Genomic DNA, 70,742 nt, shown 5'->3' with positions numbered 1-70,742 from the left:
GCGTTAACACACCTTGTGTATACGTGCCCATAGAGTGGAAATTGTCAACCATCAGATTATCTGGTGTGCATCAATTAGATCCTATGTCAATGATAGTTGTGGTTTTAGTTTCCTTGATATTTACATGCATTTTCTAAACGAGGATTTTTCCGATTACATAATTGTGCCCTTTTCCATGTTTTAATCACATGCATTACTAGTACCCATTATTCCCATTTTCTAAGATTAATATTTTCACAAATCTGTAATTTTTTTCAGAATAGTTTTACCACAAGAAATTAATGCCACCACAAATATATGATTTTAAGAATAGTCAGTAGAAAGTGGAACTTTAAACTATTGAGACACTTCTGAATCATTGATCATATTTTAAGTCCTGAGCCATCAACAACAGTATTAAACGTCCTTAGCATGTTATATATGCCTTTTTAGCTGTGTAAGTGGCAAAGAGAAGGCATTCATATAGCATGTTCTTTGGAATAAATAGGAGGAAAAAAGAGCTATGTAGAAACTGCCATGTGGACATGACATGGGTAAGCTATTTGGACACAAAACACAATGCAGTAATAAAGAATTTATCAGTTGGAAACCCACATATAACTACTCAGATCTTAATGCTTTACCCCAAAATTTGAATTATTTTTGTAATGCAGGAAACACACAGAAAAGTTTGTAAGAAAACACGTGTCTTACGACCCTGAGTAAAGGCTATCAGTGATAGTTTTTGGGTAGGGTGCTAGCTGAAAAGAGGTTTAGAGGTGGAAGTGAAGAAATTGTCTCCTACTATGTTCAGGAGAAAAGGACTTTGTGTATGTTCTTTGTATATAAACGGTATTGAATCAAAGAAACTGGACCCGATGATCTTGCGAAGTCCCTTCTAGCCCCTTACAATCTATGCATCTGTGAAACTCTTGACTCTATTATCTGTTTCTCCTAATGGAAACAAAGTTAACTACTTTGAACAAAATGAGTAACAATACCATCTTCCCATTCATACTTAAGAAAAAGTGGCAATTGCCATGGATATCACACGCGTGCGTGCACGCGTGTGCGCACACACGCGCATGCACACAGACACACGCACTGCATCTAGCTGAAGAATGATAACTTTTTAGCTGTCATTTGCCATCTTAAAAGCTGCAACTTGCATGCATTCCCAGAATAGAAACAAGCTTTTTTTATTATCCAATTCATTTTTCTGGTACCTTGCATCTCTCAGATACCAATTTGCTGCTGAACTTTTTTAGTTTGCAGAGATAGACTCAGCAGTCTCAACAATGTTTTCATATGCCATGGATCCATGTCTGTTTCTATCTAAACTTCCTCCAGCAGCATAATCATTGCTATGATGAGATAATTAGAGCTCTCTGAAAAAAAGAAAGAATAATCTTGCTACCAGGCTAACAGGGCATATTCCTATCTGAATATAAATTTAATTTAAACATATTCTTAAGCCCAATAACTACATAGGATCTTAAGCAAGCTATTTTTTTTATTTTTTTTTTAAATCAGGGCCAGATTCTCAGCTACATTAGAAGTAAGCTTCCTTTCTCTAGTAGTCCTTTTGAGTATGGTTAATCTTATGCAACCAACAAGATTAGTCTTTGAATTTTTGTTTGTTTGAAGTTTGGGGTTTTTTGCGGGGGTATTACTTTTGGCTTGATTTTAGGAACTTGTTCAGGCATTTTTGAATGCATAAAGATACTGGCATTTTTGCTTTGCATTAGAAAGCCTAAATATATACATTGAAGTTTTGTTGTGTGATGGTGGGAGTGGAAAAGATAATAAGCATTCCAGAAAGAAAAGAAAGACAGACTATTTTGGATTCCATTAATATAAAGAAACATGTTTGCCCTGCTATCATGTTATCACTTTAAGAGGCAGGTACAGCAAAATTATTTTTTCTATCTGATTAATTCATTTTCCGACTTGATTCAGTCACAGTCAAATGCCTATACAAAATGGTCATTCTCAGGTGTTGTTTATCCTATAAGTCCAGGTATAAATAGAGTTGTGGCCTCTGAGTAGTATACATTTTGGACTATATAGGATTTTTCTATTTGCTCTATTCTTTACTCCTGACAGCCACCTGCCATCTTTTCATCTGACTTTAATCCAGTACCTTTCATAAACCCTAAACCCTCTGGCTGCTATGTCCCATTATAGGACATATAGGAGATGATAATTCTGGATGGCAGGGAAAGGAATAGAATGACACCCTAGTTCCCATCAACTTCAATATGAATTAGGAACCCAAATCCTTCATATGCATCTTATGCATTGAAAATAACTCCTGCATCTTTTTAACAAGGGGACATTGACCAGACTAACTATTCTAGAATAATTCTCCATGTGGCCACACTATTTCAAAATAAATGTTTTTTCCCCTCAGTATTTTTCTTACAAGGCAGTTAGCATGCAGAAAGAAATCATGTATTTCTGGACTAGAATAATCAGTTATTCTGGAATAACTAATTTGCACCAGGAAAAAAATGCCAGAATAGTGATGCCAGGCAGATTTCCCCTTGTGGGGTGTTGTCCCCACTTGGTCCTGCATGCTGGGATCAGGTGCCAGATCCAGCTCACAGGACCCAGGGCTCCCCATGGGTCCAGAGATTTGGCAGCAGAAGACAATGCCACCACCCTCCCACCAACAAATTTCTGGACCCATGGGGGCCCCACAGACCAGATGACATAGTGCTATGGGCAGAAAGTTGAGCATCGCTGCTTTAGACCATGTCCTATTCCCTAAGAATGTTAATGAAGACTATTGTATTAAAATCTCCTGGTCATTTTGAAACCTTGCCTACCTCCTAGTCTCTGAATCTATATCCTGACCCTGCCTGCTAAATATAGATATTTGTCTATATCAGTTATGTAGTTCAAGGGGTTATGTGACATCACTGGAGCAGATAGCTTCCTGAAGCTAGACTTCTGTGGTAGGGGCAATTCCCCAAGAGAAAACTTACCCCAAAGAGGAGAGCTCCTAAGCTGGTGGGATGCTGATGAGAACTGGAAGTCTGGTGGGAGCGAAACTGCGGCAGGGAAAAATGCCACAGCAATGAAAGGAAAAAAAAAAAAAAAAGAACGATGGGTCCAGGAAGATCTGGGATCAGCTCTAGCCCCAGCATGGATCTGCTTTATGGTGGCGTACTGGAGCTGATTCACCACCTGGTCCCTTAAGGAAGGGATAAAAGCTCCACCATAATCGGAGCAAGGGGAACTGGAAGTGAGGCTTCCAGTGGGACCAGAAGAGCCCCAAGGAAGAAAGAGCTCCAGAGAGGAGAAGTGGTGGCTGCCCCAGGAGGGGGCACCTGGAGATGAGACAAGCCCGCGAGGGCTAAGGTACTTATCCAAAGGCGAGTCATGGATCCCAGACATCTCCAGACCTGACTGAACTACCAGGGATCCTGAAAAGGGAAAAGAGAGCTGGGAGTCCAGACCATAGTAGAGACACAGACAGGAAAAATAGAGACGTACCCAGAAACAAGGTAACCTAGGGACAGCAAGGACCATAAGTCAATTTCAGTACAGCATGGAGCCTAGGCCAAGTAAGGTCCATGTCCTATTTATTCTAAAGTAAAAAGGCCAACACAAAAATTACCACCATGGCTTGCCCTAGCAGTGGTCAAAGATAACAGCTTAAGGTTGGCGTAAGGTGGGGTGTAGGGGCGGCAGAGCCCCAAATCAGGAAACTGGACAAGCAGAATTAAGGATGGTCCCAGGGAAGGTGAGACATAACATCTTACTCCTGGTAACAAACTTATTTTCCATCAAAGACATGGCAGGAGAGAACCCCTGAAGGCCTTCCAAGATTAATACTTCAGCATCAAGCTATCCAGTTCCCAAAGAGATGGCGAGACCTGAGAGATCCATAAGAGCCAGATGTACTAGCGAATGGCACGGGAAGTTACAACCTCCATGAGAGAGAAGACACAATCCACAAACATTGCTAATCCCTGACCCCACGGGGGCCCCGCAGACCAGATGACAGGGTGCTATGGACAGAAAGTTGAGCACCCCTGCTTTAAACCATGTCCTATTCCCTAAGAACGTTAGTAAAGACTAGTTTATTAAAATCTCCTGGTCATTTTGAAACCTTGCCTACCTCCTAATCTCTGAATCTATATCATGACCCTGCCCACTAAATATAGATATTTGTCTACATCAGTTATATAGTTCAAGGGGTTACATGACATCACTGGAGTAGATAGCTTCCTGAAGCTAGACCTTCATGACAGAGAAGACACAATCCACAAACATTGCTAATCCACGACCCCCATAACTCCCCAAAAGCATTCCCCCTGTTTGTAGAATGCATATTCCATGTAAGAAAGTGAAGCTACTTCGCTAGAAGAAACTCACTGGAAGTTACTTAGTTGGAACAGCTCACAGGGCCTGCAGAACCCAAGACAGCTGCTGAAGGTTGCAAAGAAAACAAGCAGAGCAGAGGAGAAAGACAGCCCCTTTGGCCAGAGAGAACTTTGGAGAGTTAATGTCAGAAAGTAAAGCTTTAAAATCTGCTATGAAAGCACAATTTGTTAAGATCAAAGCAGAGAGAAAAGAAATTGGGGGCAAGGTCACAGACCTGGATATAAAGTTGGAAGAAAACAAAGAAAGGAACTTGCTGAGAAAATTAAGATTATAGAAAATAATGAGAGAAGAGATAACGTAAGAATAAGAGGACTCTGAGAAGGTATGGAGAAGGGAGAGCATCCAGCAGGATATTTAAAGCAGTATCCCATTCCTTCCTTTAGGAAATAGAAGCAACAGTCTTTGTAGACAGAGCCCACAGAGCTCCCCAGTTCAAACAAACCAGATACTTGATACTACACTGGTTCTGTTTTGAACCAAAGTAGCAGATTCAGAAGAAGGTTAGACAGACTTTTGGTCCTACTTTGGGAGGATGCAACATACAACTGTTTAAGACTCATCACAGGCAATATTAAGGAGGAAGGAAGGAACTGAGTGGAATTAGAGCATCTCTCAGAGAAGCAAGGAAAAGATATAAATGGAGTTTTCCTTTAAAAATTAATCCTTATTCATCACTTGTAATAGTATATTGTAAGTAGGGATCTACCTAAATTGTGGTGAAACAAAGGGGTTTTTGCAGTCCGTTCACAGTGGCCAGAGCCAATTTCATGGGAATTTCATGGCACTGATTGGCAGAGAGGCCCCAGTGGGGGAAGGAGAGATGAGGGGGCAGCCACCATCTCGATTGCTAGCTGTCCTTCTTGCAGCCCCACCCCTTGGCACCGACTGGCAGAGAGGCCAGGGAAGGGAGGGACAAGGGGGTGGCTGCCATCTTGATTGCTGATTGCCCTTCATGCTGCCTTGAGAGGCCCTGGGGGGAGACAAGGAATGACAGGGAAGCCACGGTCTTGTCTGTTGCCCTTCATGTCACCCCACCAGCTGGTGCCTTCCCCTCCCCACAGCAAGGACCATTGGCTCCCCAGTGGGGAGCCAACATTTTATATTTATCAAGTTTTTTTAAACTGATTTCGCAGTTTCCACAAACTCCAACAAACTGTGAATTAAGTAGGTCCCTAATTATGAAAGAGAAAAGAGAAGGTCTTAAAATCCTTGAGAAACTAAATTTAATAGAAAGCATCCTGGAATCTTACCCTGAGACTGACAGACAATGAGATGCACCAAATCTCAAACTGTCAAGCCTAGAAAAGTGGTTTTGAACCTGTGGTCTGCAGACCCCTGGGGGGAGCCCAGACTATGTCAAAGTCCACAAAAGATGACTTTGATCAATCAAAAGTATGTGAATGCCCACACTTACAATTCAAAGGAGTACCCACCCCCATTCAAAAATTTTTTAGGGATCTACAAGTGAAAAAAAGGTTGAAAACCACTGGCCTAGGAGAAAGAAGATACCAAAGTACAAGGAGACTAGGAAAAGTCGCAAAACTGGGAGTATTCAAGAAATTTGAGTGGGACTGACTGATAGTATGCAGAAGAAAAAATAAAAAATGGAAAGGGGGATATTCACGGGGCAAAAAAGATAAAAGAACGGTGTTGGGAACTAAAATAATTACGAAGGTGGGGAAGTAATGACATATTCTAAAGCTAAAAGAAAAGAGTAAGGGACTGGGGAAGGAATAGGAATATACTGTAACATGGAAAGAGACTGGAGGAGGGAACCCTAAAATGTGGCCCTACACACCACCTCTCCAGAAAACATTATCTGACAAACTATAATATAGTGCCATGACTCCCCTAGGTTGAGAGTCAGAACCCTCCCAAAAGACAGTTCATTACTCAAGTGCGGAGGGATTCAATACTCCTTTCCATCTGTGGATTAGGGTGAAGCTTCACATTTCAGGAAGTGAGTAGAGTACAAAAATAAGAACAGTTTGGGGCTCTAAATAGGATGAAAATTGGACTGGGTAAATAATGGAGGGGGAGTGGGGGCTTTAGTAAATAAAGATAACTTTAGGGTGAGATTGTATAAAAGAATCCACAGAGAGCAAAACAATATTGCAGGCATATTAAGTAGCTCAAATATAACCTAGATAAGCTCTATTTCTTATTTTCTTATACAGAGGTGAAGGCAGTTTCAGCACATTCACCAGCTCGTAAGTGAACGTCTTCAACCAGATTGTTTGAATGTTAACATATATAAAGATACTGATAGTACAGATGATAATGTAAAATGATTCTTATAATTTATTTCCTTTGTAAATATGTAATAACTCCAACCTCATGCAGTTCCTATGTATTACTGCAGTGTTGTGATTTTTTTTTTTTTTTTATATCTGCCTGAACAAAAAAACCATTCTGAAACAATATGTAGCTTAGGTTATATTATAGAATGCATTACACAAACTAAGCAGAAATCAATTCAAGCAAAAATCTGGCCAAAAAGCTATAAAACAATTTATATTTCAGAAAACTTGCAGTGTTTCCATACTGGAGGATCTCGCTGTGGGGGCCAAGGGGGACTGAGGATCGGGAATCCTCGGGAACGCTAGCTGGGGTTGCGGCTGTGATCCCGTGACTGACAGATGGGTACTCTATCACTGGAGCGGGATTAAGCACAGACGGGACACGTATCAGTTGGAAAAACAGAGATGGTTTTACTTACACTGTAGAGTCGTATACAGCGCAGGCAAGAAGTGAATTCACATTTCAATCGTAGTTGCAACAATTCTAATCTCTAGTTGCTAATCGAGGAGCTCTTGTAGACCGGGTAGCTCAGGTCTAACTCGGGCATGCAACACGGAGGATACATCGTAAGGCTTCGACGACAGGGAGTCGTTGGCAGGTGATCAAACTGCCGGAGTTCCACTCCAGGGGGAATCGCGGAGTTCTCCAACTAGGGTGGAAACGCCCCTAACCTTTTATATGGCTAGCAAGCCAATTGCCAGCCGCCACGTGGGAATAATTTAGCATCGGCCAATCGTGTTATGCAAATCTGCATATCCTCGGCGGAAACTCTATCCTCAGCACAGTGAAGAGTTCCGGCGTGAATTCCCCTGTCTTACCGTGCCTTGTGCTGGAAAGTTCCACTGTGTCGAGGCACTGATCCAAATCAGCTCTGACACTCGCCACAAAGTATTTTTGCATATTGAAAGAAAATGAGAAGTATCCATCACAACACAAAATTGGAAGCAGTAGAGATGGCTTATGACAAACTCCTGATGCTACTGCTAAAATTACAGGTTGATGAAAACCTACAATGTACACTGGTTGGTTAAGAATACTCAGATCAAATGTAAAACAGATAGGAAATTCAGGTGACCTCTGCTCTGCAGTACTACAGTAAAAAAGGTTTGAATACTCCAGCAAGGTTTCCATATTCAAGTGATAAGTGAGTATATGATGTGCCAGTACAAACAATATCATTGCATACTAACTTTGGAAATTCAGTGTGGAAGACTGGTGTGCCAGGGTAGAAGGGAACCCATTAAAATAAACCTGACCATTCAAGGCCAAAAAAATCAAAAGGATTTAGTAGATTATTCAAGCCAAATCCTGGAAATGAAAAAATTAGAATGTTACACATTGAGCATGTACAGAAACAAAGCATAAACCTGTTCTCTTATGAATGGACACAAGTAAGGAGAGACTTTAAGAGAACTTCATGAACATCCCAGTTTTCTCTAACTACTGTTGGTACAGAACATATCTTAGCTTCCTATTAAATAGGTTCCTATTAAAGAAAGGCAAAAGAGGATGCTCAGGGTCTTGGCATGGTTCTGGGTTTTACAACTACAAGCAAATTAGAAATACATTATCGCTGAAGTGAAAGGCAGGGCACTACTACACTCCAGCTGTTTAGTGAGCTGGAATATCTCCATGCTATGTCCATCCAGTTAATTCCACTGAAGGACTGCTCAGGTCATAACCAAAAGCCCAAAGTACATTATTTTAGACTGCTGAAATATGTTACTATAATCAGAATATAATGGGGGTGGGGGGGAACCATATATACATCTCTGGTTGCATACACTGTTTTTGAAGACTTCAGGTGTTACAGACACATTCTGCCATGTACAATCACTGTTAACAGCTTTATTGACTACTAGGCATGCCATCTGTTGAAGTAGGCTGTCATCTATGAAAGCTTATGCCTCTGAATGAGTTAGCCTCTAAAATGACACCCTGCCCTCCTTTCTGCCTAACACCTTTATTGATAGTCACATCAAAGAAGCTGAAACCTGGTCCCTGATTTTCCCAGAACTAACATGTTATTTATAGATCTTCTCAGTTACACAGGGCTAGGAAAAAAAACAAAGCTACAATAACTATTTGCTCTTTGAATATAGGGAAGATTACATCTCCAATACACTTTTGCCATTTGATCTGTGGATGATAGCTTCAGGGCTAGGACAAATGCTCGGGCAAGCAGCCACATGTCTGTCCAAGCCCGGTGGCTCCACCTTGTACCAAAACTTCCAAAGTTGTATCCCTCAAATTAGGAGTATAATGCAAGTATAGTGAGAAGGGTGCCAGAAGTGGAACACAAGTTTATCCCTCTTCCATTCTGAAAGCAATTTCAGTGCAAGCCCAGAAGTGCCCAAAGCACTTTTGCTCAAGAAAGGTGTTGAGGTGTGATTTGTCCTCAAGATTAGCTGTGGTGTCCAAGGGACCCGGTATAGACATAGCTATACTGGTAAAACACTTTTGACACAGAAACTGGTTTTCCTCACAGGGACTTTTGCTGCTGTGGGCTACATCCACACCTGAAGCCATTTGCCAGTACAACATACCAATATAGTTAATTAGTTATGCCAGCACAGCCACTAAAATCTCTGCATATTTTGTGTCTGTTCATAAGAGACTAGGTTGTATTCTGCATGGGTTCAGCATGTAACATTGTAACTTTTCATTAGCATGTCTCATTTCAAGCATATAGATATATCTATATATAGATATAGATATATGAAGAGACCTACTAAATTATACATACACACGTGTGTGTGTGTGTACACACACACACACACACACACAATTTAGTAGGTCTTTTCTGATGTTTTAGCCCTTGGTCAGGCTTACTTTACTGGGGTCCTTACTATCCTGGTGTACTAGTCTTCCTCATGCTGTGTAAGCCTTCAGAAAGAAGCAGAAACAGGTCTATTTTGGGGGTTGCTGGTGGAGAAAAAGATTGTTTAAGAAATCCTTTAACAGTCAAGTCACTGTTGGAAAAGTAGTCTTTCCCTTCTGTTGTGTTTTATTAATTAATATTTTCCATGGCTTCACTAGCAGCTGTTCCTTGTCCTCAACACAAACTAACCACCTGGCTAGCTGATAGATTTTCTTCTATAGTAGCAGGAGAGTCAGGGTTAGAAAATCTTTTTTTAATGGAAATATTAAAACTAACACAGAGCATACTATTTCAAAGTAGTTTAGAATTAATGAACAGAAGTTTTAAAATATTTTCTTTTACCACTTTGGGTTTAGAAATAAAGGAGTAGGACATTGCTTGCTGCTAAGAGCTAAATGCAGTAGCAAACAAAAATTGATACTATAGTGTTGAGCAACAGTACAAAACAGAATAGAATGGAGAAGACAGAGGGAAGGGGGAAACCATGTATATATCTCTGGCTTTTGAAGACTTCAGGTGTTACAGACACATTCTGCCACATACTATCACTGTTAACAGCTTTCTTGACAGCTATGCATGCCGCGTTGAAGTAGGCTGTCACCTTTGAAAGCTAATGCCTCTCTGAATGAGTCCCTGACAAGGACTCCAGTGTCTTTGTGATGGCTTTTACATAGGGGTAAATATCGCTATTATAGAAATAAGATGTAAGAGGTTGATGGAAAAATAGGTGAAATCTGTAGAAAACAGCAGATATGTATTTAACTCCCTGCACCATATAGTGACAGGCATGCACATCCTTGCATAGTTACTAGTGATTTGGGAAACATTTGCTTCAAAAATGAAACAGTTAACATCTGAGCTGGCACTTCTTGTTCTCAGCATGAGCACTTAATCACTTTTGTAGGAATTAATTACCACATTACACATATTCTTGCTTAAGAAAAGCGACTCCTTTCCGGGGAATGGCAGCTTTTGAATTTGAATGTTGGTGCGTTCTTTACAAAATCAGATATTTAATTAAATATCCTGAGAAAGGCAAAGTGGAGAAGCACAGTAGCACCCAAAATTAAAGGGCCAAAAAATTTTTTTTTCAAAAGTTCCTTGATTAGTTTTATAAAGCTCTTTGACTCTTAGGCCCTGTTCCAAGAAAGCACTTAAGCAAGTGAGTAATTTTAAGCTGCACCATTGCTTGTCTGATCTGGAGCCTTACTGTCTTCTTTAAAATTATACAGCCACCCATTTTTTCCAAGGTAATCAGCTCAGACAGTCTCAAACTTAAAATTTGTCTTTTACAGGAGCTGTGAAAAATAGTCACACAAAAAAAAAAAAATCTCACAACCATGGAAATGAGCCCTGTTTTGGAATTTGTTACATATTCACACATATATGCCCGTCATAATTAGGATAAAAAGGTGTGTTCTTAGAATGCATTAGCTAGTGTATTCTAACTTCAGGCTTGTTTATAAATAGTTATTGTATTTCTTTAACTATATTGATTTGAAAGCAGTATAGTTAAAATGGCATAAACCACTAGCATGGATGCAGTAATATTGGTATGAAACCCTTGAGTCCCATGTTCCTGGCAGTGACAATTGCTACATTCCAATGGCTAGGGGTTCCCCTTTAAATTAGATCAAGCTAGTATCACCAGCTTGACCTACACCCAGAGGCCTGGATAGAAACAAATACCTTCCCTATGCAGCCCTAAAAGACAATATTTCTCCCTCCCCCCACCTTTCACAAGTATTGGATCTGTGAATAAAGCAGGGGGAAGGCACTACAAAGCATCCACTTTGAAGACACAGCTACAGTGAATGAACAATATATTTACAGGAATAACTGTCAGGAGTCAGGGCAGCAGGCAGGCTAATAATTAGTCCCCAGCGGGCCCTGGTTACCCAAGTGAGCCTGGCTGCCAGCCACCTAACTACTTCCAGCTGGCCCCACTTACCTGCTTATAAGCACTGAAAGCAAAATCTAGAAGGTTATTCAACAGAATAGATACTTCTCTGTCTAGTTCTAGGCTCCTACTCCCTAATTCAGTGACTCTCATCCAGGGTGTTGTAGCAATGTTAACACTGTTAAGTGCGCAAATATGATTCACAAGATAAACCCAGAGCTTTCCAATAGAAATTCCCTCTTGTCTTTCTGCAACAGAAGAGTTGCTTTATTATTTTTCTGTAGCCAAGAGTCAAAACATGAGTAAAAAGTAAGAGCTGGCATTTTCTCAAGGGTGCCCCAAGCCAAATGAGAGGTACCTCAGATCTAAAAGGGTTGGGACCCACTGTTTTTGTTCCTGCTTGCTAGTTCTCTAGTTCCTAGCCTCCTTATTCCTGCCTGCTGGTTCCTTGTCCCTGATTCCAGCCCAGATCCCTGCTTCCTGACTGCCAGCTCCTCTCACTAGTCTGGACCTCTGATTCTGTTCTGCTGGCTTCTGGATCCCTGTTTCTGGCTCCCAACTTGTCTGCTTCTCATCCCATGGCTTTTGAGCCTATGGGGTCAAGCCTCAACTACCCATGCCCTGGTTGTCTCCTGACACAGGCCTATCTTCAGCTTCTTTGGGAGCTCTACACAAGATGTGTCCTGTGCAGTTGACTAATTAACTGCACAGTAAATGTCTCAGCATCTACATGTGTGGCCCTATTAGGTACGTGAAACTAATTAACTCTGCAGCAGGGTAATCTTGTAGAATAAGTCCTACCCTGCTGTAGAGTTTTTTGTGCACAGCAGCACATGTGTAGATGATACCCCAGCTGACTGGGCACAGGGCACTTCAGCACAGGGCTAGCTGGTAGATGGTCCCCATGCTGAGCTTCACCCCAGCCAGCCACTCTGTACCATGTGGAGATGGGGGAGCAGCCAGCTAAACTAAGGTTGGAAACCCCTGAACTAAGATATACGTGCCATTCAGGACACATTACTAATCAATTAACTTGATGTGAAGTCTCTAATGACCAGCAAGCCAACAAAGGGGCTAACAGAGACCTGGTGGGGGCTAACAGAGACCTGGTGGGATTCATCCCATGACTGGGCGGTACATATTGAGGGCTATAGATTGTATAGAAAGGACAGGTCGGGGAAGAAAGGGGGGGGGTTGCACTTTATGTCAGTGAGCAATATACATCAACCCTCATCAAGACAGAATCCGAGGCTGAGGAAGTAGAAGGATTGTGGGTTAGGCTACATGGGGGGCAAGGAGAAAGGGATTTGGTGGTAGGGGTCTGTTACAGACCCCCACACCAAGGGGAAGAAATAGATGCGGGGCTCCTGAGGCAACTCTTGGAGACCATAAAAGCTAAAGAGGCGGTAGTCATGGGGGACCTAAACTACCCGGACATCTGCTGGGAGACGCAGACAGCAAGGTCCCATCGCTCACGCAGGTTTCTAACTTGTGTACAGGACCTCCACCTGACACAGGAGGTGCATGGTCCCACTAGGGGGAATGCCATACTGGATCTGGTATTGGCAACGGGAGATGACATGATAGGGGACCTCCAGATCGGTAGCTATCTGGGAGATAGTGATCACCTTATAATAGAATTCAACATAAGACGGCGAGTGGGTAAGGTAACTAGTAGGGTGAAAGTGCTAGACTTTAGGAAAGCTGATCTCATTGCACTCAGGCGATTAGTCAAGGAAGCACTGCAGAGTAGGAGTTTTGATGGGATGGGTGCCCAAGAAGGGTGGCTGTGCCTAAAGGAAACGATCCTTTGGGCACAAAGCAAGACGATCCCCGAGCGAGGCAAAAGAGGGAAAGGGGCCAGGAGGCTTCCATGGCTGACCAGAGAAATCCAGGGCAGCCTAAGGGCCAAAAGGGGAGCACATAAAAAGTGGAAACAGGGTGAGATCACTAAAGATGAATATACCTTCTCTGCTCGTGCTTGTAGGGAGGCAGTTAGGCGGGCCAAAGTTACCATGGAGCTGAGGATGGCAACCCAAGTAAAGGACAACAAGAAATTGTTTTTTAGATATATAGGGAGTAAAAGGAAGGCCCAGGGAGGAATAGGACCCCTGCTAAATGGGCAGAAGCAATTGGTGACAGATAGGGGGGACAAGGCTGAACTCCTCAATGAGTTCTTTGCCTCAGTGTTCCTAAGCGAAGGGCACGACAAGTCTCTCACTGGGGTTGTAGAGAGGCAGCAGCAAGGCGCCAGACTTCCATGCGTAGATCCTGAGGTGGTGCAGAGTCACTTGGAAGAACTGGATGCCTTTAAGTCGGCAGGCCCGGATGGGCTCCATCTGAGGGTGCTGAAGGCACTGGCCGACGTCATTGGCGGGAATATTCGAATGCTCGTGGCACACGGGCCAAGTCCCGGAGGACTGGAAAAGGGCTAACGTGGTCCCCATTTTCAAAAAGGGGAGGAAGGAGGACCCGGGCAACTATAGGCCGGTCAGTCTCACCTCCATCCTTGGTAAAGTATTTGAAAAAATTATCAAGGCTCACATTTGTGAGAGCCCGGCAGGACAAATTATGCTGAGGGGAAACCAGCATGGGTTTGTGGCGGGCAGATCGTGCCTGACCAACCTAGTCTCTTTCTATGACCAGGTTACGAAACGCCTGGACACAGGAGGAGGGGTGGATGTCGTATACTTGGACTTCAGGAAGGCCTTCGATACGGTATCCCACCCCATACTGGTGAACAAATTAAGAGGCTGTGATGTGGATGACTGCACAGTCCGGTGGGTGGCGAATTGGCTAGAGGGTCACACGCAAAGAGTTGTGGTAGATGGGTCGGTCTCGACCTGGAAGGGTGTGGGCAGTGGGGTCCCGCAGGGTTCGGTCCTTGGACCGATACTCTTTAATGTCTTCATCAGCGACTTGGACGTGGGAGTGAAATGTACTCTGTCCAAGTTTGCAGATGACACAAAGCTATGGGGAGAAGTGGACACGCCGGAGGGCAGGGAACAGCTGCAGGCAGACCTGGATAGGCTGGACAAGTGGGCAGAAAACAACAGGATGCAGTTCAACAAGGAGAAATACAAAGTGCTGCACCTAGGGAGGAAAAATGTCCAGCACACCTACAGCCTAGAGAATGACCTGCTGGGTGGCACAGAGGTGGAAAGGGATCTTGGAGTCCTAGTGGACTCCAAGTTGAACATGAGCCGGCAGTGTGACGAAGCCATCAGAAAAGCCAATGGCACTTTATCGTGCATCAGCAGATGCATGACAAATAGGTCCAGGGAGGTGATACTTCCCCTCTATAGGGCGTTGGTCAGACCGCAGTTGGAGTACTGCGTGCAATTCTGGGCGCCACACTTCAAGAAGGATGCGGATAACCTGGAGAGGGTACAGCGAAGGGCAACTCATATGGTCAAGGGCCTGCAGACCAAGCCCTACGAGGAGAGACTAGAGAAACTGGACCTTTTCAGCCTCCGCAAGAGAAGGTTGAGAGGCGACCTTGTGGCTGCCTATAAGTTCATCACGGGGGCACAGAAGGGAATTGGTGAGGATTTATTCACCAAGGCGCCCCCGGGGGTTACAAGAAACAATGGCCACAAGCTAGCAGAGAGCAGATTTAGACTGGACATTAGGAAGAACTTCTTCACAGTTCGAGTGGCCAAGGTCTGGAACGGGCTCCCAAGGGAGGTGGTGCTCTCCCCTACCCTGGGGGTCTTCAAGAGGAGGTTAGACGAGTATCTAGCTGGGGTCATCTAGACCCAGCACTCTTTCCTGCTTATGCAGGGGGTCGGACTTGATGATCTATTGAGGTCCCTTCCGACCCTAACATCTATGAATCTATGAAAGGCAGGAGTTGTTTCTGAAACCACGTGTTTCTTTGGTTTCAAACTCCTAAAAAAATTACCACATATTTAACTCTCCTATGAAATATGAACTTTTATTTCTACCCGGGAGAACTTTTATAATCTTTTCTCCCATGCCTGAAGAAGGGTGCTTGTGCCTCAAAGGCTTACAACTAAAAAATTTTTTTTTGCAAAAATCAAGTTGGTCTAATAAAAGATATCATCTCTGCCATGAGTTCTGAAAAAAAAAAAATTAATGCACTGAATTTCACAAATCTCCATTTTTCCCCCAAGAACTTCAACGTCCAAACTATGGTGGGTATATTATGTTAATAGGTAAGCTTCTTGTTGCAGAAATTAAAACGGGACTAAAAATGAGATACAGCCCCATCTTCTTTGATATTCATTGACCTGGAGGCTTCAACTCAACATCCATGCTATTTCAGTAAATAGCATGTTTACATAGTTAATAGTTTTACATGCAGTAAAACAGAGTTTTTTTTCTTTGAAGCCTGGATTCTCCTGTTTTTCACCTTATATAGTCATATAGTCTTTTACACTTGTGCAAAATGAATACTAAGATCCTATCCAATCAGGTAACATTTTTCCATTTGCTTTGCAGAGTTGTGAATAAATGCAAGGTGCAAAACAGGAGAATCTCACGTCCATTACCTGTGTAGCAGAATTCAGATGTTTTCTGCTAAATTAGATTATAAATGTGACCACTTAAGGGAGGCTGGCTAAAATACAGTAATGTTACAGCATGCTTAAAACAATATCATATCAGTCTTACAGTGTTGACAGGACTCTAATGTATTTTAGCTGTGTGTTCTTGCTTCATGCTAATAACTTTGAATGATTGTGACTGTCATGGCGGGGTCCTGTAGGAGGGCCGTGATCTCCTTAAGGCCCCCTCTCTGTGCCTAGCTGGCCCAAGGGCACCCTCCGTTTCTCACTTGCCACGTCTTTGATGGTTTAAATCGGTTGGGAGGCTGCCTTACGCCCTCTCGGACATGTCTCTGTTTATTCGGACTCCGTGGTTCCCCGGACTCCTCGTGGGTCTTGTCCTGCAAGTGGGTGCTTTGGGGCACCCTAGCCTTATGGGCTATGCGTGGCTCCAACCACCCCTTATACTACACCCCAAGCCTCGCAGTTGGAATGGACGTTGGTCTGTCTATCTGCACTCACCCCCATTTCTCGGGTCTCTTCTGTACTGCTGCCCTTTTCTCCGGCTGTCTCGATATCACCGGCCCCTCCTGGGGCTCTGTGCCCAGTCTGGGCCTTCTCTGCAGCACTGCCCCCTTCTCTGGGGCCTCCCACAGTGCTGCCCTCTCTCTGGGGCCTTCTCTGTATAACAGCCCCCTCTCGGGGCTCTCCGGTAAGCTGTCCCCTTCTCTGGGGCGCTATGTGCCTGTACTAGGGCTTCCCAATAGCGCCCCCTCTCTGGGACTTGCCATGCCCACACTGGGCTTCTCAATAAGGCGTTCCCCTCCCCGGGGGCTCACCGTGCCCAACTTGGGCTTTCCAATAATGTCACCCCCTTTCTGGGGCTCACCACTCCCGCACTGGGGAGTCTCAGTAGTGCCCCCCATTTTCTGGGACTTGCTACGCCTGCACTGGGGCTTCTAAAATGCCCCCTCTTTGGGGCTGGGGTCTAAGTACCCCATAAGCTGCACCTTGACTGGCACTGGGGTCTTCACACTCTGCGGTGAAGCCCCTTTGAGGATACTGCACCCTCACTGGCGCCAGGATCCCCATGCTGCTGTGGGTTCCCCCCGAGTATGCTGCACCCTCGCTAGCACTGGGGCCCCCACACCACCATGGGTCCCTATGAGGCCTCCTCCAACCCCTTATAGCCTCACCCAAACCACCGGTATAATAAATATCCACAAAACAAACACAAGCCTCTTGGCTACAACTTAACCTAAAGCCGCCTGGCTAAACCACGTTGCACAAACACCCTAGAGCTGCCATCCATAACTCTACTTAACCAGTATCTGCAGTCTTTGCTGCTTCTTGTATCATGGCTGAGGAAGCTCCTGCCTCTCTGGCTGCTGGCAGAGAACTGCCAGCCTGACCTCAGCCCTGGGCTTTATAAGGGCCAGGCCTTGCCCCTTACAGCCAGCTGACCGCTGTCAGGTGTGGGTCATTTGCTGCCTCCAGTTGCCCTGGCAACCCTCAGGTGGGCTCCTATTCCCTGCTAGGGCTCTTTTCCCCGGCAGTTTCCCCTCTCTAGGAGCAGGGCACTTCAGTGCTCTCTGACAGTGACCTTTAGCAAAGAAGACTACAGCAAGAGCAAATTACTTTAAATCTGATGGCACATTTTTGTGTTGTAATAATCCCCTTCATAACTGTAATTATTTGTAGTGTAAATGGAATTGTTAACTGATTCTAAGAAAGTTTTCATGGTTATTTAGAAAAGGCCAAACCATTTATAAACCAAGGTTAAAATCAGGATCTTGACTCTCTTGTCACATCATATAGGTTAGTGTTGTGGTTAGGCTTATGGTACCTTTGTCTGCGCTTGCTGCTGTTCTGTGAACCGTTGGTGTGCCCCAATTTTCTCCCCTGCCATGTCTTTGATGTTATTATTATTAATATTAATTTTAGATATTATTAGTCGGGAGGGTTATTCTCTGTTTGTTCATTCTTATTATACCATTTTAAAGTATAATTATAATGACTTTACCCTTTAACAGCTAACATGAATGAATTGAACTTAGTATTCATGAACTGACTCTCTTTTCGAATCTTGTTTCATTTCTTTTATTTCATTCAATTTCTTCCCATTTTAAGGGGGATTTTATATCTTCAGATCTCGCTACGCAAAATCCTTTTATCTTTATTAATACCGGAGTCCCCAGTCAGCCTTATCTTCAGTTTATAGTCTTGAATCCTCTTGGAGAATCAATCCAAACAGTTTCTAACATAGAAAGAGAGTTTTAGCACAAATCCCCTTTTTCTTTTCCTTACTATTACAGACGGATGTCTCGGATCCCTTGGAGTTGTTTTTTTTCGGGATCCGCCCCTCGCTTCGTTCCCTCCCGGCACAACTGGGAGCACAGTCAGCTTCTCTCCTCCTGGCACAACTGGGAGTACAATCAGTTTCTCTATAGTTTCCCTGAGGGATCTTCCTGTGTTCCCCCCTCTTCTCTTTCTGCTGCCTTCTCCGCTTTTGGACTTCACATCCCGCCACTCTGCTCCCCTCTCGGAGTTTCTATCCTAACAAGGTAATGGCTCCAGAAGTGGCACTCTCTGTTTTTTCCCATCGCATCCGTGCTCGCTCCTCCACAGTTAGAATGTGATTTTTTTATCCCTCCCACACCCCTTCCCATTTGGAATTCTTTCATTTTACTCTGCAAAGAAGAACTGAAATGGATTTGTCTTCTATGTTATTCTTTGTAGTTATTGATATTACTGTAGTGCCTAGGAACCCCAGATATGGGTGAGGGCCCTGTTTCACAAAGAGCTGCTCTAACAGAAAAATTTTTAAAAATGGTCCCACTCCAAGCATCTTACAATCTAACCATAAGGCAGCACACAACAAACAGACTGGGGATTGGAAAGTAACAAGATAGCAGTAGGTCATGTCTAAACTGGAGCTTTACTATACTCACCAGTGGTACCTTCCAACAAGTCATACTATTCCAGGCATGCTACCCCTAAACAGAAGGAGTATAGCTGCATTTGCAGGCACAAAATTGCCTAATTAGCTCTATCTTGTGTGCCAAGTGGACTGTGGGGAGAAGTGCATGTTGAGACATGAATATGTTTTGAGTGTATGGCTGACAGGCATGGTACATTTGTGGTCTTTGTAGACATGACTTCATAGACATGGCAAGGAGTGGTCTCAGTACATTAAGTGACTAACTCAGTGATTCTCTGCTCCAGCATAAGATTATTTGGGTTCCAGGAGGTATAAGCAGATACATTGGGTGTGAAGAGATTATCTGATAAATGCAAGCTCTTCCTTAGTCCCTGCCTGACCATTCTTCTTCTACACACACCCCACCCCCAACTGGCCTGTCTGCGAGGAGGTAAGCATTGTAATACATTAATTATTTTTTGAAATGGGGTATCACTCAATTCTCAAAACATTATGGAAGTGTGCCTAGAGGGGTTTCTTGAGCCTAAAAAGATTGAGAACCATTGGCTTAACTGTTGTCAACCTCTTGCATGTATCACAGTAAAAGAGAATTCAAAGAAGGATTTGAGGGACAATGCTTATCTCTGGTGATGTGGAAATACTTTCAAAATACTCTTTTAGACTGGACTCATATTTTGGAGCCATGTTTAAAGTCAGACAAGGTTCTTTGGGTAAATGTGATATCTTTTATTACACCAACTAAATTTAGTTGGTGTAATAAAAGATATCACAATTACCCAAAGAACCTTGTCTGCCTATGTCCTTAGACCAACACCCCTACAACCAACACCCCTGTTTAAAATCACATATCTAGAACAGCTGTCACACCCCATTGTACTGTAACCACTTTTTACCAGACAGATGCATGTCTCTCCCTGCTCTTCAGTTCCTGCCCTCCAGGCATGTCTCTCCTGTTAAATCCCTGTTGGCTGTCATGCCACTTCTCAGCTGGGCACAGCTATCAGCTGTAATTTCTCACCTAAAGTGGCACAAAAGCAGCTGCTAAATGGATACTGACTGTTTATTCAGCCCACAGGGTAGGTTGTACTAAACAGCATCATTTCGTTTTGACTTCCATTTTGCCATTTCGATGGAACAGTGTTTTGTTTCGAGTTTTGTTTTGTTTCATTTTGAAAGCACTGTTCCATTTCATTTTGTTGAAACTCTTTTGCTGTTTCAGTGCTGTTTCGATGTTTCGGCCATAGGCTCTAATGGGGAAGCACGAAACTGCTTATAACTGTCATTTCTTGCCTGATTCAGATGAAACTTGCAGGGATGGTAGCCCCTACTGAGGCCATGAAGCCTGCTAAGCTCAAGTAGATAGGTGCAGGGGTTTCTGGGAAAATGCACCTCAAGTTGCTGACAAGCAAAACTCATGTAACGTGTGTGTTAAGGCATAGCAGGGTGAAAACTGCAAGCATGGTAGCCCCTGATGAGGCCATGGAGTCTTCCAGCTTTCAAGTAGATAGGTGCAGGGGTTTCTGGGAAACTGCACCTCAGGCTAGTGACAAGCAAAACTTGTGACATGTATGACTGTGTGTGTGTTAAGGTGCGCCTTCACTGGTGCTGGGGCCTCTAAATGACACAGTAGTGTGCCCCAGTGAAGTCTCCTCCTCCCCTACAGTCTCAGTCCAGTCCACCGCTACACATGACAATAGGTAAAATAATAACTTAGTGAGCAGCATCTCAGGCAGCGAAACTGTGACAGAGCCTTTCTTTCTTCTCCTGCAGGAGCTTCTTCTCCAGCAGCTGCCAGAGAACTCTCCCTGCTAGCCCCAGTCCTGGGGCTTAGATGTGCCCACAGTCCTGTATCCTTCCAGTCAGGTGCTAGGGGTGTTGGTCTAAGGACATGGCACTGGCAGACAAGGTCCTTTGGGTCAATCTAATCTGATGTCTTTTAGCAGGCCAACTAAATAGTTACAGAAATATATCTTAGCAAGCTTTTGGGTTGAAAAGCCCTTCATCAGGCTGAGGAAGCACCTGCAGTTGGTGTGTGTGCTGTTCCTGGATGGAAGGAATAATAAAGAAGCCAGAGGCTGGCATGCAATGCAGGCAAGAAAGCCAGTCAGCGAAAATGGAAATGGAGGCATCAGGGGGTGAAGGACAGCCTGGGGTAGGTGGGGGGAGGGGGATGTAGCAACACAGGTAAAAGTGGAGAGGTGCGTGGGGAGTCAGATGTCTGGCGGGTTGTAGTGTGTCACAATTCCACTGTCTATGTTGACTCCATTAGTGTCTGTACCTAGGAGGTTGATGAAGAGCAGTTCATAGGCTCATGTGTGAAAAGTCTCTGCACATGTTCTGTTTGAGAGTCCAATATTGAAGCATTCTTCACTGCAGATTTCTATCCACGCTAGTGATACTGCTATTGCCTGGGATCTCTGGAGGGAAAGTCCATGTAAGAGCTGAGGATTATCATTTATGACGTCTGTCTACAGCAGTGGCAATACATAGGGGGTGCATGGGTGCACATGAACCCTCTGAGAGTGCTGGTGTGCCCTATGACAGGCAGTGCTCCCCGCTTAGGCGATGGGCGGTGGGGCAGGCAGGAGTGGCAGTGCCCCCCTGCAAGTGCTGGCCAGGGAGTGGGGGCACCAGGTGGAGCCACGCTGGCACTTCCAGGAGCGCCACTTCCTGGTCAGCGCAATAGGCTGCTGGGTGGCACATGCCTCTCCTGACTCAGGTGGCACCAGTTGCCTATGGTCTACAGTGACCAAACTGTTTTATGGCATTCTCTCTTGCAGGAGTGGACTGGAAACTCCTGCTTGCCATTGTTGTCCCCTTGTTCCTCCTCCTTCTCCTTCCTGCCAGTGCTTTCTCTAGCAACTGTTTGTGCAAAGAAGTTGCTAAAAGCATGAAGAGACCTCAAGCTTTGGTATGAAGAGATTGGGGATGATAGGGGTCCAATCCTCCTGCTAAGCCCCTGCAAGTCTTCCTAATAGCAAAGACAGGCAGGGAGGCAAAGATGCTTGGCACTTAGAATGGGCGAGCCAGTCAGATAGGATGCTCCAGCATACTCCTTGCCATTTTCATTGCTGGAACAGTGGGCAGCTTTGCTCAGAAAGGAGCCTTCTTGCACTGGGTACTCTGCATATATGTAAATTAGCATAACTCCATTGTATCCTGCTGGGGCTCCATTACTGATAGGTCCATGATCAGAGTCGTTCTCTAAGGCTGTGATGCTGGCATGTTGCATGCACATTACCTTGGCTTTAAAAAACATCAGTCAAAGCAAAAAACATTCTTCTAACCTGCAAATCTCATTCTCCACTAGGTTTTTCCCTATCTAAGGCCTCTGCCATTGGTTCTTGAGAAGAAGCCTAATGAGGAAGACTTCTTTGTGGAAGAGCGGGAATCACAGAAGAGAAGAAGAATCCCTCAGCAAGAAACAACACATCACCAGCAGCTTCTTTCCTTTCCTTGTTGGAGGAGGAGGACAACAGCAGTTTCACACCCTACATTGAAATGCCTCGGTTCCCAAAGAGAGACCTGAACTGCCGAGTGTCCAGCGTGAGTCAAAAAGGGTTGGGATCCAGCTCTGAATCAGGAGTCTCCCAGCTGGATGGAGGGTCTATGCCCAACCTTACAGGGTGTGGGTTCTCTCATTTTGTCTGGAGGGAGACTGAAGAGGACACCTTAGGTTTCCAAGACAGCGAGAAAACCTCCTTTCGGACAGCTCCTCCTTGGGAGACTCTAGATATCCAGCAGAAGGATATAAGCAGCATAATGTGGACATGGACAGGTGCCAACAAGAGGCCTTCCTTCAGGTGACTGTGCTGATGGAGGGTCTTCATTTTAACCCTTCCTCTGAGGACCCACATCTCCCCGCAAGGGGCCACCTTCACCCTGACCTGGAGAGACTTCCCTTCCCTGAGCGCATAGCTTGCTTGAAAGTACGAGTCTCTGAGGACTCCAGTGAGCTTCCTCCGCACGGCATTGGCCTTCATACTTGACAGTTCGCAGGGGACAAGGACATTTCAAGTGACTGTGACAGCGAAACAGATTTTCTGGCCACACAGGAGGAGGAACAGTGCCTCCGGCCACCATGCTAAGGGAGACTTTTGAAACTGGGACACAGGGAAAGCATGGGACCGTGGAGGAAAAGATCTACCAAAAGCTTAAATTCCAAGGCTGTCAGCAGGTGCATTATATGTCAAGAAACTGATGGCATCACAGGAGGAATGAAAGGACAAGCATTTGTCAGCCTGTGCCTATTTGTGCACCACTACCCAGACAGGGTAGCTTCTACTAATGCCTGTCCTATCAGGTGCTACAGCTCCAATTGCAAAAAAGTGTGCTTTCACTGCAGGTAGCTAACACCCATTCACCATCCTGCTGCAGAAACCCTGTGGCCATAAGTCACTGTGATTTTGCTGCTGGGCAAATAGGGCAAACTCAAATGTGAGCAGTGATGATCTCACACATCTCCCTTGAAGGAAACACTGCAGGTGCCTTGCCATCCCATAGGAATTTATGGTGAGATATGGATTGTGTGTTAATTATCTCTCTGTAAAAACACTGGTGTATCAGAAAAAGCAAAGTCTGAAACAACCAGCCTATGCTGGCAACATGGCAGGTTTCAGTCACATGTGGTTTGGGACCCAAGTTGATCCACCACCAGTTGCTCTCCTGGGGTTGTGAAGTTATTCCCCCTCCTTGGGAGCAAAAGTAAGGGTTGAAATTTGTCTCCTTCACAGACATTTTGCCACATTTGCTTTCTGTGGGATTGGGAGAAACTCATGGTCATCATAGTTTCATAGTTGCATAGTTGGTAGGGTCGGAAGGGACCTGAGCAGATCATCAAATCCAACCCCCTGCCATGGCAGGAAAAAGTACTGGGGTCAAACGACCCCAGCAAGGTGTTCATCTAAACTCCTCTTAAAGACCCCCAGGGTAGGAGCCAGCACCACTTCTCTTGGAAGTTGGTTCCAGATCCTAGCCGCCCTGACAGTGAAGTAGCGCCTCCTGATGTCTAGTTTGAATCTACCCTCTGCCAGCTTGTGACCGTTATTTCTAGTCACTCCTGGTAGTGCTCGGGGGAACAGAGACTCCCCCAATGCCTGCTGGTCCCCTCTGACTAGTTTGTAACAGGCCACTAGATCCCCCCTCAGCCTTCTCTTGTGGTGGCTGAACAGGTTCAGGTCCTGTAGCCTCTCCTCGTAGAGCCTGCCCTGCTGGCCCCTGATCATGCGAGTGGCCCTCCTCTGGACCTGCTCCAAGTTGTCCACATCCCTCCTGAAGTGCGGCGCCCAGAACTGGATGCAGTACTCCAACTGTGGCTTGACCAATGCCACATAGAGGGGGAGGATCACCTCCTTGGACCTGCTCGAGATGCATCTGTGGATGCATGACAAGGTGTGGTTGGCCTTCCTGACTGCGTCCCCACACTGCCGGCCCATGTTCATGTTGGCATCAATAATGACTCCAAGATCCTTTTCTGCCCCTGCACTGACGAGAAGGGAGTTCCCCAGCCTGTAGATATGCTATGTCTCAGAACAGAGGAAAAATCAAGGCCAAAAATATAGGCTGTGTTTATTTTTGTTATTTTTTCATAGATTCATAGATGTTAGGGGCTGGAAGGGACCTTACAAGATCATTGGGTCCAGCCTCGCTGCACTTGGGTAGGAAAGACTGCTTTATTTTGGTTTGTATAAAAATACACGTGTTGGAGGTGAAATTCATCTCGCTGAGCAGAGCAGCTCAGTGCTACTATGTTTGCATTTGCCCAGCCAGCCCAACTGAGGGCACCTCTACACACCTAGGAAACCTGCTGCCTTGATATTCTGAGTGATATTCTAAGTCCTCCATCTTCTGTCTCTCCTCCCCGGGCACTAGTTGTTGTTGGTGGGTGCAGTTCCCATGCTGGGTGGGTCTGGATCCTGCCTATCCCTCTGAGCAAAGTCAAAGCTTCACTAAACTACATACGGTCATGGGGCAGGCAATAGGCCAAGTGGCTGATGGTGAGACATTGCACTTTTACTTATATTTCCAGGTCAAAGGAACTTGTTGCCATTCTGTTCCAATAAAGGAAGTAAGGACAAATGACACTACTAAATAAGAGAGAAAGGCCAGTAGCACATGTGTAGGATGTATTGCTTTTGGTAGAATTTCGTCTGCTGCCTTTAACCCCCAGTTTGCAAGGAGGGAAGGACAGAAGGGTACTAATGGAGGCCTTTAATGCTTACCTCCTTCCGAGGACTGGGAGATCCAAAGGGCAGATCAGATGATGTGGGAGCTGGTTAACTGCATGCAAGGCCTTTCATCTTCCCGTATCACTGTACCTCATGTCTTTTATGACTAGAGACAGCAACAGCAAGGCTCTGATTGAGATTGGCACTCCAGAGTATTGTTTCACACTAGTCCCAAGGCAGGACTGACACCTGTCCCCAGAGGTCTGTGTGAAGTGAACCAAGAATTTTAATCCAGGTCCTGTAGAGGGGAATCCTAGCCCCAGACACCAAACCAGACTTCCTTCCTTCTTTAAATCTGAAAAGAGAGCATGAGCTAAGAGGAAATTGCACATGGAAGACATCCCATTTCTTTATAGAAGGAGTTAAAATGATGGCCATGTTTCCAGAGCAGGTGAGCACCTGCCGCAGGAGTGAAAGGGTGATGTCTGTTTCTGATATTCAAGCCAGAAGCATGCAATAATCGAGGGAAACTGCTGCACATGCTGCATGCCTGACCTGCCACTAGCAGGCACTATTTTAGAAGACTGATGTTTGTGCTCGGCACCCTGTAAGATGCCACACAGCCAGCCTTAATAGCATGGCAAACTTCAGCATAACTTCCCTGATATGGAATTGAGACATAGCGCACCTAAGATCACAGGCCTTGCTGTTGCTAAGTTCAGAGAAAAGTGCTCATGCAGGTAGCTCTGTGCAGAGGGGGTGTCAGCCTCTCACTGTGTTTTGAAGGAACCAAAGGGCCTGATTAAGCCAGATGCTGCATTCATGTAAAAAATATAACAGCTTCACTATCTTGTACAGTTCCTCCAATCACTCCTTTATTTGACTTGTCCTGCAGGTCCTCCAGTGTACACAGGCACATGCTGCACTTAATCACACCTATTCATTTAGCAGTACATGCAACCGTTCTAGTATCATCGGGAAAAGCTCCCTTCCCCTCCATGAATTACCGGCATCACAAAAAGCAAGAGCAAACCCTCTGCAGTTAGAGTTTGACACATCAGAGGTCTTTGAAAAGGGACTCAAGAGGTCTCAGTTCACTTCCTTGCACCAGCACATGTCTTCTAGACCTGCCACTTGCTCTCTCTTTGCCTCGCTATCCTCATCTGCTAATTGAGAATAGTGATCATAGTCAGTCTGACAGGGGTTGTGTATGAGTTAAATAACTAATGTTTAGAGGATATGGCAGCGACATGGGAGGGAAACAAGAGCACCTTTATATACAGATTTTCTACCTCTTGAGACATTTGAGTGAGATTCCCACTGGGCCAAGTTTTAAAGTCCTGAATCATCGACTTCTCAAATAGATTTCATGGCAGCGTCCACCCCGCACCCACCACTGGGGACACTGGATGGAGGGGGTGGGTGGGGCCTCCATGTAGACAGGCCCAGGACCCATGTGGGCAGGGTGCATTTGGCAGGCTGGATGGACAAGATGGTTGCAACCCAGTCCTGTAACATTTGAGGGCCTTTTTGGACAACAAGATGCAAAAACAAAGGAGGCCAAAAACTAGCAAGTGAGAGGAAGTTTTTCCTGGTTCCTCCATGGGCAGATTTAAATACTCGATCAGTGTTGGAAGGTACAGCGCACCTGGAGAAGACAGGAAACTCCAAGGTGATCTGGGCGACTAGGATATTCTACATCAAAAACAAATTTACCCTCCTCTGGGGATACTTGTATCTGGAGCCTTATGCAGCCCTGTGAAAGCTTCCGTGATACACAGCCCCTCATTGGTCAGCAGCCAGCTATGAAGTGGGACATGGTCACCTAGTTGTCATAGTGGTGCTTACATCACAAAGGCTGTTGCCTCACCTCTTTCCTGGGTCCTGGACCTGGAGCCTTGAGTGACTCCGGATGCCTTCGCGATAGGAGCTGCTCAGCGCATTAGAGAAGGAAAGCTTGTTTAAGCCGATTTTGAACAATGGAAGTCATCGATCTGAAACTACCCAGCGGAGGTAAGATCCCCACAATGTTCTCCACGCCTAATCTCTAGTCCCACACCCCTTCTTGGAAGCACAAGAAATAGCTGGATTAGCTAAAATCAGCTTTGCTAGAGCTAGACTTTTGGTTGTGCAAACCACTGTTACTTGGCGGTCCAGACTGTAGCTTGGGTGATCGATACCAGGTCAGGATCAAGCCTTCAGCCTCTGAACACTGACATGCCTCCAATCATTGGAGACTGTGTTAGATGTTCTGGGAAAGGCCTCCTTCCATCCCCGAGGTATTTCTGACCCTGTCCCCCTTGCAGCCAGGTGGGTGGTGTGAGGTGTCTCTGTATACATTACCTAAGCTGAAGCACGACGGCAGCCTATAGACGTGCTGGTTCACATTCTAATTAGAACTGGTTGGAGCAGGCTCAGTTAATCGAGTCTGCTCCACTTTCTAATTAAAATGCTCCAGCCTTGCCTCACTGTGTAATTATGCACCCCCCCACCCGCCTACCACATTTTCAAATAGCTGTGGGGGTGCTTTAATTAAAGCTCATTGAATAAGTTTTAGTTAAAGTGCTCCAGTGGCCATGTTAAAATATGAGGTGCTTAATACATGTGATGGTAAGCCATTTTAATTAGAGTGGCTGTTGGGGAACCACTCTAATTTAAACAGCCCCTCCCCACACCTGGTATCTGTATAGGCAACCTAGCTTGCAAAAACTTTGGCCCTAACCCATCATTTTGGGGGTGTGATCCCAATTCTCCAACTAATTGTCAAGGAGAAAAGAATAGTTATTGTCTGCACGATTTTCCTTACTTTCCTGAAAACAAATGTCACAGTAATCTCCCTTCCAGCTGGCTGGGCCATTTCGCAATAAAATCTTCTAGCATAACAGAGCAGGAGAAAGGGAAAGATGCATCTTCTTCTCCCTGACCAGGTCCACTCTTGCCTCTTTGGCTGGTACAGCTGTGGCCATTGCACATGGGACTGATGATTATAGATTTTTAGCTTCTGATGCTGGCCAACACCAAAGCATCATCTCCATCCTACTGACAAAGAGGGGCTTTTGGCAGAACTAAATTGAATGAAGGAAAGTGCCTCTTTAGCACTCCAGGCCACCCTTGTGGGTTGAGGCAGCTGTATAGGCAAACTAGCTTGCAAAAACTTCGGTCCTAACCCATCATTTTGGGGGTGTGATCCCAATTCTCCAACTAATTGTCAAGGAGAAAAGAATTGTTATTGTCTGCACAATTTCCCAGCTGCCTCAGCCCACAATGCTGGCCTGGAGAGCTCTCTTGTTGTTGCTGTACTGGGAAACCTTTCCTTTGTAGCCAGGCCACAGGGTTTGGCTCCAGCAGAGCTGCTAGTGGGTGGTGATGAACGAGACCAATGGAAATCAACAGAATCCTTTTCTTCCATTTCAGGTTTTTCCACCAGTGATGCCTCTGCAGGGAGATGCCTGGTGGACCAAGCTCAGGGCAATCTTGGCCCAGGGTTTGGCCAGGCAGACATGGACCTTGACATTACCATGAGCCTTCTGCTGGAGAGACTCCAACAGGAGGAGGTAGGGCAATGGCTCTGTATCACATGGCTGCTCTAAGCATTTCCTTCCAAGCTGTGCAGGGTGGGACCCCAACTAAAACTGGTCCTTGTCCATCTGCATCTTTCCATTCCTCCTGTCCTATTAACGGTCACAATACAACATGCCCTTGTTATATTGTGATGTCACTATGATATCAGGGCATGCTCACATGGGCATCATCTCCCCCATCCCAGTGGATGATAGATATGGTATAAGCCACATTCAAACAAGCCCTCACCCTACAGATAATGCTGTGAGCCTCATTAGTGTCTTCCTCCAAGTATCTCACAGCACTGAGGTATGAAATCTAGTTTCCCAACAGCCTTGTGAGACTGGAAAGCCTCAGCCCAGGAAGTGAAGTGACTTGACCACTGTCCCCCAGCAAGTCAGGAAAAGAACTGGGAATACAGCCAAGGGTGCTGAGCCTCTGTCTAGAGACCCTGGGCAACACACTTTCCCTGCCTGATTTGCTGTCATCCAAGTATGACTCGGCTGGGTTAGCGCAACTTGGTTCACAAATATTTCAACTCCCTTCTTCATTCAGTGACAGAACTAATCGCACAATGGTTTTTGGCAGCATTTTGCCCAGCAAACTCCTGCTAAATTTGCTGCTCAGGATCACCCGGCAGCTCCTTGTCACTCCCCTGGTGTCCCCCTCTCTGAAAGAAATGCAAGTCACTCCCACCTCCCCAGTGCACTGGGGTGACAGTTCTTGTGATGCATCTGACTGCTTTTCTGATCATATTTCTGTGTCTCCCGCCAGTCTGTTACATTGTGCCCTCACAGTGCCTGACACTCCTCCCTTGTCAGTGCCAGCTGTGAACATCTGCATGAGAGGACAAATGCAAGACACCCTGGGTTGGGTTCCTGTCCAGGCGCAAGGTCCCCCTTAGTGTGGCTGTAGAAGAATCCCTGGTTAGCTGATGTCCAACATCATAGTCCTGGATGATCTGGCACTGGTCCCAAAGGAATCCCACTGTTCTCTTTCTCGGTGTGTTCCCAGGAGACAAGAGTAACCATTTACTCCAGCCTGCAGGAAGTCTTGCAGGGGGACATAAAGAGCCTGGATAGGAACCTTGTCAGGAGGATCATCCACTTGGCCTCCAAAGACATGAGGGAGACCCAGGTGAGTGAGCTCTGCCCAGTTTCTCCTCGCAAGACCTTACTCTATGCGTAGTTTGTTTGGTCCAATGTGGTTTGAGCTATGGTGTATCTCCTGCATGGACCCTGGTTAGAGGCTGCAGGCTTGCTCAAGACAAATCTCCTCCAGATGTTTCTGGAGAGCAGGGACACGATCCAGCCCAGTGTTGAGCTCCTCTGAAATATGGGGCAGCTCATCTGCTGAGAAAGACCAGAGTGCATAGGTGTTTTGCTGGGGACAGCGTTGTCCAAGAAGCTTCCTGGTCCATGCTGAAGCTGTGTCCTACAGCCAGGTGAATTCTGCAGTTGGTCAGCCAACCAGAGCCGAAACATTGTTCAGTCAAGTGTTTCAGTTGGCATTTATGAGTGAGGGATCTCATTCAAGGAATTATTAGGGAGATGTAGTGAAATCAGGAGCAGCTATTACAGTGTGTGGCTGGTAGGTGGTGGGGAAGACAGTTTGCTTGGAGCCAAGGATGAAATGGACTTAAGAGAGCGGCCAGACACTGGGCCACTGGAGAAGCTGAGGCTAGTGCATTGTTCTCCCTCCCTTTCAGAGGAGGCAACTTTAACCCCAGCCTGACTTACTGCTATATAAACTGTGCGTCGGGTGTGTGCTCAAGTTTTCTTTTTTTATTTTAGCAAGAAAATGATGAACTGCAGTTGACTGCAGGAAAAACCCTCGTGGCACTTGCCGGCACCTTTTATAATTGGGTGATGTATGAGCTGCAGTGTCACATGGGCATCATGGAACTCCCTCCAATCTTCTTCTTGATTACACTGGGCGACATGGTCTCAGCCTATGGTACAGCATTGCCTCCCTTGCTTCCGGGCTCTCATCAGGGATTGTGGAGGGAGGGGATAAATACCACTCTGTCCAATGGGGACATCAAAACTGAGCTGGTTTTGGGGCCTGAAGAGTCTGGCTTCTGGCTCTTAGGTGCCAGCACTAACTTATATAACAGCTGGAAGAGACTTCAGGACAGGAAGGAGTGGAGATCAGGTGGGCAGGACCCTCCACTCCCTCCTCCTGCCCTGCATCTGGGCATGGGAGGGGCAGCAGACAGAGAATTGCCCTACGTAGGGGCGGTCACTGTAGGGTTCCTCTGACATCTTCAAAGCCCCTTTATGCTGCTCACCCTGAGAGTGAGGGATGAAGGTGGACAGGAATGTCTCTAACTGCACAATGTATCCTCATCCTGCAGCACTGAGGTCTGAGCCCTTCCTTGTGCTAACACTCAGCAAATTGCGTTTTGTGCTGAGGCTGGTGGAGACCGACCAGATGAAGCGGGCGCTGTGTGGAGGTGAGTGCCAGCCCCTCCTGCAGGTGCCCCCACTGGGCACCCAGAGCCTAACACAGAGTCCGGCCCTACTGGAGTGTCCCACACTGGTAAGCGGGGCCTCCACTGCACTTCCTGGGCCTGATCCAACCACGAGTGGAGAACCATCCCTCCCTGGGCTGGCTGGAGGCTCTGAACAGTGAGCAGGATTGGGCCCTTCATGATGCTTGTAGAGTATTTCCCAGGACCCATCACCGAGGCTAGAGCTGCCTCTAGGCCCTGGGGCAGATGGTGCAGATTGAATCCTAGTTGTAGCCCATGGTGCATGCTCCACCGGCCCCAAATTCTCCATCTGCCCCAAGCAGCACAGAGGCTGCCGGGACACTGCCATGACCACCAGGCCTGCATGTCCTGCAGCACCTCACTCCGATGTTCTTGTGCAAATGTCTTGTCTTTTCTCCCCCTCTGCAGTTGTGGAAGGCTTTGCCCGGGCTGCCAACCTGAAATTCCACATCGGGGACGAGAGCCCGTTCCCCAGCTGTCGGGCAGCCGACTACGGTTTCCATGTGCTCCCTTTCTTTAATCTCATGAGCAGCAGCTGGCTGACAAGTGAGGACCTGGAGGTGAGGGCTGCTGTCTTTCTAGCTCTGTAGCACAGCTGTCACATGTTACTATTTCTGCATGTCTGTGTAGTCCTGGCAGGGAAGACCCAGTCTCTGGGGCTCATATCACGTTCCACAGGCAGTGTGCAGTCGTGTGCGCTAATGGGTGCCACTGAGCACTGGGATAGGGGGAAGCGCCTTCCGGGCATGACTCCTTCTGTGCCCAGGGGGATGGCATCAAGGAGGAGTTTGCTCTCTCTGCACATGAATCTGGGCACAGCAGCACACTGGGGAGCCAGCCTCAGTGCCATATCCCACAGCTCCTCCCAGCTGCCGTAGGTGGGAACCATGCAGACTGGGCTGATCCAATGATGGACCAAGGACACTGCTGACCTGAGGAGAAAAGCTGTGCCTCTTCCTGATCCAGAGCAACCTCCTGGAAAGTCTGTCAAAGGGACTCAGTCCTGCCTTTCTTCTCTGCAGCTGCAGCAGGCTGCAGTCAAGGCACTGGGACCCGCAATGGGCCTCCTTCTCCACCATGAGAGGCATTGCAATACTGTTTTTGAGAGGCTTCCCTGTCTCCTGCAGCAATACGAGGGAGGGGTCGACAATCTTCATGTCACCATGGTGAGATGCTGCCTGGGAAACCGGCATTGGCTTTTGTCTGTATGCGTGGGTGTGCGCACTGGCACACGTGTGTGCATGTACGACTTGCCCTAGGAACTCCATAGCTGTCTTGGGGCCTTCCTGGTGCAATTCAAGACCCCTTAACGGATCGGCCTTGCCTACCCTTGGGGGCTAAACTCACAGCAGCCGGATCTGTAGATCATAGCCATGTTGGGAATGCTGCTTCCATTTTCTGGGAAGTCTGATAAGGGGAGACAAAAGAAATGAACTACCAGACCACTCCTTCCAGCTGAGTTTCGCTCTGCTCCCTCTGGGCTTGGCAGGGATTATGGTCAGGGCCTGGCAGTTTAAAACAAGAAGATTTGGGGCTCCCTGCTATGGGTTATAGAAGTGGAGCATGTTATACAGTGGTTATGCCTGTGGAGCGTGTCGCTCCTGCGCTCTGTCTTTGTTTGCACCTGGGCATCCCCCTGAGGCAGCACAGGTTTACCCCAGGGGAGAATCCCACTTCAGCTCTGTGCTCCCTTGTCCTGTGTCCCTGGAGCTGTGGGGGCAGATGCTGGCTGGTCCTGACTCTGGGTCAGTTTTGGGGCCTACAACACCTGTGGGCTGTGGGACCCACTCTCCTCCTGGCATCCTTTGGAAGGAATCTGAATCTCTGGAGAGTGGTAATCCAGGCAGGGTGTATTCAGGGTACTGGGCAGGGGCTCAAACAGCACAGTGTAGTGTGGTCAGAGTTGCAGATGTGGAAACTTCCAGCTCCAAAGCAATAAAGCACTAAGCATGGGGCAGTGAGGTATCTTTTCTCACTCACTAATTTTCTGCTCTTGCTTACTCCACGGTTCTCCTCTCTAACCCTCCCTTTGACTTTCACCATCTGTTGCAGAGTCTGAGCCAGATCTTGGAGGTAGCCTATGATTTTGAGGTCCCTCTACCAGATGGGAAACTCAAGAGCATCTGCTTTGCCCTGCACACCCAGGTAAGGGGAGGTTGATGGTTGATCCTGTACTGCTCATCCCAGTGCCTAGCAGGTCCAGAACAATCAACCCTGTGGTGCGAGTCCAGCCAAGAGCAGCCGTGTTGCTAAAGGGACTTGGAAATCAGGGTCCCCTCTTGCTTATTGTCTGGACCTTTGAGTTCGTGGCTCTTGCTGTGATAGCAGTGATGTCTCCTGGGACTCAAAAGGACTCTAGACAGTGGGAGTTCAGGATCCATTCCACAGTCATCTGCACCCAGCTGGGACTGTAGAGAATCCCTTCCCTTCTTCCCACAGGTGTGTGATATCGCACAGCTGCCGGGATCAGAGAACCAGGTCGAGGTGTTCTACTGTCTCCGCCTGCTCGGTAAGGAGAGGGGCCTCCGAGTGACGGGGGGGTTTCCTTGGAACCTCCCTGCACTGTGCCAAACCCTGGAGGGGGGAATGAGAACAAGGAGTGCTGAGGGTACTGAGGTTTGCTCTTCTCCCCTGCAGCCTGTCTCTCCCCAGACCAATTTATTTCCCTTGTGGGCTCCCGGCTCAAGACCGACAAGGAGGGAAGCCGTGTGGCGTCCCTCTCAATCTTTAGTGGTATCATTGCTGCTGACTGTGAGTATGACCAGAGCAAACGTGCTGACTGCCGTCTTGGCTGACCCTTCAGGAACTGAGTTAGGACTGTCCAGGCTGAATTACCTGCCCTGCTCTAGCTGCGCTCAAGAGCCCTGGCTGCGTAGAGCTAGAGCCAGACCTCCGTCCTCTGCTGCTCGGTCCCAGAGGGCCAGTAGCACCCTGTGTCCTGCTGGATGACACAGGAATGCTGGGGCCAAATCCTGCTTGGACACCTTTCCTGGCAGCACTCTCAAGTTGAGAGGTTTAACAAGCCCTTTTATGGCCCAAGAGACTTTCCCAGGTTCCAAAGTAGAGACAGGAGGTTGTGCAGGTCGCCACAAGCAGGTCTTTTGCAATCCAGGTGCCTCTTGCTGTGGATTGCTCCCAGAACACAGCAACATTGTGCCCTCCTTCTCCTTCTTCCAGTGCCGGAGATGAGCCAGAAAAAATATGCAATAGTCAAGGCCATGAGGTGCACGCTTGGTGATCAGAGCCCTGAGGTGAGGTGCTTTGTGAGTAGTGGCTGTGCTGGGGATGGCACATGGACCTGACAAAATTCCCACCCAAGATTCTCGGTTCTCTTGTAGAGAAAACTTTTTTTCCCTATCAGCATCTTCAGGGAAGGCAGTGCAGAGAGTCTGCCCCTCTGCTTCCAGAGCTGGGGATAGTCAGGATCTGGGGAAGTGTTATCAGATTGCCAGTGGGGAGGGGATCTGCTTTCCCTCCAATACCAATATGGGACTACTGAGTAGTGAAGACACGCTGTTCTCTTGCCTCTTTATAAACCCTAGAAATAAAATTGGAGGCCTGGGGACCCTTCTCCTTCCCTGTCTCCTTTCCAAGGTTTGAGGGAGGGTTTGTGCCATGGCCGGTCCCCGCCACCATTAGGGCATAAGGGCCATCCTGATTCCAATCTGTCCTCTCCTCCCCTCCAGGTGAAGAAGGCCGTCCTTCATTTCATCAGGACACTGCTCAGTGTGCAGGGCCTGGATGACTGGGCCTGGGACTTAGTGGCCTATATTTTCAAGCAGTCCAGCTTGTCTGGCAGCCAAATGGTAAGAGCAATCAAGGCTGGAGACTTGGGGCTGCCAGGCTGAGTCATTAGAACCAGGGTCAGACCATTTTCACTGGTACAACAGATCCAAGGGAGCTCTCGGGATGTCAGTGCAGCTCCTCTGGATTTTCCCCAGGGTGTCGGTGAGACCAGACTGATCTGAACTATGTACATATTCTGATGAGGCTGAGATTTGCCCTGTCAGGCACTGAAGAGTGAAATCCCTGACCGCACAGTCTGTCAGGGAAACTTCCTTGAGAACAGCAATGCTCTCTGGTAGAAATAGACTCCCGAGGATGTGTCTTGGTGCCCAGGACATAGCTTGGCCCATTGATAGAATCACGGTGACGAGCCAATTGAGCTGGCCGGGCCCTGGAGCAGACTCAGGAGAGCGGGTGTGTAATGCCTGCACATTTGTGTCTGCTGGGCTGAATCTGAAGGGTTCTCTTGGAAGGACAAGGGAGGTGAATACTTGGCAGGTGTCAAGACATAACCCACTCCCAGGCCCCAGAAACACTTTGTGTCCAGCAAGTCGTTGCAGTGTTGGAGGTCTTTCTGAACTGGAAACCTGCCCCATCAGCTTGGTTTTTCTTTTATTATCTCAGCTCCAGTGAGTTGTGCTTTCAGCAGAACATAAAATCAGCGGTAACTGCAGCGTTCAAGCTGGCTGCGGAGATGGAGACTGAGTGTCCAGTCAGTGCCTTTTGACTTGCTCATGAGCTTTCTCTCGGTCTCTTGTGCAGAAGTCCAAAAACCGTTCCAGTCAAGATGCCGAGGAGGAACAGAGCATCCGAGCCACCTGTGTGGAGATCCTGGAAAATCTGGATGTCTCAATCAATGGCATGAGCCAAGTAGGTGACCAGCTGCTGCCCTTGCATTATCAATGCATTTCTTTTCATCCCCTGTACCTCTCCACTGGGCAATTCTCTGCATTGGCAGGGAAATGGAGCTAGACCATGGCCAGTGCTGGCCGTGAGTTATGGAGCAAGCTGCCACCATTTTAGGAATGACATACAACACCCCAGCTGGAAGGGATCCCTGTGCTGAGCTGGCCTCCTCATTCTCTCTCCTTGCTCTGCTCAGTTTTCTCTGAAATTGAGACTTGTTTGGCCAGTGTTAGAACAGAGTTTCAGAGATCAGCTATTCCTGAGAGACAGACATGAGGTCATGGGTGGGGGAAGGACCCTCAAGTGGGGTCATTGGTGAAGAAGAGGAGACTGTCCTTGAGCACTGGATGAAGAGAGCTGGGTGCACGGGTACAAGTAGCTGAGTCCAAGCTGTCTGGCTCTTCTCTCCAGGTCTTATGGCCCCGGCTGCTGGAGTACATAGTGCCAGCTCAGTACAGCTGCACTCTGACCCCCCTGTGCCGATGCCTCGGGGACCTGGCTGAGCAACCGCAGTGGGAGGGAGAAGAAGCAGCTTGGATGGACCCCAGCAAAGGAGGTTTGAAATCCAGATCCCTGTGGGATGAACCTGCTCCACCTGCCTCGTAGAAAGTCTTCAGTCTCATCCATGCACTACGAGGAGGCCCAAAGGCGGGAGGGACAGTTGGGTCATTACAACCTGGGAGGGGGAGCCAGGCAATGTGGGCTCCTCCAACCCAGAGCTGCCCCAGATTTATGCTGTGCCATAGGGGAATCCCAGGGCCTTTTTGCCTTAGCTTCTCCGCTTATCCAATGATGACTGAGCAGTGCCTGCCTCACAGAGGGGCTGGGAGTGAAGGCTCCTTGGTAAAGCTCCTTGAGATTCAGACACGGAAGGTGCCAGGAAAGTGCCAGTTGTGCCCAGCTCCCCGAGTGTCCACGGGTGGGCGCATTGGGAATGGACAGGCTTGTAGCAGCATCACCCGCCCAGTTCCAAAGTAGCCCCACATGGCCATGCTCTCTTTCTCTTTCCAGGAAAATTTCCTAAGGCCCAGGGGCTGCTGGCGCGACTGCTGGTGAGTAGCCCTGGAGAGGTACTTGCCAGAGGTGTGGGGAGGGTCAGTGGTGTGGGGACACGTGCCTGTAGCCTTAGCTGGAGGAGCACACTCTGTCTTTTCCCACACTCCGCGCTGCCCTGTGCTTGCAGTTTCCTTCCCTTGGCAGAGCAGAGCCAGGCTCTGCCCCTGCCTCGTAACCTGCGGAGGGGCATGCAGGTTCAGCCTAGCACAGAACCTCAGCCTATGTCTGATTGCTGAATGCTCTGGCCATGTATGGTGGAGGCCAGTTTTCCTCCTAAAGAAAGCCATGGAGTCCTGCTCCAGAGCTGAGCCCCCGTTTCTCTCTCGCTGTCAGGTGGTTGCCTCGGCCCTGGGTGACGGCAGCCGCGCACATTCTGCCCTGCGGGGACTGTGGGCTTTGCACCGCACGATCCACCCTGCTGTTGGAGAGCAGTGGAGGATCAAGATTCCCATCCTGCTCTCGACCATTGAAGGTAACAAGCAAGGAAGGAGCACAGTGATCTCTGCAGAATGGAAAGGGAGAGGGGAGGTTGCAGCCTCCTGGAGCCCCCCGTGGCACCATTCCCCTTCTGCAGCATCGCATGCTTGAGAGCTTCTACTCTTTGCCACAGGGGACAAATCTAGGGGCTTGACAACATGGAGGTTGATGGGACCCAGGGTAGGGTTTGCCCATGAAGGACTCCACCAGAGCAACCACTCTCCTGCAGTTCCCTGCACACTTGGGAGGTTTCTGTTGCCAGAGGAAACCTCTGTGCACTTTGCCCTTCTATGAAGCCCAGTCCTGTACTGTGCTGTGCTGAGCACATCCCTGAGGTGCTGAGCACCCTCCATGCCCCTTATGGCCATTTCTGCAGGGACTGGTCATGCACAACTTCCAGACATGCCAGTATGGTATGTACTAGAGCACAGAGCCTGTGACCTTGGGATCCCAGGAGGTGACTGGGTGCGGATGCAGCAGTTTCTAAAGACTTGATGCCCAGGGAGGCAACTAGGACTCTTCTTCAGTGCCTATAGCAGTGACACCCTTCTTGTTTGCCTCCCACCTTCAGGACATCCTGAGACCTCCCAGGACAATGTGTGGTGGGAGCACCTGCTGCTAAAGGTACAGGATGGCTCTCAGAACTGTTGTTGCAGCCAGCCAAACTGGGTAGGGCTGTCTGGGAAGGGAGGGTTCCCTCATGCCTCAGAGAAATGAGGTGATGAAAGTCAATAACCCAGCAAGAGTCCAACTTGGAAGGTTTGCCAGTGTCCTTGAGTTTGGATTGGCATCCAGAGTTGTCCATTTGGGATCCTTCACCCTTTCTGTACAGTCTTTGAGCTCAAGAAAGGAGATGAGGCCTTGGTTGGGGCTTCTGCAATTCCCAGGTCCGATCACAATGCAAGTCCAACACAACAAAGCACTGAAGTCCCTGGCAGTTGGAGGTGCCCATTGTAGAGCCCATGGCACCTTTTTGACTTGATCCATCCTCCCCGCTCTACACAATCTCTCCCCAGTGGACAGGTTTCTTGGCACAATCTCTTCCAAATTTCTGTCCACTGGTGTCAAGGTTGTGAAGGATCCTTGGGCAGAGATGAGGAAGGGGGAGCGAGAAGCAGGAAGATCCTAGGGTGTCCACCTGTAGAGTTGTCCAAAGGAGTCCTCTGCCTGTGAGACTTGGGTGCTAGAAAGGGCACAGCAGAGGAGGACGACAGAGACTCAGCCCATGCACCCAACCCTTTCTTTCCCTTCACTTGTGCCCTCAGTTCCTGCACATGTCACTGAAGACCATTGATGACGATGCCTGGAGCAGTCAGCTGAGCCTGGAGCTGCAGCACCAGACAGCCAGTTATGCCTGCTCCTCCCTGGAGAAGGTGCGTACTCTTGGCAATGGCTGGGTTTCTGCAGCTGTTTCATGGTGCTGTGGCAGGAGGCTGCAGAGAGTTTCTCTCCACAGTTTGTGCTTTTCCGTTCTATTTTCTTGATCAAAGGCATTGTCTTTGGTTGTCTGCTCTCTTCACTGACCTATAGGGAGTGCTTAGCGGGGCTCTTTCTCTGCCTTTAGCTGCCATTTCCCTGCAGGGAGTGGGGCCAGTTATTTGGTGCGTGGGTGCTGGGGCTGGACTCTCTTGGTCCTTCCTAGGGACGGGTGTGTTTCTGGGCGGTTCTTGTCCTGACCAGCAGGCTGCTGTGTTCCCAGCTCTGGTGATGTTGGTTTCCTTCTTTCAGAGTTTCCTATATAAGGCACTTGGTACCACCTTGGCCTCTTGCCAGGATGTTGCCCATGTGAAATCCCAGCTCCAGAAATCTCTGAAGAGTACAGATTACATGAACACTTCTGAGAGAGAGGTGAGGACCCTGTTCTCTCCAGACATGGCCAGGGCCTCCTGTGTCCTCACTTCTCTGTTGCTCTGTGTCTGGGGCTTGTTTGCTTCATGGCCTTCCCTTGTCCTTTCCCTCGGACAGCCCCTTGGCTTGTTGCAGGTCGGATGGGCAGTTCTAGTATCAGGGGAGATGGGGAGGACTCTCGGGTCTGTCAGCCAGATGGTCCTGCTCACTCGCCAATGCGTTTCTTGGGTTGCAGCACGTTGTGACCATCCTGGCATTCTCAGCCAAGGGCCACCTGGACCTCACCCTGGGCACACTGGAGGACTTCGGTGCGGCTATGAGTAAAGTGCAGGTGTCTGGGATAGTTGGCCGCCTGCAGGTAATGGAGCTGGGGGCTTTTTCACACTTCCTTCCCCTAGAAACCCTTGAGAAGAACAGCTTGGCAGTGGCTCCTCTCCCTGGTAATGCCCTCTCCCAGGGGACATGCTCCACATCAGGTCTCCAGTGATACAGAGGGGAACACGGTTTCTACTACTCACGTTTTTCATGTCCCAGGTTAATGGGTCAACATTCAACCAGCCCCTTTCAGGCACTGAGGCAACTGCATCTGTTGTTCACCCAGAGAAAGAGATTGTGTATTTCTCACATCTTTCAGTTAGCCGTGGGAGAGGAGACATGAGCCCTGTTGCCCAGCCTCAAAGTACCAGCTCCGAGTGCATAATCCACATGCCCACCCACCTCCCTGGGCAGGTGCTGGAGAGTCTAGAGCCACCTACATGTTTGCTGCAAAATGGGCCCTAAGGTTCTCCTCTAGGGCTCACCCAGCCCAGCAGAGCCACCACCACGGCTGAGCTGAGCACCTCAGCACTCACAGGTGTTTGGGTCCAGGCCGCATCCAGCAGGGTGTTCACGGTGCCCCAAACACCTGCCGAGAGCTTCAGCTTCTGCACAAAGCACAACAGGCAGAGCCACCTCCTTCACACGGAGAGACCTGCAGCAGCCTTCCCGATGCATTGTGCCCAGGGACTCCTTACTGCCAAATGCATGAGGAGGCCCTGGGCACAATGCATCTGCTGCCCGAGTTTCTGTCAGTCACAAACTCTCCCCTGCCCCTGCCCTGACTTCCACGGCTCAGAGTGGCACTGCAGCTCTCTCTGCCTGAGTCACCCAGGCTGCAGGACAGAGAAGATGAGGCATCTGAAACACAGCACTGATGACAGTGCTGAGAGCTGTGGGTCTCCTGTGACTGGCAGGGAGAGCCGGTATCGCTGCTGGGCAACTCCTTGGTCAGCAGTGATTTCTACTTGTGGGGCAGAAGGCATGGGAAGCTCTGGTGTGAGTGTTGTGTCACTCTGTGCAGGATTATCACCAAGGGAAAAGAGCCAGGACCCACAGGGCCTTGATACAGGCCTACAGCCGAATTGCTGTCCATGCCCCCCGAACAGAGCTGCTCCCCCGCGTGGAGCATGACATCACCAGGAAGGTCCTGCAGTATTACATGACCAGCTGCCAGGTAAGTGCCTGGGACTGCACCATGTCGGGAACAGGCCTGCCACGGGACTGATGTCTCCTTTGCACTTGGGTGCCTAGCGAGGCTCTGACTGTCTGATCCTCCCCCTGAACTCACGCCTGTGATGAGCATCCATGTTAATCCTTCTGGGATGATGCGCAGTGGGAGGGACCCACGTATGGAGAGTGCTGGGATAGACGCTTCTGACAACCTGTCCTGCGCTGGAGCCGGGCGTGCATTCATGCCCTTGCACCGCTCAACACTCCCCAGCCCGGCCCTTTTTCGGACCTGGCAGTGGGCTGTAGTCTGGAGCCGTTCCAGGCACTGACGGTTGTTTTGCATTTCACTTCCCAGGTGCTTGGCATCAACATTGTCAATAAGGTAAATGTTCAATGACCCCACCTCTGCCTGTGCTCTTCCCAGACCCTACCCGCAGGAGGCACAATGACCTTCCCCAGGCTGGAGTCCTTGCTGCCACCATGCTTCTCATCTGATATGGGTGTGGGCCTGGGGCTTTCTGGGGCCTGTAGACATCTCTCAGGGATGCAAATGAGGCTGCATTTCATCCCTGATCTTTACGTTGTGGACCTTGGTTCTTGTCCGTTCCTCATCCCCATCTCCCTGGTGTTCCCCCATGAAATTCAGGACCCAGACTTAAAGCTGACCTTGATACAGTCAGTCACTGAGATCAGCCGTGCCATCCAGGACGCAGACGACTCCCAGAGCTTCCAGTTCACTTCCAAAGAGGAGCTCCTGGGGTACATGCTGGTGAGTGGGAGGAGCCCTGGGGACCAAACTGCAAAGGACCTAGTGGGAACCTAATGGGACTGGTTTCTCTTCGAGCGGCTGTTTCATCCCTTGGCTATGATGGGATTCTTGGAGCCTCATCAGGGGTCTGCTTGGGGCCCAGAAAGAGGGTGCCTCTCGAAGCTTTGTAGGCAATGCTGCATTGTGGGCTGCTTTTGGAGGGCCTGGCTGTGTCTGCTGAGTGACGGGAGTACAGCTCTGTGCCCTCTGCACTAATGCCATCAGCCTGAGCAAGATCCTGGAGCTGTGGCCAGCACAGCCCTGGCTCTGTTTATGGCTCACCTGGGAGGGCAGCCTGTTGGGTTTGTGGGGGGAAGCTCTCTGCTTCCCACATCCATTTCCCCTGTGTCATGTCTCCGTTTCTGCCTTTTAGGACTTCATGAAAGAGGAACCAATGGATTCCTTGGCCTCTCCTGTTCGCCTCAGGGCTATGCTTGCCATTAAGCACCTGAGGTAGGTGATTCCTGCCCTGGCCCTTGGCACTGGGATGCCCTGGTCAAAGATGAGCTCCTTCCTTAACTCTCTGTTGTTCTTCCCATCAGATCTGGAGCTGAGAGACACCTGCAGGGCTCAGGTCACAGGCTGCTCTCACTGCAGCTGGGGTCAGAGGGTTTGAATGTGTTTGGTCCACTTGGAGATTTGGACTTGAAAGACTTGGTGGTGGTGGTTGTGGGACAGCTAGCAGTGGTTGTGGGGAGTGCCAGGAGCTTCTCAGCTGCCAAGTCCAGCGGGGTTTGGATTTTGGGTTCTAGGTTCAGACCATATCTTAGCACTAGACCCACTTTCCCTCGGGGCTGGCAGTCAGTGTGACAGGGCTTTTCTTCCTCTCTTTCTTCTGCCAGCAAGGTGAAACCCTCACTAAAGCCAGATGAAAGCAGAAACATCCTGGATGACTGCTTAAAATGCCTGCTGCCTCTTCCAGCTGTTCAACAGCTGAGGGAAGAGGGTGAGACCTCTCAGGACTCTGTCCAAATACAGGTACACCTAGACAGTTCTGGCATCACCTGCTGGGACCTGCTCCCCAGCCTGCTCTGGGTCCTGGCAGTCACCCCTGGCCTCCCTAGAATGGTTCTGGGTTTTGTGACACGCACTCCTGCTGGCCCTGAGCTTCCCTCTTCTATCTCCTGCTTGCAGGCACTGCACGAGTTGTCCATGCAGGCCTTGGGCGAGCTCATGAGGGGCCTCCTTGAAGAAGACCCCACTGAGAATTGGTTCATGGAAATGTTCCATGTGAGTAGCCAGCAGGAGCAGGCAGAGCTCTCTTCTCTGGCGAACGGGGAATGGGTCAAAAAACAGGGAGGAAGGTTTCCCTCGGCAGGGCAAATGAGAGGGGAGTCTCCCAAGGTGTTCTTGGGGCAATGCATGGTAATTCCCTTGCATGCTGTTGATATCCCTAGTAGCTGCATCTTCTTGTGCCAGGGTCACTCAACAGCTCCTCTGGCTTCAGGGGAATTAAGGTCTGCCTGGGATGTATCCAGATGATAAAAGAATCAGATTGCTTGGAGGGATTTCAGTGGCGATGGTGATGTCTGCTGTTGAAATGGTTCCTCTGAGCCGTTTTAAAGGTTCCTCTGACAGTAGTTTGCTCTCCCAACAGCTGCTTGAGCCGTGGATCTTCTCCGACAAGGAGTGGGAGAAAGATAGGGCCTTGCAAGCCAGCTCCCAGCTGCTTGTTGCCTATCGGGACACAGTCTATTGCAGAGTAAGTATGGTCTAACTCTCTTGCCTTGATGTCCTCATGGCAGCCTCACCCTGAGATGTAGAAAGCTCCCCTAACAGACAGGATCCCACAGGGATGCATTCCTGTTTTCACCTTCTCAGGATCATAAACTTGAATATCACTCTAGCCAGACCCAGGCACATGTCATTCATTTCTTTTTCCTTTTTTCTCAGCTACAAGAGCCTTTGGAGCAGTTTGGGTTCCTGCTGGGGCTGCTGGCGCCGTATACCTGTGCCTCTCTGTCCACATCCCGCCTGTGGGCCGCCGAATGCATTGTCTGCCTTCTGCAGCTACAAGGTAAGGGCACTCTGAGTAGGTGCAAATGACTCTGCCCCTTTTCTCCCTCTGGTAATGCCTACTCCTCTGCTCTGTCCATTCACTGCTAGTCTAATGACACCTCAAAAGGGCCATGACTGGCCCTTGGAAGATCTCCTCCAAGGAGAGAAGAGTTGTGAAGGGCCTGACCCTCCTTTGGGAAGTGTGAAAAGAAGCCCCCCTAGCAAGAATGGGGAGAGGATTGTAGCAGCTCTGATGCCGCTGCACCTCTGACCCCACTGAAGTCACTCAGACCTCGAACATCACCCTTGGACCACCCTGCCCATGACACTGCACATGGTTCCTCCATGGAGCCAAGGTTCTGTTTCAGACATCATTACAGCACTTTTCCCTCCTTATTTTCATTCCAGACCAGTCCAGGACAATGGAGGCAGCAGAGGAGGAGCTGAGAGGTCTCCGGGAGGAGCTCAAAGCTTCCAGCCCTGAGGCTGTGCTTACATCATCCTGCCAAATGGCGAAGGTCAGTGGCTCAAGAAGCTGGTGTGGAGACTCTGGGAGCTGGGCGTCCTTCATTGTCCATTCTTTTGCTCACACATGGTTTATCTCTTTCTTTGGAGTGCATGGGGGAGGCATTTGGGACACTTATTGTTCACCCACTGTCTGCTGCTGTTTGCCCATGTCCATGGTAGAAAGAATAAGTCAGAACAAAATTAGAAAGCTTGGTAGATAGTTCTGTCCCTGCACAGAAGTACAAACTTGTCAGTACAGCATCCAAGTGAGAGCCTCAGCCAGGACTTGGCCTCCTTGTGTGCCCGTTTTAAGTTATCCTGGGGTGCAGCTTGGCTGTGTTCATGTTGTGTTGTCTAATGATGCTCTCTCCATTGAAGACCGGTGGAACGTTCAAACCCAGGATTCACCTCTTGCACACGCACCAAGTCGCTGTAGGGCACAAGCTTATGCACAGCACCGCTCTTTAATATCAGTCTTGAACTCTGGGGTTGAGTGCAGTTTCCCTTCTTTCTGTTTGTCTCCAGGTCATTGGCAAATACTTGCCCTCCATCCAGGCCCTTGATTTTGTGGGGACAGTAATGGATGGCATGCTTTCTGCCAGCCCCACGTGCGCCACAGCAGCAGGCCGCTGGTTCCATTCAATCCTTAGGGAGAATGGAGATGCCCTTCTGGATGAGGTAAAATTGAAGCTGAGGAGGCTTTGTACATTTGCTTTATGCTTTTCAAACACTGCTTACATGTGGAGTGAACAGCAATCTTACTGTTGATCCCTGGACATGAAGGAAGTTTCATTTCCCTTACTAGCCAGGGATGGGGAAGAGCAGATCAGCTGCATCCAAGAGAGAGAGCACAGGAAGGCAAGATGGGGATTCAGTGACCTACATTATTGATAAGAGCTTTCAGCCCTGGAAGGTTTGGGAACATAGACTGTGGGGCAAATACAGCAGGAGAGGGCAACAAGGAGTCGGACGCACCCAGCTGTGGCTGGGCTGGAACACCATGCTTAGGGATGAGGAACGGATGCACCTCTCAGTGCCACACCACGCAGGGGCAGGAGCTAGAGATGGGTCTGTGTCCTCAGGCATTTCCCAGCCTTGGTAGAGGCTATGTGAAATGCTCCTTCCATCCTGCTCCTCTCCGCAGGGTTGGGAACTGGGCGCAGGAAAGAATGTAAGCTAGAGATACTGCAGCCTCCGCCCTCTCCCTGTTCTGGATGGGACTGGCTATGGGCAGTTGGACCTACTGTCCTGCAGGCCCAGCCATGTGCAGAACAGGGAGGTGCAGTTAGAAATGAGGAGTGTGAACTCCAGTGTGCAGTTCCAGCAGAGCTGGTCTCATCTGGAAAAATTACAGTTACAATCATCTTGCTCGCGGTTCCAGGGATTCTCACAGGGGTTCTGACATTGGTGGTGCTTGTTGGTCCTGAGCTGAGCATCCACACAGGCAAAAGGCCCAAATTAGCTTCTTTAAACCACCCCCAGATATTGATATTTGTTGGGGTATTTGTGAGCACACAGGTTAATGTCAGGCAGAAATAGTTCCCGGGCAGCATATGCAATTAGATTGTAAGTGTGTGCACATGGGTGGAGGAAAGGCTGAGGGTGTGTGGTTGGTGTGTGCCCACATGTTGTGGTGTCCACTTTTACCCCAAGTAGGGACATAGAGATGTACTCACTTTTTAGGATCAGCCGGAGGCAGCAGTGTCTGGACGCTGGTCCCTTAAAGCAAGGAATTTCTAAGATGGCAGCAAATTGCCAAACTGCGGGAGGGATTGGTTTGGATTGTGCTGGCTGAATGAGAAAGGGACCCTTGTTCTTGTTATTTTCCCTCCAGGTGCCGGACATCCTGGGCACCATCTTTATTCGGATGCCAACAATGCAGGAGAGGTCCATGCGAAGCTTCCTTTTGGAAGGCGTTGGCATTCTTGCTGTGTTCCACCTAGAGGCAGTGATCACCAGCCTCCTTGCCAAGCCTCTGCCAATGGACAGGTACTTGCCACTCCCAACCTCTTGTGCCTGGTGGCCACGCACATCCCATAGCCTGGCAAAGCCCACGGAGTTTCAAGTCAGCTGCAGATCCTTTGGGCTGACTTGGTAAGAGTCAATATCCTAGTGCATTTGGGTAGGAAATGCCAGGCTTGTGCCTAACGGCATTGGCAAATGACATCACTGTGCCCCAACCCCGTCCTAGACCAGGAGATCCCTTGGCCTTTGCTTCAGTGTCCTATTGCTTCATGACATCACAGGAGCATCTGCAGCTCATATGTAATTTGTGTTAAATTGCAGTGACACCTCTGAGCTCTGGAGGGCCTTGGGGAGGGATGATTTCTCCACCTGCCATATACTCCAGTTGCTTATGGAGAAGATCCAGCATCCAGCCGGCACGGAAGGGAGCTCATCTGAGGGCACTGCAGCCCTGGGACCTCTCGCAGTAAGTGACAGCCCAGGCCCAGCTCTGTTGGTTCCCCCTTGAGGGCTAGAGTCCTGGTTCTCAAGAGCTTGAGGTAGGATGCCAGGTTGTGCAGCAAGCTTTTCTCCACTGCTGTGCTGTCCCCTGGGTCACCCCCGCTCTTCTGTCAGCAGCAGAAACATGGCAGCTTCATGCTTCGTGGCTGACTGACTCCATGAGCCTTTGGAACTAGAAACTCGTCTAACTGGGAGGCTCCTTTTGCTTTGCAGCTCTGCGTTCAGGCTGCTGATGCCCCTGTACTTCCCAGGCAGAAGTGCAGGGATGTGACTGGGAGTGTGGGGATGTGACTGGGAAGGGAGCTGTTCAGAGCTCTCCTGGATGTGAGGAAGTGATGGATTTCCAGGTGTCTTCCCCAGGCTGACTTTGGTCTTCTCTGTCCCTTCAGGCAACATGTGCATCCCTTGAGATGCTGACTACAATCCGCTCCAGCCCAGTCCTGAGGGAGCTACTCCCTGAGCTCCTCTGCGCTCTTCTAGCGCAAGTTGGCCGTACCGTGGGGCAGGACATGCCGATGCCCACAGCAAGCATCCGGCGGAGGCAGCTGCAGAAGGGGCAGGCACGCACAGTGGGCAACCCTTGCAGGTAAGGAGTAGGCTGTGCCTGGTTTCAGAGGTTTGGCCTCACTTCAGGCTAGCTGCCAGCAGGGTGTTCTTGTCCTTGCCAAGGGCTGTGCTGAGCTGCCTTGGTCCTGGCAGCTGAAAGAAGCTGGGGTTGTCTGAGAAGCGCAGAGTGTGAAATGTTAAGGCTGGGAGGTCCTATTTATTCCTCCAGTCTGAGCTCCTCTGGGACAGGACAGGCAGTTTTAGCCCAGGGACTTCACAATCTCCATTACTGACCAGCACATGCTGGGCTCCCGGTGCTTGGGAGCTGGGCATATGACTTCTGCACGTTCCCATGCTCTACATGTGGCCTTTGTCCTTGTAAGGAGAGAAAAATGGCTGCCCAGTTCCTTCTGCAACGCATTTAGCTTGGGAGAGCCTCCACGCATCCTGTTTGTCTTCCAGCACTGATTTGTGCAAGGTCCTGCCCTCCTTGTCTCTGTCGGGATTGCAAGGCATGAGAAAGAATGGCAGCATTGGTCTGATTTGAGCTGCCTGCCTTGCACAGCAGGTGTCTGAGTAACGGGCCCCCAAGTGACAGGGCATTTTGGTTCTGCTCTGGCCGCAGCATCTTGTTGCGGTCTGGAAATCTGTAAATCTTCTGTCTCCCCAGGCTTTCTATGGAGACCCTGGCTTGCGCTATCGCAAAGGGCCTTGGGGATAAAGTGGCTGCAGAGCTCTGTGAAGCAGGAACCTGGCCATTACTGGAGAGCCCTCAGACACACCACGAGGGGGTGTGCCAGCTGGCCAGGTAAGAGAGGCAGGCTGGATTGCATCTGTGCTCTAGGCAGTGGGATGAGTGGTGGAGGGGAACTTTCTGTGCTGAACATGCAGGGTTGTGTGGGGCTGGAGACCTGGAGCTTGTGCTCCAAGCGATGAGAGCTGCCGCCTCAGAGCAAATGAGTATTGGCAGTGCTCAGCCGGTCCCAGAACTAGTGGTTTTCTCTTGCAGAGCTCTGCTGCTGTTGGAAATAATAACACCCCAATTTATAGGGGAGGTCCTACAGTGGACCAGTTCCACAACAGAAAATCTGCGTGTAACTGGTACAGCCTTCATCAGCCAGGTAAGGCCCCATAGAGAATGAGCAGTTTGATGGACAGGCAGCTGTTTGCTGTGCTCTTTCCCTGGGGAGTCCCCTGGTCCCCTTCCTAGGAGGGAGGATCACTGGAGGCAGATGAGAGGTTTCTCTTCTGTCCTGGCCCCTGCATCGCCACTTCTGCCGTATGAGAAGGAGAGGCAGACAAGGATTGCCTTACTGACCTGCTCCTACTGAACCCTCATCCTAGCCAGCAGCTCTGAGTTTGGTCCTAACTCCTGCATCTTCTACCCAGCATCCCAGGTAGACACTGCTCTAAAGCAAGCAATGTCCCAATCTACTCACATCGGCATCATCTCTCCCGCTTAGACTAAGCCCCTGATTTCAGGGTTTGCCTGGCTCTAAGCAGACAAGCCTCCCCATGTCCAAAAAGAGAGCGCCGTGTGCTGAGGTTCTTCCTCACGGTGATCTGTGGGATTGTGCTCTGGCATGGGTTACTTTTCTGCTGCAGGGCTGGGCTGTTGGGAATGACTGTGCTGGATCTCATGGACACATTAATTTCTTTTAGCTTGTGTGTGACCCGGTCATTGAAGACCAGAAGCTCCTTAAGGCAGCCGTTTATATACTACATCAGCGAGCCAGGGACCCAAATAACCTTGTCCAACAAATGGCAGCCAGAGGACTAGGCAACATCATGTACGGTGCCCCTGAGCAGGTGAGGTTGAAATCCCCCTGCACTCTAGAACGCAGCTCGGCTGTAGAGACCAAACAATGAGGCAGGGCCGAAAGGGTACGCAAGGACTGGAAGTGTATCCAGATTTGCTGTCTCACCCCCTCTGGTGCCTCTGGAGACAGTTGGGTGTGACAAGTGTAATTTTGGTGCAGAAGTGGGTGCCTTGTGTCTCACAGGCATACGGGAATGGAGCCATGGTGTCATGGTCAGATGAGGTCCCAAGTGCTCTGTGAATGGGAAAGCCCAGAGGTGAGGATTGTAAGCACTGATCTGTGTGTCGCGTCTTCTGTTTTTACAGCTGAAAAAACACCAGAAGGCCGTCGTGGAGACCCTGTTTCAGGCATCATTCATGCCTACCAGGCCTGAGATTATGGAGGAGGGCATGCGGGCACTCACCCGCATCTTTAAACATCTAGGGACAGATGCAGGGCCCCTGGTCCAGGATGTAGTCATGCACATCAGGCCCTTTTTTAACCATGTGAGTGAGCAGCGCTCCCCACCCCCATTCCAGTGCTCTTCATTCGGGGCCGTTTCAGAGGTGGGAGATGCACTTGCTGCCCCTTTTTCCAGCCCAAACTGGAAAGTTCTGTGGAAGAGATGAGTTTTCAGGAGGAAAAGCAAGTGAAGAGAATGGGATGACAGATGGGCCCTTGTAGACAGGAAGGGACGCTCAGGAGACCGGGCGAGGCTGTGGCTGGGGTCATGGGGCTCTGTAGGGCTCTGGGGCTCTTTTCTGCCGTGTTGATTCTCCTAAGTCGGAAGCAGAGCTGGGCAGAGACAAGCGACCACAGGGGCTGGGGGATGTGGTTTTGCTGGGATTCAGGATCGGAGCCCCTGGTGCCCACACATTCAGGGAATGAGGCTCGCTGCTGCTCCCCGAACTCTGCTGAGTGCCCTGGCGCCCAGGCAGCCCACCTGGAGCAGGACCTGCCAGAGCCCACGTCCTGGCACACCACCTGGCAGGCTGGAAGCCAAAGGCTCCTGTCAGGAGCTGTGCCAGGCACATGAGAGAGAGGCTTGGTTGTGACCACACGGGGGTTTCTCGGCCACAGGACAATGACGGCCTTCGCGCCGTGGCTTTCTCCCTCTTCGGTGCCCTGGCAGGCTGCATGAGGAAAAGGCAAGCCTTTTATAAAAGGCAGGTGAGGCAGAGCCTGGGAACACTCCTGCTTCATCTGGAGGACCCCAACCCGCAGGTGGCCAAGGTAAGAACCGGTGACAGTGATTTCCTCAGCCCCGCCAGGTCTCCTCAGTCCAGCCCCAGGGGCACTCTGGTCTTCCTGCGTCCAGTGGTGACCATCCCCTTCCCGCTGAGGTGGCTTCATGCAGGCACCTCCTTGAGCTCGGGGCTGCCTCCCAGGTCCGGGGCAGGTTGCACACCTGACCCCCTGTGCATGCAGGAAATCTCCCTGCCTGGCTTTACTGCGGGGAAGACGGTTGCTGCCTGCAGTTGCCATATGAAAGGCAGGAGAAGTCCTCCCTTTGCTCACAGCCACTCCTTTATGCCTAGTGCCAGTCACCTCCTGGCCAGGCCATCCTGTTCCTGGCCTGGGCACAGTTCTGGGTCAAGAGGCAACCCTTGGCCTCAGCTCAGCAGTCAGCAGGGAGTACAGACCTGATGTGACCGTGTTTTTCAGGAGTGCAGAACAACGCTGGGCTTGTGCTGCCCTTACCTGGGCTTAAGGAGGGTCCAGGCCGCCCTGGCCTTTCATATCCAGGGGTCAGAGCAGGGGAAGCAGGAACAGCTGCTGCGGGACATGTGCAGGCATTTGGTGAGTGAGTTTGTGAGTGGCACGAGATGACTGAGGTCAGGGCTCATAGGATGGAGGGAGGGAACTGGGACACAGTGGAAATAACTGCAAGGGTCGGGTCTAGGACCAGGAGGCACGGGACAGGGCATGATTGCTCCTTCTAGTCCCTTGGTGCTCCCATTTCCTCCTGATCAGTACCAGCATGTGGTGTGAGAGCACTTCTCACCAGAGGGAGCTCACGTGTCCTTGGTTCCCTCCAGGCCAAAGAAAAACCTGCTCTTTTGGAGGATCTCTGCCAGGCAGCTCAGAGACACTATATGAGCCCATGGCCAGAAATTCGGATGGCAGCCGTCAAATTTACAGGTGAGAGAGGATGCCTGGTCCCTTTTCATTCTCCCCTCCGCCCCCAAGAGGAATGGTAAAGCTGTTGCTGAGCAGGATCAGGCTGTTAGTCAGCCCGCCTCAGGTTCCCCCGAAAGGAGTTGGAAAGGATGATGCTCCCAGTGTTGCAAGGCTGGTGTTGAGAGGGATTCAACCGGACAGTAAAGCTGGGGGTTGTGGCAGACAAGCCCTGTGCTGTGATTCAGTAGTTCTGAGCGATGGAGACGTGTCTGGGACCTGGTCACCCAGCACAGCTCATGACTGTTTAGCACCACTTCATGGGGAAGGCAGATGGGAAGGGGCGCAGGCCTCCTGGGTCACCGAGTGCAGGGACCTGGTGCCTGGGAGCAGTCCTGTCAGACAGATCCCCGCACGACCTTATTGAGCCCATCTTGAAACTCCTTGGGCTTCTCTTCCTCCTGGGAAAGAGGCTGCGTCTGCCTGCATGTCCAACCCAGCTTGTCAGGGAAGGCTGGGTCCTTGCTTGGCCTGCCCCTGTGCTCGGGTTGCAGAGAGGCTCCTGGTGCCCTTTACACTCCCAGTCCGGCCCAGGGAATGAGGCAGGTTTCTGTGGATTACCAGAGATGTTGGGAGGAGCTCGTGTGTAGACTGCCCTTTTCTTCCTGGCTCCCAGCCCTTTACTCAGATAATGAGACCCAACAGTGAACGTGTTGGCCACAACCCACCTGTGGTGGCAAACACAGCACAGGGGAACCAAAACCCTTCCTCTGGGCTGAGTTTTCCTTGTGTCCTGACCACAGGAAGCTGATCTGTTCTCCTTGTTGTGTGTTTAGGCATCCTTATGGAGTATGCTGTCCCCAGGAGTGCCGGACGGATAAAGGTTGCGCACCTGCTGAGCTGTAAGTAAGAAATCCAGCCCCTGCACTTCCCTCCTGGAGCCCAGAAGGAGCTGGGAAGCTGCAGGGACCGACCCCCTCCCTGTGCTTTGGAGCCCAGTGCATCCGCTCTGCTCTGAAGATAGCCTAAGAGAGCCTTGCCCCGAGCAGGCAGCTCCCATTCCCCTGGAGCAGCAGGGTGCAGCACGGAGGAGCTGAATCTGTGCATCTTCTGACTGTCCTGCTCAGGCCCCTCCCCAGCCACAGCTGCCCAGGCTCTGGCTTCCCTTGACTTCCTGTGGTCCCTTAGGTTTGGGAGAGTTGTGGCCAGTGCCACTAGATGCCACTGCCAATCCTCCCCTGGGCAGCCTGTCTGTCAGGTCCCTTCATCGGGTACAAACCAACATGAACCAGGCCTGTTCCACACCAGGTCTGAGTGCCCAGTCACATCCCCTTGGCAATGGCAGCTCTTGGGAAGGTTTCTGGTGGGAAAGGCAGGAGAATCCTGTCAGTGGAAGCTGTTGAGAATCTCAGCCTTTCTCCATGGGCAGCAAAGCTGCTCAGTGCCCAGCAGAATCGGCATCTCCCCTCAGCTGGGAATGCAGGAAGCTCCCAGTGGAACAGCCACAGCCACGTCTGTGTGGGAGAGTTTCTGTAACTTGGGACCCAGAGAGACCACAAGTCTGGGGCTGTTCGAGATGCTGGTGATGAGATGATGGGAGCAACACTGCATCCATTATGCACTGCCCACCTGCACATCATGCCAGAGCCCCGTTCCCCAGGGATGGCCTTGCTCTGGCGCTGCCAGCATGTGTGACCAGTGTTCCCCGGAGGTGGAAGTGTCTATTCACTAATGTCTCCCTCTCTCTTTCCAGCTCTGCAAGCTCTGGAACAGGACACATCGCAGGAGGTGCAAACTATGGCCACTCGGGTCTCAGAGACCATTTTTAAAAGTCTTTGGGGGAGAACGCTGCAGGAAGAGAGAAACCATGGGCGTACCCTGCCCCATATCACTTCTTTACTTTGTTTTGGGTGCCTAAAGCCCCGTTCCATTTAAAAGGGAGCTCCTATATTTGAGTTTGATAATAAATTGTGTTCTGCATTCTTCTGGCTGTTGTTGCTTCTCTCCTCCTGAACACAGCAGAGAGAGAGGAGGGTGAAGCCTTCTAGCTTCAGGAGTGTGTGTCTGCTTGGTTTGGGCATCTTGCCTTTTGGTGGGCAGTGAGCTGCACATAGGTGTTACCACATGTCAGCCAGGAGGTGGGGCTCTGCCAGGCAGACAGGGTAGGTACAGATGTTTGGGGAGGTTAGGGGGAGGATAGATTGGGTTAAATATGGCCACCTGATCTAACTGGACTTCTGTACAGTTGCCAGCACAGCCCTGGGGTTTGGAAAACCCAGCCACTGGCCCCAGCCCTGGGGCTGCTCTTTTCCTAGCCCCCACCCCCTGACACCAGGTTATTTTTAGCCCCCTAACCCCTACCCCCCACACCATGCTTGTTGACCATCCAGCCACCCTCAACTACCAAACCCTAGACAACAGCAGTGGGGCAGAGAGCCCAGCCTGCAGCAGCAACCCACCTCTGCCCTGCACACAAATCTAGGGGGAATGTGCCCCCCCGGGCCTCTCCCAAGGTTTGCACAGTGGTGGGAGCCCCTCTGCGCCCCTGGATGAGCCTCGCGGGCTCCCAGCATCCCACAACCTACCCTGGGGCCCCATTCACCCCAGCCCCTGCCCCTGCCAGTGTCCCCAGAGAATAAGCATTGGCATCTGTGTTCTTTCTGAGGGGTTTTGAAACATGGGTAGAGCAGGCATGAGCAGTCACAGGCTTGGGTGGGCAGGAAATGGATCTGTTTTACAAATTGTCTTACAAATAAAAAAGTGAGATCTAAAAATGCTTCCTCTTCTGCATCAGGTTAAAACTGACCTGAGGAAATGTAGTGCAGTAGTCTTGTCATTGCAGGCTGGGAGATCCTGGATCCAGCTCCACCCTAGCCACAGCTTTCCTGGCTTGAATATATTCTTTGAAGCTGGTGCCTCTAGACAGGTTCCCTGACCCTGTGCCAGACTCAGAGACAGACTCTGGGGAGGGATGCTATGCAATTCCACATTAGAAGACAGACAGCCTTTCCATTGAGCATTTTGCCCATACTGCAGAAGGGAGGCTAGCCTTGTAGACAGAGCACCGGGCCCTGCAGTCACAACTCCTGGGTCTTCTTGGTTCACAACTTATTGGGCTCAGTACAGTTAATTTCTGCATACTGAGTGACCTTTTCTGGCTTGTGCTAGGCAGGGAGCCAGAGCAGCTAATCGCAATCAAGCCTTCCAGCCTTAAAATCTATTAACGGTAAAATCTGCAGAACACGGGATTTCTTGTCCTTTCCCTCTTTGGTGCCAAGTTCTAAGCAGTATTACACGTGAAAGCTGTGCTTTAAATGTCGCTTCTTCCATTATGAATATTTCATTTTAAAAATCAGATAAAATTCAATATCTTCCATGTGTCAGGTATCCAGATTCTAGTCATATTGATCTAGAGGAAAAAGCAATCAGGACTCATGGTAGAGGTGATATCTTTTATTAGACCGACCAGACTTTTAGAAAAAAAATACTTTAATTGTAAGCTTTATTGAATTGCAAGCTTTATTGAAGATATTGAATTTTTGTTAATTTTTTAATGAAATCTTCATCATTTTACAGGGAGGAAGCAAGTTTGACCACCTGAAACAGGAGATCCTGCTCCTGCCTTTGTTCAAGGTAATTTGCATCATCACAGAGCCTCGCCACAGAGCTCAGAGACATCTCGCACATAAGAAATGCCTGCCCAGGAGAGGCAAAAGTCTCCACTGTAGGTAGAAGATATAAGCAAAGTTACTGGCTCTTATCAGAATCTGAAAAAAGGACTTTTAAATGATCCAGAAATTAGGTCCCAAATGTGCATACTGATTCATTCATAGATGGTTAAAAAACACTTTGAGTCTGGAATCTGTCATCTGGGTCCTGGATTGGCTACTGACTTTGGGGTGAGTCATTTATTTTCTGTGCCTCAGTTTCTCCATATAACGACAGAGGTGGAAATGACACTTCACAGGCACACTGTGAGGCAGAGTGCACTCATGCTTATAAAACTCTGTTCTTAAATATTTAGGAACTATATATGGTGGATTGAAAGTATATGATGGATTGAAAGCATTCACTGTGTCTTCTCTAAGGTGTCATAGATTCATAGATCCATAGATTGTTAGGGGCTGGAAGGGACCTTGCAGATCATTGGGTCCAGCTCCCCCACTCCAGGCAAGAAGACAACTGGGGTCAAGTGACCCCAGCGAGTGACTGTCTAGTCTCCTCTTGGCTGCACCACCTCTGGAAGGAGTTTATTCCACAGTCTGGTCACCCTGACTGTGAAGGAATTTTTCCTGGTATTAAGCCTGAAGCAGCCTTCCAGGAGTTTGCATCCATTGGTCCTGGTCTTCCCCAGGGGTTCCCTAGTGAACAGTTGCTCGCCGAGCTCCTGATGCACTCCTCTGATATAGCAGGAAACCACTATCAAGTCCCCTCTCAACCTTCTCTTCTTTAGGTTAAGAAGGCCCAGGTCCCTCAGCCTCTCCTTGTATGGCTTGCCTTGCAAGTCCCTGATCATACATGTGGCTCTTTTCTGGACCCTCTCAAGTTTTTCCATGTCCTTATTGAAGTGCGGCACCCAGAACTAGACACAGTACTCCAACTGCAGTCTCACCAGTGCTGAGTACAATGGGAGTATCACTTCCTTAGTTTTACATGAGATGTATCGGTTGATGCATGTTGTTTGCCCTGCTGGCCATCTCATCATCGCACTGATGGCTCATGTTCATGCAGTGGTCAATCATTACCCCTAAGTCTCTTTCGGCTGTGGTGCAAGTCAAGCTGTTACTACCAAGCCTGTATGTATGTTGAGGGTTGTTTTCCCCCAGATGAAGCACTTTAAACGTCTGAGTGTTGAACTTCTGGTTCTGGTCTGCTCACCTCTCTAGCCTGTCCAGGTCCACCTGTAACTGCAACCTATCTTCTGGCATGGCCACACTACCCCATAACTTGGTGTCATCTGCAAACTGGGCCAGCATACTTTTTGCTCCCCCATCTAAATCATTGATAAAGATGTTGAAAAGCACTGGTCCAAGCACAGACCCCTGAGGGACACCACTGGTCACTTTGCTCCAGGATAACACAGATCTGTTCATGAGAACTCTCTGGGTCCTACCCTGCAGCCAGTTTCCCACCCACTGAACTGTCAAGCAGCTGAGCCCACAATCTTCCAGTTTTCCCACAAGGATATCATGGGATACTAGAGCAAAAGCCTTTTGGAAGTCTAGGTATATAATGTCTACCTCGTCTCCCATGACCAGGTGGCAACAGACCTGGTCGTAGAAGGACATGAGATTGGTAAGACAAGACTTGCCCACAACAAAACCATGCTGGCTGTCATTCAGAATCTTACCTTCCAGGAGCATATCACACATAGATTCTTTAATGAGCTTCTCCAGGATTTTCCCTGGGATGGAGGTTAGGCTGATTGGTCTGTAGTTGCCCAGGTCCTCTCTCTTCCCCTTCTTGAAGATGGGCACAATGTTGGCCCTCTTCCAATCATCAGGGATTTCCCCTGTGCACCGCGAATTCTGAAAGAGCTTTGCCAGGGGTTTCATGATGACCTCAGCCAGCATTATTTGCACTGTCAGATGGAGTCCATCCGGTCCTGCTGACTTATAAATGTCTAGCTTTTCTAATTGTCACTTGAGCCCTGCGACTGGTGCCTTTGCTGCCCCCCCGCTCTGAGTCCCAAGGGGCCCCTTATTTCTTACCTTCTCATTGCTTACCTATGCTGTAGTGCTGGCCGCCCCATGGCTTGCAGGTTCCCAATGTTCTCCTTCTTCAGGCTGGGCTGTCCTTGTGGGTGCCACATGGTTTGGTGGTCCACAGCTTCCCCCGCCCTCATCTTCCCCTCCCCCCGACGAGCCTAGTTTAAAGCCCACCGGAGGAGATCCGCCAACCTAGAAGAAAACACAGTGGCTGTGCCTTAAGGAAACGATCCTTCGGGCACAAAGCGAGACGATCCCGATGCGAGGAAAAAGAGGGAAAGGGGCCAGGAGGCTTCCTTGGCTGACCAGAGAAATCCAGGGCAGCCTAAGGGCCAAAAGTGGGGCACATAAAAAGTGGAAACAGGGAGAGATCACCAAAGAGGAGTATACCTCCTCTGCTCGCGCTTGTAGGGAGGCAGTTAGACGGGCCAAAGCTACCATGGAGCTGAGGATGGCATCCCAAGTAAAGGACAACAAGAACTTGTTTTTTAGATATATAGGGAGTAAAAGGAAGGCCCAGGGAGGAATAGGACCCCTGCTAAATGGGCAGAAACTATTGGTGACGGACAGGGGGGACAAGGCTGAACTCCTCAACGAGTTCTTTGCCTCAGTGTTCCTGAGTGAGGCGCATGACAAGTCTCTCACTGGGGTTGTAGAGAGGCAGCAGCAAGGCACCAGACTACCGTGCGTAGACCCTGAGATGGTGCAGAGTCACTTGGAAGAACTGGATGCCTTTAAGTCGGCAGGCCTGGATGAGCTCCATCCGAGGGTGCTGAAGGCACTGGCAGACATCTTTGCAGAGCCACTGGTGGGAATATTTGAACACTCGTGGCACGTGGGCCAAGTCCCAGAGGACTGGAAAAGGGCCAACATGGTCCCCATTTTCAAGAAGGGGAGGAAGGAGGACCCAGGCAACTATAGGCCAGTCAGTCTCACCTCCATCCTTGGCAAAGTCTTTAAAAAATTATCAAGGCTCATATTAGCGAGAGCCCGGCAGGACAAATTATGCTGAGGGGAAACCAGCACGGGTTCGTAGCAGGCAGATCGTGCCTGATTAATCTAGTCTCTTTTTATGACCAGGTTACGAAACGCCTGGACACAGGAGGAGGGGTGGATGTCGTATACTTAGACTTCAGGAAGGCCTTCGTTATGGTATCCCACCCCATACTGGTGAACAAGTTAAGAGCCTGTGACTTGGATGACTACACAGTCTGGTGGGTGGCGAATTGGCTAGAGGGTCGCACCCAGAGAGTCGTGGTGGATGGGTTGGTTTCAACCTGGAAGGGTGTGGGCAGTGGGGTCCCACAGGGCTCGGTCCTTGGACCAATACTCTCTAATGTCTTCATCAGCGACTTGGACAAGGGAGTCAAATGTACTCTGTCCAAGTTTGCAGATGACACAAAGCTATGGGGAGAAGTGGACACGCTGGAGGGCAGGGAACAACTACAAGCAGACCTGGACAGGTTGGACAAGTGGGCAGAAAACAACAGGATGCAGTTCAACAAGGAGAAATGCAAAGTGCTGCACCTAGGGAGGAAAAATGTCCGGCACACCTACAGTCTAGGGAATGACCTGCTGGGTGGCACGGAAGTAGAAAGGGACCATGAGTCGGCAGTGTGACGAAGCCATCAGAAAAGCCAATGGCACTTTATCGTGCATCAGCAGATGCATGACGAATAGATCCAAGGAGGTGATACTTCCTCTCTATCGGGTGCTGGTCAGACCGCAGTTGGAGTACTGTGTGCAATTCTGGGTGCCGCACTTCAAGAGGGATGCAGATAACCTGAGAGTCCAGAGAAGGGCCACTCGTATGGTTAAGGGCTTGCAGACCAAGCCCTACGAGGAGAGACTAGGGCACCTGGACCTTTTCAGCCTCCGCAAGAGAAGGTTGAGGGGTGACCTTGTGGCTGCCTATAAGTTCATCACGGGGGCACAGAAGGGAATTGGTGAGGTTTTATTCACCAAGGCGCCCCCGGGGGTTACAAGAAATAATGGCCACAAGCTAGCAGAGAGCAGATTTAGATTGGACATTAGGAAGAACTTCTTCACAGTTAGAGTGGCCGAGGTGGTGCTCTCCCCTACCCTGGGGGTCTTCAAGAGGAGGTTAGATAAGCATCTAGCTGGGGTCATCTAGACCCAGCACTCTTTCCTGCCTATGCAGGGGGTTGGACTCGATGATCTATTGAGGTCCCTTCCGACCCTAACATCTATGAATCTATGAATCTATAATTGGTATTGCACCCACTCAGCATCCACAGTGGGGAGGCTGTCAGTCCTGGCATGTCCCCTATGAGCCTTATCTCGCTTGACTTTCCCCATGGTCTGGTGAAATACCAAAGCAAAGTGAGCATTCAGGAGTTCGGTTTTTTCCTGAATGTCAGTTACCAGTGCCCTGATGGAAAATACTTGGAGACACCAAGCACCAACTGTGCACCAGAATGAGCACACACCAAAAATGTATGCAACAGAACACCTCCTGTCTCCAGTCTCTCAGGCCTAATCCTCAAAGTAATTTACAAACCACTTTTCACAGATGAGCCTATCAACTGCTCTTCATCAACCTCCTAGGGACAGAGACTCATGGACCCAATATAGACAGTGGAATGCTGACACAATACAACCTGCCAGACATCTGACTACCCAGATACCTCTTCACTTTTACCTGCGCTGCTACATCCCTCTTCCCTCACCCCTCAGCCTGTCCCTCCCCCACTGACACCTCCATTTCCATTTTCACTAACTAGCTTCCTTGCCTGCATTGCATGCCACCCTCTGGCTTCTTTACTCTTCCTTCCATCCATCCAGGAACAGCATGCACAGCAACTGCAGGTACTACCTCAGCTTGACAAAGGGCTTTTCAACCCAAAAGCTGGCATCCCACACAACTAAGCTGAGCTCACCTGGAGCCTCACAACTCCACTGCAAATAGCCTCAGGCCTGTCAAAGACGTGATGGTTCTGAGCTTTCCCCAGCCAGGACTGTGTGCATGTGTGTGGTGGCTGGAGGTCATAGCACCTCCTCCCTGCCTTTCACTGAGGGATCCTCGGTCCTGGTATTTCCCGGGGCTGCCATGCTACCAGCAGTCCCACCAGGCCTCCCAACCCTGCCAGAGTGCAGTTTTAGTGGTCATGCCCAGGACCTGGGGCCTCCTCCTTCCCCACAGTCCCAGCCCATACCTCCAAGTTCATCCTGGCGCAGAAGCTCATCAGGGACATTTTCTTCCCCTGCTGGCTGGCGATGCAGTGAGTGCCCCCTCCAGCTCTGAGAGCAGGGCATTAAATGTTTTTTTAAAATGAAAAAGGGAAATAGGTGTGGACGGAGGGAGGAGGGTGGTATTCACTCCATCTACACCTGGATCTTAGGGAGTCCCAGCAGCGGGAGGTTCACCTTGAGGAACACCAGCTGCTCCACCAAACCAGGATCCAAGCAGGCACAATGGGGTGTCACTACATCCTCAGCAATGCTGAACACCCTCTCACTTGGAACACTGGTTGGTGGACAGGACAGGTGTTCCCAGGCAATCATGGCCAGATCCGGCCACATCTGGCTGCAGCTTGCCCAGTAGGTCAAGGGGTCACACAGCAGCGGCTCCATATCCTCAGTGAGATAGGCAGCCACCAAGGATATGGAGGCTACCTCCCTGATGGTGGGGTCTGGTGCCTCTGGACCTCACCATAGAAGCCATGCCTCTGACCCACATTGGCAGCGCCTGTGTTGGAGGAGAAGACTGGCTGGTGGATGGAGTGCTAGCATGGGACAGCGGATCCCCCTCTTCCACATCCCCCCACCTCCACCGTCCTGCCTCCCTGACTCTCTTCACCAGCACCTCTGTCCACTGATTCAGGCTTTGGCTGCTGCATTCACTGTCCTTCACCCTCAGGTCACACATGGCGGCCAGCATGTGGACCATACTGGCCCGCAAGGTATCAAGCTGTTTCCTGATGCCCTCCTTCAGCTGCCTCACCAGTGCCTGCATGTCTGGTAATAGTGGCTTGCCCCAGCCAGGAACATTGATCCCCTGGAAGCTCTCCATCTGGCTCTGAAGTTCCCTTACTATGGGAATCCCCTGGCTAAGGAGGGCATCGGCAGAACTGAGGGTCTCAGTGGCCTCAAGGAAGGGCTTGAGGATGACCAAGATCTGGGAGATGATATCCCACTGTTAAGGGGGCCGCTGATCCCAATCTCCCTAAGCAAGGTCATCTCATGGATGGCCTTCTGTTGCTCCACCAGCCTCTCGAGCATCAGGTATGTGGACTTCCACTGAGTCTCCACATCTTGCATGATTTTGTGCTGTGGGATGTTCAGCTCTGCCTATTTGTCCCCTTGATGCTCTGATGGAAGTAGCCTGCCACCTTCCTTCATTTTGAAATGAGCTTGCTGGTGATGCTGGTACTGTCACTGGCAGCCCTGTCCCCCTCCAAGGCATCCCTAACAATGAGGTGGAACTTGTGTGCCACACAGCGGATGCCAACAAAGTTGGCATCACGGACTGCTTTGACCATATTGGCCCCATTGTCGGTGACCATGAACCTGTGGGTGAGTTCGCCCTGCCCAGCGAGCCACTCCCACACAAAGCAGTTCATGGCCCCATGATCTGTGTTGTCATGTGGGACTCAGCCATCACCTTGGCATGAAGGAGAGTCCTCTGACGGCCTGACTGGTCACACCAGTGCCCTGTGAAGGACAGGTAGGTGTGATCTCCACCCCGGCTGCTCCAGTTGTCTGAGGTGAGGTGTAAGGCCACCTGCGGACCTGCCTTGTGCAGCTCCTCCCTCAAGTACTCCCTACATGCCTCATAAAGGGAGGGCACCACCATCTTGCTGAAGGTGGTGCATGCAGCCACTTGGTATGATGGGGCCAAAAGTGCCATGAGCCACCTGAACTCTGGCTGCTCAGCTAAGAAGAAGGGCTGGCCATCCAGAGCAAGCATCTCCCCAGTGCTCTGGGTGATCTCACTCTCCCTTGCAACGCACCCCCCTTTCTGTCCACCTTTCCCCCATTGTTCCAGGATGGCCTGCCTCTGCTTTGGGGGGGCGGGGGCTTTGAAGTGAGAGGGGGACTTCTCTTTGGGCATGCTCCCACTGGTGTCAGGGTGAGGAGGCAAGGGCAAGGGGGTGGTGCCTGCAGAGATGCATCAGCATCCCTGTGGTGCTCATGTGTTTTGTTCCCTTGCCCCAGCTGGTTTTGGCTAGCAGTGCAGGCAGATAGCATATGTGGGACATCTGCCAGCTCAAAATTATCCCAGACCACACTACCCGCTCACTTCTGGGGTGCGGGTGCATGTGTGGATGCTGCAATTTCCCCCTCTTGAGCAGGCAGAGGCATAGCAACAGGAGGAGTGGACTCAGCTGAGCTGCTTTCCTCCACAACCTCTACCTCAGCCTCCTCTGAAGTGCCTTCTGGGGAAGAAGACCTGGCTCTAGGGGAAACTGATGGGTGTGGAGCACAAACTCAGATGATTCCCTCTCTTTCCCCAGAATTTCTCTTGCTAGGGCACTCAGATCCAGATTCAGCTCCAGCTCTTCCTCTGGCACTGGAAGGCTCAGCATGGGAAGTGAAATGGGGGTGGACGAGTCTGTCGTGCTGGTGCTGCTGCTTGTTATTGTGGTGGGGGGGGCATTATGGCTGGTGCTCTCGGAGGGGATGCAGACTCAGGCACAGGCACAGGCACTGGCACTGGCACTGCTCCCCTCTCCTTGCTGCCTGTAGAACTGGAAGCTTCATCCCTGCTAGTTGTAGCAAAGAGGGTACATTTCAGTTGGGGGGGGGGGGACTTAAACCTCTCCGTCTATCCCCTCTTCCACCCCTCCCTGAAGGCTTGCCAGCTTCCTTTCCAGCAAGCTTCATGGTGTGTTTCATAGTGATTAGTCTTTATAACAAGATATAAATGTATATGTGCTTTCCTATATAATTTCTATATTATAATATCCAAGATATAAATGTATAAAAATATGAATGTATGTGCCTTCCTACATAAATTCTATATTATAATATGCAAGTTATAAATGTATAAAAAATATATAAATGTGTATGTGCCTTCCTATATAAATTCTATAGTATAATATCCAATATAATTATAAAATTGAAAAGAATAAATCAATGAATATAATAATAAAATAAAAGGGTCTAGAAAGAAATCAAAAGGTATTGCAGAATCCCACTTGCTAGGGTAGCAAGTAGGAAATCAAATCAGTGGTAGTAGTAGCCTTTGTTGTCTAACACTCCTGAGCTTCTGGAAGATAGCTCAGTAACTGACCCCAAGACAGAAAGCAGACCAGTTCAAACAATGCTGACTTTTATGCTGTTTTTCCATCCCTCCCCCAGAGCACTGGGATTGGAAGGGACTGCAGGGAAGGATCACAGTCACTGGCCAACTACACAGTCAATGTCAGAGCAGTCCTTCCCGCCTCTTCCTCCCCCCAACCCCCCTCCTTACTTTCTGTTTCCCTGCAGGCAAGCCCAGCTTCAGCTTTAAAACTCAAAACGTTTTGAAACTTTTGAAATGTTTCAACTGTCCTCGTTTTGTTTCGAGGATGTTTTGAAGCCCTTTGTTTCATTTCAATTTCACTGTTTTGAGCTCAAAATGAGTCAAAACAACACAGCTGGCAAAATTTTGCACAGCCTTAGTATCCACATCCACCTGAGTCTACTTGCTGCCATATATCTTTACCTGCCTGACTGCATCTCCAAACTGTTGTCCCTCTAATTACCATGACGCCTAAGCGTCTGAGATTGAGGAGTCAAACAGTGAGGCACGTACATTGAAACATATTTTTGAAAATGTAGGCTGCAAAATCCAGTTTAGAGATGAAGTCCTGGCTCTAGTGAATTCAACTGTAGTTGGACCTCTAACTTCAGTGAGATCGGGATTTCATCTCAAGACTTCTTACCAAGAGCTTATCTTATCTTCATTGCTAAAAGAGGAATGCTTTTTACCTCCGCTAGTGTAAACTGTCCTCAGGCACAATCACAGTGAAGACTTTATTCCCAGGTGAGAAAATAGGACTCACCTTGACAAGTTTATCTTACAGGAAAACTAAAGACATCACCATGCTTTTATCTCTGGGTAGCTCACACAAATTTGTTACCCTGAGGTAAGAAAAATGCTGATTTTGTTTTAAGTAGTGAAGACAAACTTGGCTATTTCTAGGGATCATTGCTTAGCTTATCCCAGCTCTAACTATCTAATACTATTAGCAGTTTTCCATTCTTGACCATATCTTGTTATTTCTATAGAGCATCATGGATCATTTCTGTTGCCGTCCTAACAGACGTGTTTGATGAAGTCATCTGGCCATTAATACAGCAATTGTATGTGTACTGCTGCCTGCCTTACAAGCCAAGATATACAGCATCATGCAGTTAGAGCTACAGCTGCTCTGCTGGTAACTGGCTGACATAACCCAGAGTAGCAACAGCAGCAGGAGCGATGGTAACGCTGGTGCTAAATAAAACTTTATAACTGCAATTGGAGGCAGTGAAGACATCATTTGGGATACAAATAGTTCTCAAGCTTTGCTAACAATGGAGTTTTCTTTAATATCTGGTACCATCTGAGCTTTCACAGGTGTTACACCACTAATGTAGCCATACTCATTTGGAATTATAGGTCCAAAAAAAACTAAGGTAGACAAGGCTTCACTGACCTTATTTGGAATAATTCATATTTTGAAGATGAAGACAGAGAATAGACACTGAATATTCATTTTCCATCCAGGCTGATATAAGCAAGGTGTTATGTTATATAGTATTTTTCTTCGTTATTTCTTCTCAAAAGGTACGTGCATGGCACTCACATGAAAAAGTCATAAGACATTAACCTGTGACTAAAACGCTGATTGGATTAGCAAAACAACACTATTCATAGCCCAAGTTTCTTTCTTCCTTTGGTGCCTTTGAAATATATACACAGTTGCTTTTTTTGCACTTTGGTTTTTCTTTGCCCCTTTTAGCCCATGTTCATTTTTTCCAGGTTTGTAATGTCTACTTCTGGGAAGATATGTAAATTAAGGCAGCTTTACAGTGCTTTTTATTTACCTGCAAAAAGCACAAGGTTTACTTGTTACATTTATGTGTGAAAAGTCACCTTCTTATATGCAAAATAGATAGCCTATTTCTTTGTGTTGATGTGGGTGTGGATTAAGTATTTAACAAACAAGTGCCAGTAAAGTTTCACACTAAATATTTTTGTGAAGACTTGTTAAACCCAGTTTAAATACAGACAAATAGAAAGTAAACTCCAGGGCAGGTCTTCTCAAAATGTTTAATGACTGTTATGCCATTTCACAAATCATTGGCAGTTCCCCAACTGTAATCCCATGTTTGGGTTTGATGTCAAAAGACATGCCAGAAACAGGAATTTAGGGAGTCTTCTCTGTATCAGACTAAAAAGGCTGGGACAGTTCAGTTTAGCGAGGGAATGAATTCATGCAGGAAGTTTACAAAATAAGAAAAGGGATACAATAATAGAAAAAAAGGCTGAAACAGACCCGAAGGAGGTTATTTCATCCAACCTCCCAGTCAAGGCAGGATCATCTGTTTAAAAATATCAGAGCTAAGTGCTTGTCTAATTTGCAGTTAAAAACCTGACCTGATCAAGACTGCCTTGGATTCAAAAGCTTGTGTAACTTTATCCTAACCCAAGCGGTTGATCCAATAAAAGACATCACCCCCCAAAATCCTTGCCTTTCACATAATTCTTGGATCATCAAGGCCAAAACATCACTCCAACGCTACTTAAGAACTTCCAAAAATGGGCATTCCAGAACCTCTTACAGTCATCTGTTCCTGTATTTAACCACGCTCATGTTTAGAAAGTTCTTCCTAATCTCCAACCAACACTTCCCTTGACGCAATTTAAGACCATTTTTTCTGTCCTGTTCCCTGCAGTCTCAGAGAACAGCTGATTCCACCTTCATTTTTGTAACAACCCTTTTTTGCATTTGAAGGCTCTTATCAAATCTCCCCTCAGTCTTTTCTTCTCCAGATTAAATACATTTCAGTTCTTGTAACCAGAAGAAGGTAAATTGAGAGGTCAATGAAAGATAAAATGAGGCACCTATTTACCTTTCCACATAATGCCAGAACAGGAGACCTTTAATGAAACTCCCCAAAAAAGCAACAAATTAAAATACTGGTTTCTACTTGGAAAAGGGTTTGCCCCAATGTCCTTGGCCAAAGTCTCTGTAGTCCTGTGTTGCTCGCCATTGTATGGTGGCTTTCCACTTAAAAAATGGCTGCATTTCCATAGGAAGCTATGTAACCATACTTTGTATATTAGCCCAATGGGTCTCTAGGTTTGGGTGAAACTTTGACTGATGGGCATACACCAGAAAATGCAGGAGGATATACTAACATTTGATGATAATTGCTTTGGCCCTTCAAAGGTGTCCTAGCCTTTAAACAAGCAGAACCTCGCCAATCTCATCACCAGAAGCAAACTTCCTATAGCCCAAAACACATTGAATGGATCCAGACCATGCCAGGACAAAAATCTGCCAATGTATTTTCACCACTCCCACAGTAACTACACCCCACAACAGAACCATCACCATTCCTGGATCTTACACCTGCACCTCCAGAAATGTAATATGTCTTATCCAATGCATTAAAAGCCCTGTTGGAAAATATGTACAAGAAACCAAACAACAACTGTGTACCAGAATAAATGCACACTGAAAATCTGTCAAAGACAAAAATGCCCAATTACCTGCGGGTGCACATTTCTCACAAACCAGTCTACTGGATACAAAAAATTGTGGACTAAATACAGACTTTGGATTTATGGATTTATGACTCATAACTTGCCTACCATCTGATACTCCAGGGGACCTCTCTGCCCGTCACTCCCCAACCACATCTGCCCCACACTTGCTTGTACCCCTCACTCCACACCTGCAGGCCTCCAATCCTGCCAGTGCCCCTCACACACCATCTACAGCGCCCTGGGCCTGCTGGTGCCCCTCATTCCCCATCCACAGCCCTCCAGCCCTGCTGGAGAGGGCCCCCAGCTACCAGGGCTACAGGGCCAGGGACCTGGACCCACAACCCCCTGCCCCCCGCAACAGCACCTGAGCCCTAGCTGCCACCCATGGGAAGTGGCAGCTGCTGTGGCAGAGTGAAGCCTGGAGCCCGGCTTCCCTTCCCCCATGGGTGGCACAACCGGAGCAGAGCCCATGGCAAGGGTGGGTGTGGGATGCCCGTTGTGGGCTCAGGACTCCCTGCCCTGCTCCTCTGCTCAGGGTTGCCATGGCCCAGCAGGCCCAGGGCGCCGTAGATGGTGTGGCAGGGCAAAATGGGACAGGGAAGCTCAGTGCCACCACCATGAGCTAAATGCTGCCATGCAAGGCACCCCCCTACCTACCCGGCAGCAGTGAGAGCGGTGGCACAGACTTGTGCCTTCTGCTGCTGCCAGGTGGGCAGGGGGTGCCTCGCCATGGCAGTGCTTGGCTCACAGTGGTGGCACCAAGCTTCCCTGACCAGCCTCGCTCTGCCCTGCTATGCCATGTCCTACCTGCCGGGTTGCGGAGGGCAGGCAAAGGGCAGCACGGCAACCAACACCCGCCCCTGCCCTGCACACAAATCTGGGTAGCATGTGCCCCCAATGACCTCCGCCAAGCATGCATGCAGCAGTGGGGAGCCAGCCCCCCCAACAAGCCACCCACAGCACCATCCCACTCCCTGCCTGGGCCCTGCAGCTGTGTTCCGGCCCCAGCCCCAAGCATCGTCCAGGCTGGGCAGCATCCCCAGCCCTGCCCAACTCCCTTCCTCCTTCCATCCCTCACTATGGGGGCCTCAATCCCCCCCAACTTACCTGCAGGAGCTGCTCTCCAGGCTGCCTTCTGGCCACATGCATGTGTACATGTGCACATACACACTGCAACCCCTACCTGACCGCTGTCCTCCTGCTCCCTCCAGCCCCTTGCAGGCAGGAAATCTTCTAGCCTGCAAAGGGAAACCTGCTGTTTCTTGTGTTTTTCTCCTTTAAAGGAGAAAATCTGGGTTTTTCTCCTTAAAATGAGAATGTGGCAGCGCACTGATTGTGCCTACCATTTTAAGAACATCATGCAGGCTGTGGAGTAGCCAGTAGGTGGGCTCAGGCCCAATTGGGTAGTCACCTGAACAAAGTATAGAACATCAAAAGCAATAAAAAAAAGAGAGGGTCATTAACATCTGTGGAATAAAGAGCTTTGAAGAGATCAGGTAGATTACAATGAGCCATTAAATCAATTGACTCTCTCAACATTATCTTAATAGAAATGATGCTGCCACTGCCAGGCCTGCCCCACCCTGGATCCACCCCTGCTGAATCCTATTACCTTTAAAATATCTCTAGAAAGACCAGTCAAGTATAAGGGTACATACACTCTTCAGAAGGCCCATACAGTTATGTTTATTTTTGATATAATTTTATTCCATTACTTTAAAACTGGGTGCAACCAGATTAAGATTTGTCTCACTATATATACAGTGTATTTTAAATGACAAGGTTCTTTGGGTGAATCTGATACCCCGTGTATTTTAAATGTTATTTCATTTAATATTGCCTGGAGCACAATAGGAACAAGGCCAACAGACAAGATTTTATTTTAAACCTAAGGTATTTAGAATTTTAACAGGAATTCTTTCTGCAAGAATCCAGTGAAAGCTCCTTGCTGGAAGACTGACTTCATGATGCCAGGCCTTGCTTCTTTTATACAATTATATTTCATATATTACCAACCAGATGGCCGATGTATCATTTTCAGTATTTTAGAGACTTTACTGTCTTACAAAGGAAACACTACTAATATAGGCCAACATGATAGCCTATATTAGGGCATGGTGATGTAATCCAGAAGCTCTTGAGGTAAATCCCAAACTCTGCCACTGAGTTACTTTATGGTATTTGTCAAATCACTTATGTTCTTTGGGTGCGTCTACACATGCAATTAATACACCTGGATTTTCTGTGCAGAAAATTCAGGTACATTAAGTTGTGCCCCAGCATGCATCTGAATATGCACCTGTTTGGAGCAAATTTGCTCCCAATGGGAGCAGTTCAGTTCAGGCCTGCCTCTGCCTTGCTCTGCCCACCTGCAGCAGCCACAGGGACCTCTAGGATCCCCTGGGTGCCAGTCCTAGACTAATCTACTTTGCAGTAATTGTTGTGCATGTGTGGATGGTGATGCTTTACTGCATCTAACGCTTTACTAGATTAGTCTAATGCACAATAAAGCATCTCGTATAGACACACCCTTTGTGTCTCACTTTTTGCATCTGTAAAATGGGAGTAGGATTTTAAGGGACTGAGCATGAGAGTTAATTTAGGAAGACAGGCAGTAAATAGCTATGTGAAAGGGCAGCATTGAAGTTCATATCAGATGGCTCTAAAGGGGAAATCATTGGGGGTCAGACTGTGAATGCTTTGGCATCAATAGACCTACTCAGAAGTAAGTGTTCACCAGTGGGACAAAGGGGTTTACAAAATTGTTCTGTGCTTTTAAAACAGGAAAGCCAAAAGGCTAGGTTGTGTTTTTCTTACATACCAAACTCTGACATCAGTGAGACTGATGATTCATGTCAATAGACAAAGTAAGACTCAGCCCTAGGGGGGTAATTTTCAGCAGGATACAAAGGGAATTAGCCACTGTGCTTGCTAATAGCAGTCATGCTGATAAATGCTGCATATAGTGCTTGGAAATGCACCCCTTAGGCACATATTATAATTTTGATTTATGGGGATTAATGCAGTTAATTTCCATTAATTCTAACAAGGAGTCATAATTCCTCTTCATTTAATTTCTCCCACTTCCCCCTACAGATTTATTCAGATTTTACATATTTACCCTGCTAAGCCTACAACCTTAATTACACACCACTACATCCAAATGATACTACTGTTTGTGAAGAAACCTTCACCCTTGCAACAAGCACACTCTGTGGTATTTGAAATGCCTCTTAGTTAATCCTTGTTAAAGCAAACATTAGACCTATTCATTAATTATCATAAGTGTGCCATTTAACAATGTTCTCAGGGAAAGTGTGATATGTCATTAATGTTCTAAACGAGGAAAGTACAAATGGAACCGGGGGAAAAGTTTGCCATAGAGAGTCAAAGACATTATGGTAAATAATGTTTACGATCAAGTCAGACTATAAAGGAACAAGGAAGGAAGATGCAGGAGATGAAATTAAATGCCAGTAAATATAGAGATAGAAAATCATAGATAATTAGGGTTGGAAGGGACTTCAGCAGATCATCTAGTCCACCCCTTGCTCAAAGCAGGACCATCCCAACTATATCATCCCAGGCAAGGCTTGGTCTACCTGGGTCTTAAAAACCTTCAATAGAGATTCCATAACTGCTCTGGGTTACCTGTTCCAGCGCTTTACTGCCCTCCTCGTGAGAGTTTTTTTTCTAATATCTAACCTCAACTTCCCTTGCTGAAAATTTGATATAATTGTTCCTTGTTCTGTCATCTACCACCACTGAGAACAGTCTAGCTCCATCCTCTTTTGAACCCCACTTCAAGTAGGTGAAGGCTGCTATTTAATCCCCTCTCAGTCTCCTCTTCTCTAGACTAAATAAACCCGGTTCCCTCAGCCTTTCATTATAAGTCATGTGCCCCAGCCCATGAACCATTTTTGTTGCCTTCCCCTGAGCTCTCTCCAATTTGTCCACATCCTTTCTGTAGTTGGCGGGGGGGCAAAACTGAACACAGTACTCCAGATGTGGCCTCACCAGTGCTAAATGGAGGGGAATAATCACTTTCCTTAACCTACTGGCAACACTCCTGCCAATGCAGCCCAGAATGCCATTAGCCTTCTTGGCAACAAGAGCACACTGCTGGCTCATATTCAGCTCATTGTCCACTGTAACCCCCAGGTCCTTTTCTGCAGAGCTGCTGCTTAGCCAATCAGTCCCCAGCCTGTGCATGGGATTGTTCCATCCTAAGTGCAGGACCTTGCACTTGTTGAACCTCATGAGATTCTTTTTGGCCCAGTCCTCCAATTCATCTAGGTCACTCTGAATCCTAGCCCTACCCTCCAGCATATCTATTACTCCCCCCAGCTTGCTGAGGGTACACTCTATGCCATCTTCCAGGACATTGATGAAGACATT

At 48.9% G+C, this 70,742-nt stretch overlaps 1 protein-coding gene across 1 annotated transcript; it reads left to right on the top strand.

Moving 5' to 3' along the window:
• Window positions 1–27,051: 27,051 nt before the first annotated feature.
• LOC109282915 (maestro heat-like repeat-containing protein family member 2B) lies at window positions 27,052–52,910 on the top strand. The gene is made up of 38 exons (XM_059721296.1): window positions 27,052–27,085; window positions 28,487–28,626; window positions 29,648–29,770; window positions 30,427–30,589; window positions 30,990–31,088; window positions 31,536–31,687; window positions 33,180–33,272; window positions 34,814–34,933; window positions 35,676–35,783; window positions 36,231–36,375; window positions 36,831–36,871; window positions 37,209–37,347; window positions 37,924–37,976; window positions 38,618–38,725; window positions 39,081–39,200; window positions 39,436–39,558; window positions 40,540–40,692; window positions 41,044–41,070; window positions 41,335–41,457; window positions 41,870–41,949; window positions 42,339–42,474; window positions 42,631–42,726; window positions 43,094–43,198; window positions 43,390–43,513; window positions 43,903–44,012; window positions 44,527–44,679; window positions 45,836–45,990; window positions 46,288–46,432; window positions 46,857–47,053; window positions 47,684–47,821; window positions 48,023–48,134; window positions 48,676–48,822; window positions 49,139–49,318; window positions 49,893–50,045; window positions 50,478–50,612; window positions 50,852–50,954; window positions 51,767–51,832; window positions 52,684–52,910. The coding sequence occupies exons 1-38, from the start codon at window positions 27,052–27,054 to the stop codon at window positions 52,863–52,865; spliced, it is 4,581 nt and encodes a 1,526-aa protein (XP_059577279.1). The 3' UTR covers window positions 52,866–52,910.
• Window positions 52,911–70,742: the final 17,832 nt, after the last annotated feature.

This window comes from Alligator mississippiensis, chromosome 2, assembly GCF_030867095.1.
Source record: "Alligator mississippiensis isolate rAllMis1 chromosome 2, rAllMis1, whole genome shotgun sequence".
In the NCBI taxonomy this organism is placed as follows: Eukaryota; Metazoa; Chordata; order Crocodylia; family Alligatoridae; genus Alligator; species Alligator mississippiensis.
The sequence above is the reverse complement of the archived record's forward strand: the minus strand, read 5'-3'. Positions and strand labels throughout refer to the sequence as shown.

What these genes read in the sequence shown, in the direction of transcription:
- LOC109282915 (XM_059721296.1), top strand. Translation starts at nt 27,052, where the DNA reads ATGGAAGTCATCGATCTGAAACTACCCAGCGGAG. An exon ending in AGAGACTCCAACAGGAGGAG is followed by an intron (nt 28,627 to 29,647) that starts GTAGGGCAATGG and finishes GTGTGTTCCCAG; the next exon opens with GAGACAAGAGTAACCATTTA. An exon ending in GGCTGCTGGCGCGACTGCTG is followed by an intron (nt 36,872 to 37,208) that starts GTGAGTAGCCCT and finishes TCTCGCTGTCAG; the next exon opens with GTGGTTGCCTCGGCCCTGGG.